This window comes from Oncorhynchus gorbuscha, linkage group LG03 (genome assembly GCF_021184085.1).
Source record: "Oncorhynchus gorbuscha isolate QuinsamMale2020 ecotype Even-year linkage group LG03, OgorEven_v1.0, whole genome shotgun sequence".
In the NCBI taxonomy this organism is placed as follows: Eukaryota; Metazoa; Chordata; class Actinopteri; order Salmoniformes; family Salmonidae; genus Oncorhynchus; species Oncorhynchus gorbuscha.
The window spans coordinates 97008922-97081010 of NC_060175.1; the positions used below are offsets into that span (position 1 = coordinate 97008922).

The following is a 72089-nucleotide window of genomic DNA, read 5'->3' on the forward strand; positions in this document are numbered from 1 at the left end:
ACTACAGAGGGTAGTGCGAGCGGCCCAGTACATCACTGGGGCCAAGCTTCCTGCCATCCAGGACCTATATAACAGGCGGTGTCAGAGGAATGCCCATAAAATTGTCAGAGACTCCAGTCAACCAAGTTATAGACTGTTTTCTCTGCTACCGCACGGCAAGTGGTGCCAGAGCGCCAAGTCTAGGACCAAAAGGCTCCTCAACAGCTTCTACCCCCAAGCCATTATACTGCTGAACAATTCATAAAAAAATTGCCACTGGACAATTTACATTAATTTACATTTCCCCCCTCATCAATCTACACACAATAGCCCATAACGACAAAGCAAAAACAGGTTGAGAAATGTTTGCTCATTTAGAAGAAAATAAACGTAAATGTCACATTTACATAAGTATATGTAAGACCCTTTACTCAGTACTTTGTTGAAGCACCTTCGGCAGCGATTACAGCATTGAGTCTTCTTGGGCATGACGCTACAAGCTTGGCACACCTGTTTTTGGGGAGTTTCTGCCATTCTTCTCTGCAGATTCTCTCAAGCTATGTCAGGTTAGATGGGGAGCATTGCTGCACATCCATTTTCAGGTCTCTCCAGAGATGTTCAAGTCCGGGCTCTGGCTGGACTCTGGTTCAAGTCCGGGCTCTGGCTGGACCACTCAAAGACATTCCGAGACTTGTCCCGAAACCACAAACCACTCCTGCGTTGTCTTGGCTGTGTGCTTAGGGTCGCTGTCCTGTTGGAAGGTGAACCTTCGCCCCATCTGAGGTCCTGAGTTTACGCTTTGTCATTGTGGTATTGTGTGAAGATTGCAGAGGATTTTTTTCTTCATTTAATACATTTTACAATAAGGCTGTAACATAACAAAATGGGGGAAAAGTCAAGGGGTCTGAATACTTTCCGAAGGCACTGTACATGTGACTATTACATTTATAATCTGAAATTGTGTTGTTGAATCTCTGTTCATCAACATATTGGGCCTTGTAAAAATGCACACAGTCTCATTTCATTCATACAGCTGATGAGATCGTGCACCTGTCAAGTGCGGCAATGCCTGCTAAAACAGCATTCTCTAATGCAAAACATAGACTTTTAGTAAAATAGACAAAATGTGGCTGTCTATTCATTTAACTCAATTAAAACCCTATATTTATATATTTATTTAATTATTTTTGGGGTTCTAGAGAGCGGAATCCTGTGCCTCATAGGTAGGCTAGATACTGTATCGGCAGTCGTGGAATAACTTCAACTCTCCACCCCAACTGAGTATCATCTCCAGCGTGGAGGGACCTGCAAGCTGTTTTTTGTAGTCTACCTACTGCTCAAAAACGATGATGCTTCACAAAGTTTTCTTTGCCTTTTTTTATCCAAATTGATGCATCCATAGTGAGTGTTGCAAACGAGGACAGACCATATTTACACGCTACGTGCATCAGCACTCGGCGGTCCCGTTCTGTGAGCTTGTGTGGCCTACCACTTCGCAGCTCAGCCGTTGTTGCTCCTAGACATTTCCACTTCACAATAACAGCACTTACAATTGACTGGGGCAACTCTAGGAGGGCAGAAACTGATTTGGTGGAATGGTGGCATCCTATGACGGTGCCACGTTGAAAGTCACTGAGCTCTTCAGTAAAGCCATTCTACTGCCAATGTTTGTCAATGGAGATCGCATGGCTGTGTCCTCGATTGTACACACCTGTCAGCAATGGGTGTGGCTGAAAGAGACAAATCCACTCATTTGAAGGGGTGTGCACATGCTTTTGTATATAATGTATAGAATGATGTATCATCATCATCAATCTGCATTTCCAAATAAAATACATATTTTAGTGTTAAAGATGTGTTACAGTAGTTTTGAAACTTAAAGGCAGAGATATACGCAACGTAACGTAAACAACACTGCTAGCTAGCCTGCTAGCCCCCGAATAGCAACACTGCAGAAACTATTACACTCAACGGAACGACTTGATTAGTGTAGTGTCAACAACGCACCCACTGCCAGCTGGCCTACTTCAGCAGTACTGTATCATTTTAGTCAATATGATTCTTGCTACGTAGCTTAACTTTCTGAACATTCGAGACGTGTAGTCCACTTGTCATTCCAATCTCCTTTGCATTAGCGTAGCCTCTTCTGTAGCCTGTCAACTATGTGTCTGTTTATCCCTGTTCTCTCCTCTCTGCACAGACCATACAAACGCTCCTCACCGCGTGGCCGCGGCCATCCTACTCTGGTGGTCCCAGCGCGCACGACCCACGTGGAGTTCCAGGTCTCCGGTAGCCTCTGGAACTGCCAATCTGCGGTCAACAAGGCAGAGTTCATCTCAGCCTATGCCTCCCTCCAGTCCCTCGACTTCTTGGCACTGACGGAAACATGGATCACCACAGACAACACTGCTACTCCTACTGCTCTCTCTTCGTCCGCCCACGTGTTCTCGCACACCCCGAGAGCGTCTGGTCAGCGGGGTGGTGGCACCGGGATCCTCATCTCTCCCAAGTGGTCATTCTCTCTTTCTCCCCTTACCCATCTGTCTATCGCCTCCTTTGAATTCCATGCTGTCACAGTTACTAGCCCTTTCAAGCTTAACATCCTTATCATTTATCGCCCTCCAGGTTCCCTCGGAGAGTTCATCAATGAGCTTGATGCCTTGATAAGCTCCTTTCCTGAGGACGGCTCACCTCTCACAGTTCTGGGCGACTTTAACCTCCCCACGTCTACCTTTGACTCTTTCCTCTCTACCTCCTTCTTTCCACTCCTCTCCTCTTTTGACCTCACCCTCTCACCTTCCCCCCTACTCACAAGGCAGGCAATACGCTCGACCTCATCTTTACTAGATGCTGTTCTTCCACTAACCTCATTGCAACTCCCCTCCAAGTCTCCGACCACTGCCTTGTATCCTTTTCCCTCTCGCTCTCATCCAACACCTCCCACACTGCCCCTACTCGGATGGTATCGCGCCGTCCCAACCTTCGCTCTCTCTCCCCCGCTACTCTCTCCTCTTCCATCCTATCATCTCTTCCCTCCGCTCAAACCTTCTCCCACCTATCTCCTGATTCTGCCTCCTCAACCCTCCTCTCCTCCCTCTCTGCATCCCTTGACTCTCTATGTCCCCTATCCTCCAGGCCGGCTCGGTCCTCCCCTCCCCGCTCCGTGGCTCGATGACTCATTGCGAGCTCACAGAACAGGGCTCCGGGCAGCCGAGCGGAAATGGAGGAAAACTCGCCTCCCTGCGGACCTGGCATCCTTTCACTCCCTCCTCTCTACATTTTCCTCCTCTGTCTCTGCTGCTAAAGCCACTTTCTACCACGCTAAATTCCAAGCATCTGCCTCTAACCCTAGGAAGCTCTTTGCCACCTTCTCCTCCCTCCTGAATCCTCCGCCCCCTCCCCCCTCCTCCCTCTCTGCAGATGACTTCGTCAACCATTTTGAAAAGAAGGTCGACGACATCCGATCCTCGTTTGCTAAGTCAAACGACACCGCTGGTTCTGCTCACACTGCCCTACCCTGTGCTCTGACCTCTTTCTCCCCTCTCTCTCCAGATGAAATCTCGCGTCTTGTGACGGCCGGCCGCCCAACAACCTGCCCGCTTGACCCTATCCCCTCCTCTCTTCTCCAGACCATTTCCGGAGACCTTCTCCCTTACCTCACCTCGCTCATCAACTCATCCCTGACCGCTGGCTACGTCCCTTCCGTCTTCAAGAGAGCGAGAGTTGCACCCCTTCTGAAAAAACCTACACTCGATCCCTCCGATGTCAACAATTACAGACCAGTATCCCTTCTTTCTTTTCTCTCCAAAACTCTTGAACGTGCCGTCCTTGGCCAGCTCTCCCGCTATCTCTCTCTGAATGACCTTCTTGATCCAAATCAGTCAGGTTTCAAGACTAGTCATTCAACTGAGACTGCTCTCCTCTGTATCACGGAGGCGCTCCGCACTGCTAAAGCTAACTCTCTCTCCTCTGCTCTCATCCTTCTAGATCTATCGGCTGCCTTCGATACTGTGAACCATCAGATCCTCCTCTCCACCCTCTCCGAGTTGGGCATCTCCGGCGCGGCCCACGCTTGGATTGCGTCCTACCTGACAGGTCGCTCCTACCAGGTGGCGTGGCGAGAATCTGTCTCCTCACCACGCGCTCTCACCACTGGTGTCCCCCAGGGCTCTGTTCTTGGCCCTCTCCTATTCTCGCTATACACCAAGTCACTTGGCTCTGTCATAACCTCACATGGTCTCTCTTATCATTGCTATGCAGACGACACAAATTAATCTTCTCCTTTCCCCCTTCTGATGACCAGGTGGCGACTCTCTGCATGTCTGGCAGACATATCAGTGTGGATGACGGATCACCACCTCAAGCTGAACCTCGGCAAGACGGAGCTGCTCTTCCTCCCGGGGAAGGACTGCCCGTTCCATGATCTCGCCATCACGGTTGACAACTCCATTGTGTCCTCCTCCCAGAGCGCCAAGAACCTTGGCGTGATCCTGGACAACACCCTGTCGTTCTCAACCAACATCAAGGCGGTGGCCCGTTCCTGTAGGTTCATGCTCTACAACATCCGCAGAGTACGACCCTGCCTCACACAGGAAGCGGCGCAGGTCCTCATCCAGGCACTTGTCATCTCCCGTCTGGATTACTGCAACTCGCTGTTGGCTGGGCTCCCTGCCTGTGCCATTAAACCCCTTCAACTCATCCAGAACGCCGCAGCCCGTCTGGTGTTCAACCTTCCCAAGTTCTCTCACGTCACCCCGCTCCTCCGCTCTCTCCACTGGCTTCCAGTTGAAGCTCGCATCCGCTACAAGACCATGGTGCTTGCCTAATAGCTGTGAGGGGAACGGCACCTCAGTACCTCCAGGCTCTGATCAGGCCCTACACCCAAACAAGGGCACTGCGTTCATCCACCTCTGGCCTGCTCGCCTCCCTACCACTGAGGAAGTACAGCTCCCGCTCAGCCCAGTCAAAACTGTTCGCTGCCCTGGCCCCCCAATGGTGGAACAAACTCCCTCACGACGCCAGGACAGCGGAGTCAATCACCACCTTCCGGAGACACCTGAAACCCCACCTCTTTAAGGAATACCTAGGATAGGATAAGTAATCCCTCTCACCCCACCCCCCCTAAGTTTTAGATGCACTATTGTTAAGTGACTGTCCCACTGGATGTCATAAGGTGAATGCACCAATTTGTAAGTCGCTCTGGATAAGAGCGTCTGCTAAATGACTTAAATGTAAATGTAAATGTAGATATAACCAGATGTACTAGTGGTGGTTATTGTTGTTCTGAGTACCAGTACTATCACAACTTAATACTATATAACCGCTATTTATCTACCAGTACTATCCTAACTTAATACTATATAACCTCTATTTATCTACCAGTACTATCTCAAGTTAATACTATATAACCTCTATATATCAACCAGTACTATCACAACTTAATACTATATAACCTCTATTTATCTACCAGTACCAACTCATCTTAATACTATATAACCTTTATATATCAACCAGTACTATCACAACTTAATACTATATAACCTCTATTTATCTACCAGTACCAACTCATCTTAATACTATATAACCTCTATATATCAACCAGTACTATCACAACTTAATACTATTTAACCTCTATTTATCTACCAGTGGCTGCTGCCAACACACTGATACTGACTCAACTCCAGCCACTTTAATAATGGGAATTGATGGGAAATGATGTAAATATATCACTAGCCACTTTAAACAATGCTACCTTATATAATGTTACTTACCCTACATTATTCATCTCATATGCATACGTATATACTGTACTCTATATCATCGACTGCATCCTTATGTAATACATTGTAACGGTTTTGACTTGAGGTTATTATTTATAGGGGTGCCAGGTAGGTTGTGCCTACCAGAGAAAACATTAGTTTCTCCTTTTAGTTTGGGTGGGAATGAGTCCCATCTGGTCCGTCAAGTCTACACCAATACAAAGGACGTATGTAAAAGTCAGGATGGAAATAAACTTTTCATAAACCCTTAAAACATTGAAAAGAACTTCAAAAACAATTATATTCTGTTGCGTGGGTTGTATTAGCAACAACAATGATTACACACATATATAATAATATCACAATGAGTTCTGGTTCCTCCAGAAATGTCCTGTACCTCGGGCCTAAAAAGAGTCCTGCCCGGTAGAGTTCAGGGAACTCAAGTGACTTCTGTCACGCAATGTTTGTCCGTTCATTCCGTGTAGCATAAACCCAGTATTAATCATACCATCAATAGAACAATAAGTTTACCACAGAACTTTAAAGCGTATCACTCTTAATAAGTCCTCAACTACAACTAACAACATAAATCACAGTATACATCACATCAAAACAAATGAAATACCGTATACAAAAAGGTGGTAGTCAGTCGGTCAGTCAGACAATCCAATCCGCCAATAGATCTCCCGCGGAGAAAGGCCACGAAGAACGGAGAGGTGTAGTCCAGGGACGCAAAGAGTGGATCCGATCCTGGGTAAACTCTATTAGGCAACAAAACAACGGAATAGAGAAGCTTCGGGAACTGAGGGTTGAACACATCCTCAGTCACGTCTCCATCACAACACCACTTTCGTGCAGCTGATGCTGGCTATTTAATTGGGAATTAAAGGGAAAGCGCCCTATTGGAAGGAGCTGCACTGAGACGGTTCAGAAAAATTCAGGGCCGTCACAACATGTATCACTAGCCATTTTAACTATGCCACTTTGTTTACATACTCATCTCATATGTATATACTGTGCTCGATACCATCTACTGTATCTTGCCTATGCTGCTCTGTACCATCACTCATTCATATATCCTTATGTACATATTCTTTATCCCCTTACACTGTGTACAAGACAGTAGTTTAGGAATTGTTAGTTAGATTACTTGTTGGTTATTACTGCATAGTCGGAACTAGAAGCACAAGCATTTCGCTACACTCGCATTAACATCTGCTGACCATGTGTATGTGACAAATAAAATTTGATTTGAAATTTGATTTGATTTCAGTACTATCCTAACTTAATACTATATAACCTCTATTTATCTACCAGTACTATCACAACTTAATACTATATAACCTCTATATATCAACCCCAGCTGTTCTCTCCCAACCTGAATAAGTTCTGCTGTGTGACATCTGGCAGTGTGAGACTACTACAGCATGTTAACTCTCTCAACCTGTAAAGGAGCAAAGCACCAATATTTGGAAAGGCACACACCTGTCTATATAAGGTCCCATAGTTGATAGTGCATGTCAGAGCAAAAACTAAGCCATGAAGTCATCATCAGGTTCAGAGATAGAAATTAGTTAGAGAAGGGATTCACAAACTTTTTAATGTCGTGGCTCCGAAATATGATACGCCTCTGGTAGACCCCAGTTTGGGAATCCCTCCCCTAACTAGAAGAGCACCTGGAACCTCCTTCAACCTCTGGATGGAGGAGCACATATGGGATGTATTTATTATTCTGTGTGTTGAAATTTTCAGAACGTTGCATATAGAAATGTATTAAATAGTGCTGTCACGATTCCTGGACTCTATTTTACCTGACAGACAGTCATATTTGTTCTACACAATACAAATCTATGGGAACATTCTGTAATGTTGCACCTGGTGAACAGTATGAATGTTGCTCCCTTCACTGCTTTGCACCAGACAAGAAGCATATATTCTAAACCAAGCAATGGAAAGAATGGAATGGCCGGAACATGATGGATGTCTTTTCTAAGTTTACAGAGAGGTGAAGAGAGTAAACATTTTGTTCAGAAACACTCTCCGTTTAAACTCTCAACATCTCTGGGTTGTTTCAAGAACTATGTTAAAGATTAGTGGTGTAAAAAGTATTGTCATACTTGATTAAAAGTAAAGATAACTTAATAGAAAATGACTCAAGTAAATGTGAATGTCACCCAGTAATATACTACGTGTATAAAAGTATCTGGTTATAAATATTTTTTATTTTATTTCACCAGGTAGGCTAGTTGAGAACAAGTTCTCATTTGCAACTGCAACCTGGCCAAGATAAAGCAAAGCAGCTCGACACATACAACAACACCCAAAATATTTTGTGAAAAACATGACTTTGTTCTTATTTCTACTCATACTGGAGGTATAGTTTTATTTAATTTGGAAATGGGGCCATTGATACGCTTTTTTATTGACTCTTGAAATAATGTGTATTTGCATTAAAATCACTGTTTGTCTAAGCTTTTAAATAAACTTATTAAAAAGGTTCAGTGAAAAAATATCTGGTTTGTCCTTTGAGTTGCTCGAGGTTTAGAGTTTATCTCGCGACATTTTGTTGTTTCAGCAGAGGGAAACGGGCGCGCAGGGTAGATGACATTGTGAAATCCCGGGAGCCTCAACGCAAATGGAGTAGCTGGAAACGCTTTCTCATCAAACTATTTCCGCCTTAAAACGTGCAGAATTTCAAGAATTTTGCACCTCGCTCACAACGAACTAGTTAGCTAGAGGCAACAGCTTTTTCTTAAACTAGTTAGCGAACTTACTTTAGTTGCTGCCACCTTTGACCAAGAAAAAGGAGAAGTCACAACTTGCACTTTGAGGGTAGTTCTGCAGGAATGTCGCAGAAAGAAAGACCTACGTTTTATCGGCAGGAGGTGACCAAGACGATTTGGGAGGTACCAGAACGCTACCAGACCCTGTCTCCAGTCGGTTCCGGGGCCTACGGATCAGTTTGGTAAATCACGTTTTTTTTGTGTGTTCTATTATGTCTACTTAGAGCTAACTAATGTAGCCATTAATTTCTATAAGGCCTGTATAGATAGACGCTAAAGTTAGTTTTCCCGGCTGATGTATTCAGAATAGACCGATGCCCGGCCATAAAGGCCCTCCGGATTCGCCAAAGGTGCCAGCGACAGTGAACGAGCTGAACCAGTCTGTCCTCGCACAGTCGAATAACATTAACCCAACATTTAGAGAGAGAATTTGCCATGTGAAATGCTGCAAGTTCCCTATCTACAAAGTTGGCCAGAGTACGTGCACGATTTAAATGTAGCCAGGTACTTGTATAGCTTTATCCGAATAGCAACATTACATTTAAACGTATTAAACCTATGGAAATATTATGCAAATTGATAGCCACAAAGAGAGTTGTAAAGTACTCCGTGTGGTCGTATCGGTAATTGGTTTCGTGTACTTTCTGTTATGTTATTTAATACTTTATCCAGCGGGTTGGGCCACGGATGCATTTTCAACCCAAAGTTGGCAGCTCTTTAGTGGAACTTGCCGCAACTGAAGTAGCTAATTACATCTGTTGTTAAACCTCCTCAGAGTGATGTTATGATGACTCATAGGCCCAGAATAGGACTAATTATTCTAACCGGGATGCATAGCTCACTGGTTTACTGTCTGGACTTGCTCCTTAGATGTTGAAGAAAGGGGATAGGGTCTGTCAGTCTTTACGTGTTCCTTAGTTGAGGAAATAAGATATGGTGTGTGTTTCTGTATGAAGGACATTGACTGCAAATTATTAACCTCTTGCCCTTTTTCCCCCCACTTTTGACATCTATGTTTCCCGTTCGAATCCACTTTTAGTGAAGTACTTGCCTGGTCCCACATCTGCTAGTGCTTTTGCCAACTCCATTGTCATGTTAGCCTAGTTTGTTTGCTCCAATACAGGCTCCTGTAATACTTCTGCTGCTAGGCAACAACAGGACAGGGTAATCCTTCAAGTATCATATATTCAGAGGTTTCCTTACCCTTTAGTTAATGAAAATGGGCCTAGTAGTACCCTGTATTACCCGAGTAGTACCCTGTATTACCCGAGTAGTACCCTGTATTACCCGAGTAGTACCCTGTATTACCCGAGTAGTACCCTGTATTACCCGAGTAGTACCCTGTATTACCCGAGTAGTACCCTGTATTACCCGAGTAATAGCTCAGTTGGTAGAGCATGGCGCTTGTAACGCCAGGGTAGTGGGTTCGATCCCCGGGACCACCCATACGTAGAATGTATGCACACATGACTGTAAGTCGCTTTGGATAAAAGCGTCTGCTAAATGGCATATATTATTATTATTATTGTATTACCCTGTATTACCCGAGTAGTACCCTGTATTACCCGAGCAGTACCCTGTATTACCCGAGTAGTACCCTGTATTACCCGAGTAGTACCCTGTATTACCCGAGTAGTACCCTGTACTACCCGAGTAGTACCCTGTAGTACCCGAGTAGCACCCTGTATTACCCGAGTAGTACCCTGTATTACCCGAGTAGTACCCTGTATTACCCGAGTAGTACCCTGTATTACCCGAGTAGTACCCTGTATTACCCGAGTAGTACCCTGTATTACCCGAGTAGTACCCTGTATTACCCGAGTAGTACCCTGTAATACCCGAGTAGTACCCTGTATTACCCGAGTAGTACCCTGTATTACCCGAGTAGTACCCTGTATTACCCTAATACCGACTATGTTATTAGTATCATCTGCTGGGTTGGTGTCTGAGTAAACATATAGTTGTTGTTGTTCTCCCCAGAGCAGGAAGTGACTGCTGTGCTGCTACTAGGCAGTGGGCTGATTTTTTTGATGGTGGGATTACTTTTGGGTTAAAAAGGGAACTGGATATCAGACCAAGGGACGTTTTATAGTACATAAAACATTTGCTTTATATTCAGAAGGATTACCTCCTTAATGTGTGCACAACAGCTCACATACATACAACTTTATCTAAATGTTTGTTTGGTGTGGCCCAGGGGACTCCTGACCTCCTTGGTCTTGCAACTATTTCATCACAAACAATTATTCACCTCTGCTCTGTGAGGGTGTACAACAGTTTTGGCTATCTTTCCAACTCCCTGTGGAATTGTCAATGACCTTAATAGATTTGACAAGAGAGACCAAACGGATCAAGGCTGGCAGCTGACTGCTCATGACTGTGGTTAGAGATTCAAAGAGAGAGGAAGTGAGCGGGAGACTTCCCTCCCTCCCGGTCTGTCAGTCAGCCAGGGTGAATCTCAAAGGTATTATCCTCGATTCCTCAGGTCCTCCCTCTCCTTGCCATCTTCAATACGTCAGGAATATAGGAGAGTGTTGTTTCAACTTTTTTAATGTCACATACACAAGTACAGTGAAATGACTTTCTTGCCAACTCAAAACCCAACAATGCAATAATCAATAACAATGTATTACTAGAAAAAAGCACACGAGAAATATGAAGTGCATGATAAAGTACGTAAGCATACTATGTACAGGAAATATTTAAAGGGTCAGTTCCAATACCATATTTACATGTGCAGGGATACTAGTGTGATAGAGATAATAGGCAACAGGATAGAAGGTAAACAGAGTAGCAGCAGTTTGCATGTGAGTGGGTGTGCGGGTGTGTCGAGTCAGTATAAATGTATGTGCATATTATGTGTGAGTGAGCAAATGATGGAGCGGGTGTGTGTGTTGGAGTGACGTGAGTGTGTAGGGTGTGCACTGTGCATAGTGAAAGGTCAATAAAGATACAAGGTTAACTTGGTCCGTTTTAGACATTTGATTAGCTATTTGTCAGTCGTATTGCTTGGGGATAGAAGTATTTCAAGAGCCTGTTGGTGTCAGATATTATGCATTTTTATGCCGTGCTGCAGCAGAGAAAATAGTCTATGGCTTGGGTGGTTGGGGTCTTTGCTGATTTTCCGGCCTTTTTTTCACGCCGCCTGATACAGGTCCCAGTGATGTACTGGGCTGTCGGCACAACTCTCTGTAGCGCTTTACGATCGAGGGCGCTGCTAATGCCATAACAAGCAATGATGATGCCAGTCATTGGAGGAGAAGATCCAAGATGAGATCCAAGGTGTTTGTCTCCTCAAATGCTTTCCTCACTTCCCTCTAACGCAACAACACATCTGCCATGCTGATCCTCAACACTGGGGCCCCTCAGGGGTGCGTGCTTATTCCCCTGCTGTACTCCTTTGTTCACCCACAACTGCGTGGCCAAGCACGACTCCAACACCATTAAGTTTGCTGACGACACAACGGTGGTAGGCCTGATCACCGACAACGATGAGACAGCCTATAGGCAGGTGGTCAGAGACCTGGCAGTTTGGTGCCAGGACAACAACTTCACTCAACGTGAGCAAGACAAAGGAGCTGATCGTTGACTATAGGAAAAGGAGGGCTGTCAGGCCCCCGTTTAACATCGTATTGATGTGGAGCGGGTTGAGAGTTTCAATGTCCTTGGTGTCCACATCACCAATGAACTATCATGGTCCAAACCCAAAAGACAGTTGTGAAGAGATTTGGCATGGTTCCTCACAGTTCTACAGCTGCACCATTGAGAGCATCCTGGCCGGTTGCATCACCACTTCCTGGCATCCAGGACCTACAGTTGAATTCGGAAGTTTACAAACACCTCAGCCAAATACACTTAAACTATTTTTTTCCACAATTCCTGACATTTAATTATAGTAAAAATTCCCTGTCTTAGGTCAGTTAGGATCACCACTTTATTTTAAGAATGTGAAATGTCAGAATAATAGTAGAGAATTGTTCATTTCAGCTTTTATTTCTTTCATCACATTCCCAGTGGGTCAGAAGTTTACATACACTCAATTAGTATTTGGTAGCATTGTCTTTACATTGTTTAATTTGGGTAAATGTTTCGGGTAGCCTTCCACAAGCTTCCCACAATAAGTTGGTGAATTTTGGCCCATTCCTCCTGACAGAGCTGGTGTAACTGAGTCAGGTTTGTAGGCCTCCTTGCTGACACATGCTTTTTCTGTTCTGCCCACAAATTTTTCTATAGGGTTGAGGTCAGGGCTTTGTGATGGCCACTCCAATACCTTAACTATTTTTGCCACAACTTTGGAAGTATGGTTGGGGGTCATTTTCCAGTTTGAAGACCCTTTTGCGACCAAGCTTTAACTTCCTGACTGATGTTTTGAGATTTTGCTTCAATATATCCACAATTTTCCTCATGATGCCGTCTATTTTATGAAGTGCACCAGTCCCTCCTGCAGCAAAGCACCCCCACAACATGATGCTGCCACCCCCGTGCTTCATGTTTGGTATGGTGTTCTTCCGCTTGCAAGTCCCCCCCCCCCCCACCACACATCTTTTCCTCCAAACATAACGATAGTCATTATGGCCAAATAGTTATATTTTTGTTTCATCAGACCAGAGGGCATTTCTCCAAAAAGTGCTATCTTTGTCCCCATGTGCAGTTGCAAACCGTAGTCTGTCTTTTTTTATGGTGGTTTTGGAGCAGTGGCTTCTTCCTTGCTGAGCTGTCTTTCAGGTTATGACGATATAGGGCTTGTTTTACTGTGAATATAGATACATTTGTATCTGTTTCCTCCAGCATCTTCACAAGGTCCTTTGCTGTTGTTCTGGGATTGATTTGCACTTTTCACACCAAAGTACGTTTATCTCTAGGAGACAGAACGCGTCTCCTTCCTGAGCGGTATGACGGCTGCGTGGTTCCATGGTGTTTATACTTGCCTACTAATGTTTGTACAGATGAATGAAGTACCTTCGGGCGTTTGGAAATTGCTCGTAAGGATGAACCAGAGTTGTGGAGGTCTACAATTTCTTTCTAAGGTCTTGGCTGATTTCTTTTGATTTTCCCATGATGTCAAGCAAAGTGGCACTGAGTTTGAAGGTAGGCCTTGAAATACATCCACAGGCACACCTCCAATTGACTCAAATGATATCAATTAGCTTTTAAAGCTTCAGAAGCTTCTAAAGCCATGACATAATTCTCTGGAATTTTCCAAGTTGTTTAACCTCTTGAACCTATGGGGGCGCTATTTCATTATTGGATTAAAAAACGTGCCCGTTTTAAGCGCAATATTTTGTCACAAAAAGATGCTCGACTATGCATATAATTGAAAGCTTTGGGAAGAAAACACTCTGACGTTTCCAAAACTGCAAAGATATTATCTGTGAGTGCCACAGAACTGATGCTACAGGTGAAACCAAGATGAAACAGGAAATTTTCAAACAGGAAATGAGCAGAATTTTTGAGGCTCTGTTTTCCATTGTCTCCTTATATGGCTGTGAATGTGCCCTGAATGAGCCTATGCTTTCTGCCGTTTGCCCAAGGTGTCTGCAGCATTGTGACGTATTTGTAGGCATATCATTTAAAGATTGACCATCTGAGACTACATTTACCAGGTGTCCGCCCGGTGTCCTTTGTCTAAATTGGTGCGTAATCTTCAGCTGCAGGCATTTTCCCATGGGATTCAGAGGAGAAAGCACACTTCCACGAATGATATATCATCGAAGAGATATGTGAAAAACACCTTGAGGATTGATTCTAAACAACGTTTGCCATGTTTCAGTCGATATTATGGAGTTAATTTGGAAAAAAGTTTGGCGTTTTGATGACTGAATTTTCGTTTGTTTTTGGTAGCCAAACGTGATGTACCAAACGGAGCGATTTCTCCTATACAAAGAATCTTTTTGGACAAACTGAACATTTGCTATCTAACTGAGTCTCCTCATTGAAGAACTTCGGATGTTTTCAAAGGTAAATGATTTTATTTGAATGCTTTTCTTGTTTTTGTGAAAATGTTGCCTGCTGAATGCTAACGCTAAATGCTACGCTAGCTATCAATACTGTTACACAAATGCTTGTTTTGCTATGGTTGAGAAGCATATTTTGAAAATCTGAGATGAGTGTTGTTAACAAAAGGCTAAGCTTGAGAGCTAGATTTATTTAATTTCATTTGCGTTATTGTAATGGGCTTGAGGCTGTAGTCACGATCCCGGATCCGGGATGGCTCGACGCAAGAAGTTAAAGTCAGTCAATTTAGTGTATATAAACGTCTGACCCACTGGAATTGTGATACAGTTAAATAATCTGTCTGTAAACAATTGTTGGAAAAATGGCTTGTGTTATGCACAAAGTAGATTTCCTAATCGACTTGCCAAAAACTATAGTTTGTTTATAAGAAATGTGTGGATTTGTTGAAAAACGAGTTGTAATGACTTCAATTTAAGTGTATGTAAACTTCTGACTTCAACTGTATATACAAAGCGGTGTCAGAAGAAGGCCCAAAAAATGTCAAATCCTCCAGTCACCCAAGTCATAGACTGTTCTCTCTGCTACCGCACGGCAAGCGGTACCGGAGCACCAAGTCTAGGACCAAAAAAGCTCCTTAACAGTTTCTACCCCCAAGCCATACGACTGCTGAACAATTCATCAAATTGCCACCCAGACTATTTACGTTGATCCTCTGCCATCTTGTTCCAATTTCTATTTTCTACGTTTATTTAGTAAATCTTTTCTTAACTCAATTTTTTTGAACTGCGATGTTGGTAAAGTGCTTGTCAGGAAGCATTTCAATGTAAGGTGTTGTATTCGGCCCATGTGACAAATATAATTAGATTTTATTTGCTGATAGCGTATTGAGAGGGTGTCAGGAGAGAGGACAAGAGGACTCTAGACTGTAGCATTCCCTAGCAATGCTCCTCTTCCCCTAGCCTTTCAGTCAGTCTCCATGGCCAACATGGATATGAAGTGGACTTTTAAAGGGAGTAGGGTGCCGTTTGGGGGATAGCCTTAGTCTGCTGAGAGATTTACATTTTCACTTCTGCTGACGTCTCGTTTTCCTTCTCACTTCACCACCTCTTGCGTCACTTCATCTGGTTTCATGCAAATATCGGGCCCTTTTAAATGTTTTTTCCCCTGTGTCTTGTAAAACGACAGCCTGGCTGCAGCAACTTGCTTCAGGACGACACCTATTTGTGAGTTAACTCTTAGGTTTATCGTTAGCTGTTTTCCTTCATATTTTCCTGTCAGACAATGCCTATTGACAGTGGATCGTTCTCTCGGCCAATGCCTATTGACAGTGGATCGTTCTCTCGGCCAATGCCTATTGACAGTGGATCGTTCTGCCTCAGTGGATCCAATGCCTATTGACAGTGGATCGTTCTCTCGGCCAATGCCTATTGACAGTGGATCGTTCTCTCGGCCAATGCCTATTGACAGTGGATCGTTCTCTCGGCCAATGCCTATTGACAGTGGATCGTTCTCTCGGCCAATGCCTATTGACAGTGGATCGTTCTCCTATTGACAGTGGATCCAATGCCTATTGACAGTGGATCGTTCTCTCGGCCAATGCCTATTGACAGTGGATCGTTCAATGCCTATTGACAGTGGATCGTTCTCTCGGGATCCAATGCCTATTGACAGTGGATCGTTCTCTGCCTATTGACAGTGGATCCAATGCCTATTGACAGTGGATCGTTCTCTCGGACAGTGGATCGTTCTCTCGGCCAATGCCTATTGACAGTGGATCGTTCTCTCGGCCAATGCCTATTGACAGTGGATCGTTCTCTCGGCCAATGCCTATTGACAGTGGATCCTAATGCCTATTGACAGTGGATCGTTCTCTCGGCCAATGCCTATTGACAGTGGATCGTTCTCTCGGCCAATGCCTATTGACAGTGGATCGTTCTCTCGGCCAATGCCTATTGACAGTGGATCGTTCTCTCGGCCAATGCCTATTGACAGTGGATCGTTCTCTCGGCCAATGCCTATTGACAGTGGATCGTTCTCTCGGCCAATGCCTATTGACAGTGGATCGTTCTCTCGGCCAAAGACTACGGTTCGTCTACGTAACTTTTTGTCACAACGCTGCTTTCTATTAGATCCGTACTTTGAACTAACCTATCAGTACTTGTATTGAAGAATGGGTGCAGCTCTGTTAGATAATGTTGACTAATATCCAACTCTTGTAGTTGAAATAATCAGTTTCTGTTTTCTCCTCCAGCTCGTCGTACGATCAGAAGACGGGTATGAAGATCGCTGTGAAGAAGCTCTCCCGGCCTTTCCAGTCCTTTATTCACGCCAAGAGAACCTACAGAGAGCTACGGCTGCTCAAGCACATGAAGCATGAGAATGTGAGTTTTGTCTCAAAAGCTTCACAAAGCTGTTTGCTGCATGAATCATTATGTAACTGCTTGAATCATTATGTAACTGCTTGAATATTATCTCTAGGATGATGTTGGTTTCAGTCTTCTATTGCCCTCGCTGTCTCTGTCTGTCTCGCTGTCTCTGTCTGTCTCGCTGTCTCTGTCTGTCTCGCTGTCTCTGTCTGTCTCGCTGTCTCTGTCTGTCTCGCTGTCTCTGTCTGTCTCGCTGTCTCTGTCTGTCTCGCTGTCTCTGTCTGTCTCGCTGTCTCTGTCTGTCTCGCTCGCTCGCTCTTGTCTGTCTCGCTCGCTCGCTCTTGTCTGTCTCGCTCTCTCGTCTGTCTGTCTCGCTCTCTCGTCTGTCTCGCTCGCTCTCTCGTCTGTCTCGCTCGCTCTCTCGTCTGTCTCGCTCGCTCTCTCGTCTGTCTCGCTCGCTCCCTTGTCTGTCTCGCTCGCTCCCTCTTGTCTGTCTCGCTCGCTCCCTCTTGTCTGTCTGTCTCGCTCGCTCCTCTTGTCTGTCTGTCTGTCTCCCTCTTGTCTGTCTCTTGTCTCTCTCTCGTCTGTCTCGCTCGCTCCCTCTTGTCTGTCTCGCTCGCTCCCTCTTGTCTGTCTCGCTCGCTCCCTCTTGTCTGTCTCGCTCGCTCTCTCTTGTCTGTCTCGCTCGCTCCCTCTTGTCTGTCTCGCTCGCTCCCTCTTGTCTGTCTCGCTCGCTCTCTCTTGTCTGTCTCGTTCCCCTTTGTCTGTCTCGCTCTCTCTTGTCTGTCTGTCTCGCTCGCTCCCTCTTGTCTGTCTCGCTCGCTCCCTCTTGTCTGTCTCGCTCGCTCCCTCTTGTCTGTCTCGCTCGCTCCCTCTTGTCTGTCTCGCTCGCTCTCTCTTGTCTGTCTCGCTCGCTCTCTCTTGTCTGTCTCGCTCGCTCTCTCTTGTCTGTCTCGCTCCCCTTTGTCTGTCTCGCTCTCTCTTGTCTGTCTGTCTCGCTCGCTCGCTCTCCTGTCTGTCTGTCTCGCTCGCTCGCTCTCCTGTCTGTCTGTCTCGCTCGCTCGCTCTCCTGTCTGTCTGTCTCGCTCGTTCGCTCTCCTGTCTGTCTGTCTCGCTCGCTCGCTCTCCTGTCTGTCTGTCTCGCTCGTTCGCTCTCCTGTCTGTCTGTCTCGCTCGCTCGCTCTCCTGTCTGTCTGTCTCGCTCGCTCTCCTGTCTGTCTGTCTCGCTCGCTCTCCTGTCTGTCTGGCTCGCTTGCTCTCCTGTCCGTCTGGCTCGCTCGCTCGCTCTCCTGTCCGTCTGGCTCGCTCGCTCGCTCTCCTGTCCGTCTGGCTCGCTCGCTCTCTCTCCTGTCCGTCTCGCTCTCTCCTCTATTTTAAAAGCAGCAGAACTATGTTGGCTACATGAATCATATTACTGAATACAACTGTACTGCTTACTGAGATATCAACCTTATGAAGATGTTGGTTGAAATATTCTATTGTTCTCGTTCCAATGCTCTCCGATGCTCCTCTCTGCTGAAACCAACTTCTTGTGGAGTCATGAAGTCATTGGGAGAGCTAATACAGTCCTTGTTCTTTGTTACGTTATTAACTTGACCATTGGCCTTTCTGTATTTCAGGTGATCGGCCTTCTAGATGTTTTCACACCTGCTACTAGTCTGGAGGAGTTCAATGATGTGTGAGTTGAGTTAACTCTTAGGTTTATCGTTAGCTGCCTTTAAGTACTGAATATCTCTTTATTACCCCTTCATATTTTCCCGTCAGCCAATCAATGCCTATTGACAGTGGATCGTTCACTCAGCCAATGCCTATTGACAGTGGATCGTTCACTCAGCCAATGCCTATTGACAGTGGATCGTTCTCTCAGCCAATGCCTATTGACAGTGGATCGTTCTCTCAGCCAATGCCTATTGACAGTGGATCGTTCTCTCAGCCAATGCCTATTGATAGTGGATCGTTCACTCAGCCAATGCCTATTGACAGTGGATCGTTTTCTCAGCCAATGCCTGTTGACAGCGGATGAATACCTCACTTCCAACACAGAGTAGCCTACACAGTGTCTTTATTTTCCCAGCAGCAGAGATCAAACAAATCCTGCTCTGCCTAGGAAGCTCCTGGGGTACCTGTGACTATTGTCAGTAGTACTACCTGTTAACAATGTTCCCTCTAAGCTGCGTGAGTGCCCGTACTCTACACAGACTGCACTACTCGGCCCGTGCTCTACACAGACTGCACTACTCGGCCCGTGCTCTACGCAGACTGTACTACTCGGCCCGTGCTCTACGCAGACTGCGCTACTCGGCCCGTGCTCTACGCAGACTGTTCTACTCGGCCCGTGCTCTACGCAGACTGTTCTACTCGGCCCGTGCTCTACGCAGACTGTACTACTCGGCCCGTGCTCTACGCAGACTGTACTACTCGGCCCGTGCTCTACGCAGACTGTACTACTCGGCCCGTGCTCTACGCAGACTGCAGTGTTGGACTGTTAAGAGTGTTGGACTAGGAACAGAAATGTTGCGAGATCGAATCCCCGACATGACACGGTAAAAATCTGCCGTTCTGCCCATGAACAAGGCAGTTAACCTACTGTTCCTAGGCCGTCATTGAAAATAAGAATTTGTTCTGAACTGACTTGCCTAGTTAAATAAAGGGGGGGGGGGGACATCTGTGGTCGTGACTAGATGTGCTTGTTTTGAGATCAAAGCCATACTGCGTGTAGCCACGTGTGCATATTTTGTTCATATCCTTCGCTAGTTGGTGAGTTTTTAGCCCAGTTATAGATCATCTGTAGTCAGCAATAGGGGAGTGATTGCTTCCTACAAGAGCACAAAACCTGTACGTTTCTTGACGTCTTTGAAAAGGGAGTCGGCTAGTTTAAATTTTTTTAAAATTTATGTTTAACCTTTATTTAACTTGGCAGGTCAGTTAAGAACAAATTCTTATTTACAATGACGGCCTAACCCGGATGATGCTGGACCAATTGTGCGCTGTGCTATGCGACTCCCAATCACGTCCGGTTATGATACAGCCTGGAATTGAACCAGCGTCTGTAGTGACGCCTCTATCACTGAGATGCAGTGCCTTCGACTGCTGCGTCACTCGGGAGCATGATGGTATGGAAATAATAATGCATTTGATTTTGTAAAGTGGTTTCTTCCGTCATACAACACAAAAACATTTTCAGTCAACTCCATGTCTTTATAAACAGGTTCATGTAGATGAACAGGTTCATGTCCAGCCCTGCGTGTTTTTTCCCCCCCATAAGTCTCATGGAATGTAGGTCTACATTGAACACCACACATTTGCTTCTACTGTAGGCTGATTGATCATATAACACCTATTTCCATGTTAAAATGTGATGGGATGCATTTTATCTGTTGTTTTTGATGGCAGGCCATTCTTGTAGGCCTACATTATGATAAAATAGCCACAGTAGCCTACGTGGCCGTTGTTAAAACTGAAACCTAAAGCGGGTACAGCCTCTGTGTTCACAGTAAACCGGTGCTGGAAGTTGCACAGAATCTTGTACTTAACAAGACCTGAAATTTGCTCAGTGCTGACATTTATTTGAAGGAACATTGCCTGTGACTCTTGTCGGTAGTACTGTCTGGCGACTCTTGTCGGTAGTACTGCCTGGCGACTCTTGTCGGTAGTACTGCCTGGCGACTCTTGTCGGTAGTACTGCCTGGCGACTCTTGTCTGTAGTACTGCCTGGCGACTCTTGTCTGTAGTACTGCCTGGCGACTCTTGTCGGTAGTACTGCCTGGCGACTCTTGTCGGTAGTACTGCCTGGCGACTCTTGTCGGTAGTACTGCCTGGCGACTCTTGTCGGTAGTACTGCCTGGCGACTCATTACATTACATTTACATTTAAGTCATTTAGCAGACGCTCTTATCCAGAGCGACTTACAAATTGGTGCATTCACCTTATGACATCCAGTGGGACAGTCACTTAACAATAGTGCATCTAAAACTTAGGGGGGGTGGGGTGAGAGGGATTACTTAACCTATCCTAGGTATTGTCGGTAGTACTGCCTCTCCCTTCTTTATCTTGCTAAGAGTTCCTCGTTGACTGCCTTGGCTTCAGGCAGTTATGGCTTGTTGATGTTGAAAGTGAGAAAAGGACATTGTTCAGCTAGTGAGTCAGTGCTGCGCTGCAGGCTGTGTCTGTTAGTGCTATTTGCCATGTTTGTCTTGACAATGACAGCAATGAAGAGCACAAACTGATCTGGGACCAGGCTAGCCCTCTGGCAGCTCCACACCCACAGGCAGATGGGCAGGGGTGAAGTATTCTCTCAGACTCTCAGCTGTCCCCTTGTCCCAGATAGATGAACACCCTGTACCACAGAGGAATTGGGGGGGGGGCAATAGGTCACACAGGGAGAAGAAAGGGAGGGTAGAGAAGAGAGAAGTGTCTGGAAGGGGGGGGGGGGGGTAGTGGAGGAGCGAAAGAGAGGGAGGGTGGAGAGAGAGGGAGAGATGTGAAACGGCTGCAGTGGAAGAAACTGCTCACACAGAATGATCAAAAGGGAATCAAGGCTATTTTCAGCTCGTGTTTATAATCTGTGTTCATCATACGCCTGCAGGACGGAGGAGCACAAACTGCTGTCCAGGAAAATGATGGGATATGTTATGCAGAGGTGCTGTATCAGTGGTTCGCCCAAACAGCTTCTAAAATATGTGACTCACAAGACTGTCCATATCACCTACTACCTACCACCCCCTGAGAGGGAATGGATCAACACAGATGAGGGCTCAGTATTTATGTACCTTATTTATACCCCCCCCCCCCTCTCTCTCTCTCGCCCTCCCTCACTCTGAGTGAAACCTCCATGTGCTCCTCCTGTATCTTTTGGCTCGTCTTCCTCCTTCCCTCCAGATGAGCTTTACCACTATTTGGGGCTGTTTTAATCCACTATGGGATTAGATTTGAATTGTAAAAAATAAGTGTGTTTAATGGACCTGTATTTTGTTTAATGGCATTCTATTAGTGGAGGGCTCGCCTTGCTGTGGCTTCTAGAGAGGAGGAGGAGGAGGAGGAGGAATGTGTGTCTGGGGAGCAGCCGCTCAACCGGTTTCAGCTGGCAAAAAAGGGACATAGTCGGTTTACAATCAAAGGGTTATTGACAACTTGCGAGCTATATTTCATTAGCAAATATTTATTGTGAGAGCAGCCGCTTAAATGCATTTGTCCACAAGCACGTGTTGTCTCAAATACATTGTTAATTAAGGTTGTTGGTTAGCTAGCTAGCAAATCTGAGCCATATTAGCATAAACATGACATCAGTTAAAACAAGAGATGGCATCAAGAACAAGATAGAACTCGCTGAAACGAGACATCTACAATTCACAGCACAGCAGTTTCTTGTCATTGTTGCCATCTATCTGACCATTCAGGCAACCTACAGCCTTTTAACACTCTGCACGCACGTTATCATGGTGACATCGTCAACCCACCCGTCTATAGAAACACGTGAATGTATGTGTCTATGGGTAAAACAAATATAATGAAGAATTTTGGGAAAATGATATATATTTTGGTCTATCCAAGGACGTTTTTAGAGGCGGGTGGGAAACAGATGGCACATCGTAATACTGTGGCGTTGGTGAGCGTTATGGGTTCACTGGTTACATTAACCAGATAATAAACGAATTAGCCGAAATGGCGGCAGGTAGCCTAGTGGCTAGAACCTTGGACTAGTAACCCGGAAGGTTGCAAGATCAAATACCTGAGCTGACAAGGTAAAAACCTGTCATTCTGCCCCAGAACAGGCAGTTAACCCACTGTTCCTAGGCCTCATTGTAAATAAGAATTTGTTCTTAACTGACTGACTTAGTTAAACAAGGGTAAGATAAAACATATTTTTTTTAAGCCGAAAACCTAAACATATGTCACACTATGTTTAGGTTATGTAACAGTGAGAAACAGATGGTTGTTGATGTCTTAATACCACAGAGTTTCTAAACCCAGAGGCGCAGCAATGCGATACTTCCGGGAATGATTGCAATTCCTTTCAATAGTTTTTCCAAATCTGAATGCACAAGTTGGAATGGAGCCAATGTCTTCAGTAGCTGAACATGTTGTAATGCCTTCAGTAGCCGAACATGTTATAATGCCTTCAGTAGCTGAACATGTTATAATGCCTTCAGTAGCTGAACATGTTATAATGCCTTCAGTAGCTGAACATGTTATAATGCCTTCAGTAGCTGAACATGTTATAATGCCTTCAGTAGCTGAACATGTTATAATGCCAGTAGCTGAACATGTTATAATGCCTTCAGTGAACATGTTATAATGCCTTCAGTAGGTGAACATGTTATAATGCCTTCAGTAGCTGAACATGTTATAATGCCTTCAGTAGCTGAACATGTTATAATGCCTTCAGTAGCTGAACATGTTATAATGCCTTCAGTAGCTGAACATGTTATAATGCCTTCAGTAGCTGAACATGTTATAATGCCTTCAGTAGCTGAACATGTTATAATTCCAACCTCGTGAAGGTGACAAACTGGCGTATTTTAATTTTTGTCAGAAACAACTTTATATCGAAGAAGTAACTTTTATTTTGAAGGCCTGCGCTGTTCGGCGCAAGACGACCGTTAGACCAGATGACGTGGTTTTGCGCATGAGCTTAGTTGGCCAACGTCGCCATGACATCGCCGACACACGTGATCAGGGATTTCTATTGGAGAAGCAATTTCTACATATCTTCGTAATAAACCATCTTTGTTAATCCAGGGGAGGTGTTTAGTTTGAGCCTATGTCTGATTGTGATTGGCAGGTATCTGGTGACCCACCTGATGGGGGCAGACCTCAACAACATAATCAAGTGTCAGAAGCTGACAGACGACCATGTGCAGTTCCTCATATACCAGATCCTCCGGGGGTTAAAGGTGAAACGCACACACACACAGACAGACAGACAGTTCCTTATCTACCAGATACTCTGGAGGTTAAAGGTGAAACAACATGCTTGGAGATTTTAAACATTCTTCAACTAACTGCCATTCACAGTTGTTGACCAGTGTTGTATACAATGTTGTGTACATTCCCAGCAGGCAAAACTGTTGAAAGGAATTCATCATTTTGTAATTTTTGCCATCTGTGATGTAGCTAAAAACTACCAACTTATGATTCATGATGTTGATTTAATGTAATGCCTTTGCTCTCCTTCACCTCTCTTTCCTCAGTATATCCACTCAGCAGATATCATTCACAGAGTAAGTCTCCTCTCCTGTTAGATTCAGCCCACAGTGAAAAATCCCTTCCCAGATGGCAACCCTGTTTCTTGTTAGTTTATGACCATTTGGTTCACTTCCACATGGCAGGTTCAGGCCCAGGCTCGCTCCTTATTCAAACACTATAAACCACAGAGGAAGTGAAACCATAAACAGCACCCCTGTTGTGTACTGTGACCGAGTCAATTATTCAGATCTGCTGTTTTGAAATAACTTATCTGATTGGTTAGAGATTGAGTTAGTCTTGCAGAAGTACTGTAGAAGTTTTGTAGGAACACTTCTACAGATAGTGGGGGTTTGGTTTGAGAGAATCTAGACCCAATTGAGAAAGCCCATTCAGATCTGGCCTCATGTAGGTAGTCTGTAATAATATAGAAATAATCATGTCTTGTCTCTCATCTCATCGCTCTCCAGGACCTGAAACCCAGCAACCTGGCTGTGAACGAGGACTGTGAGCTGAAGGTAAGGTGTTTATTATTGGCCCACTCATTCAAACTTTGTTCATCCTGAACAGTGTGGACAAGAATATCAGACCGTCTTCCTGAGGGGTAAACCAAGCACACCCTTATGAAATGGTGCTATTAAATGTTCACTGCAAGGAGAGAACAGGGTGTGACTTTTATGACTTTTCACTATCTGACTATCTTGAAGTACCACGTGGTTTGGTTCTGTCTGTCCTCAGATTCTTGACTTTGGGCTGGCGCGGCACACAGACGATGAGATGACTGGTTACGTTGCCACTCGCTGGTACAGGGCCCCAGAGATCATGCTAAACTGGATGCATTACAACATGACAGGTACAGTAGCTAGATATCTGATGTATTACATCATGACAGAGACAGTAGCTAGAGATCTAATGCATTACATCATGACAGAGACAGTAGCTAGAGATCTGATGCATTACATCATGACAGAGACAGTAGCTAGAGATCTGATGCATTACATCATGACAGAGACAGTAGCTAGAGATCTGATGCATTACATCATAACAGAGACAGTAGCTAGAGATCTGATGCATTACATCATGACAGAGACAGTAGCTAGAGATCTGATGCATTACATCATGACAGAGACAGTAGCTAGAGACCTGATGCATTACATCATGACAGAGACAGTAGCTAGAGATCTGATGCATTACATCATGACAGAGACAGTAGCTAGAGATCTGATGCATTACATCATGACAGAGACAGTAGCTAGATATCTGATGCATTACATCATGACAGAGACAGTAGCTAGAGATCTGATGCATTACATCATGACAGACAGTAGCTAGAGATCTGATGCATTACATCATGACAGAGACAGTAGCTAGAGATCTGATGCATTACATCATAACAGAGACAGTAGCTAGAGATCTGATGCATTACATCATGACAGGACAGTAGCTAGAGATCTGATGCATTACATCATGACAGACAGTAGCTAGAGCTCTGAGTGGTTTAGACAGCCTGCATCTGCTCACTGTAGACATGTATACGAGCTATACATTTAGGCTACACATTGTTGATGTACTTGTGATCTTGGGCCGATGTTCTTGCCAGGTGGATGTCATAATGGCAGGACACTGAATGGACATGCTGAACATTATGTTTCCCCCCTATATGTAACAGGAGATGTGTTATTCCACTATATGTAACAGGAGATGTGTTATTCACCTATATGTAACAGGAGATGTGTTATTCCACTATATGTAACAGGAGATGTGTTATTCCCTATATGTAACAGGAGATGTGTTATTCCACTATATGTAACAGGAGATGTGTTATTCCCCTATATGTAACAGGATATGTGTTATTCAACTATATGTAACAGGATATGTGTTATTCCACTATATGTAACAGGATATGTGTTATTCCACTATATGTAACAGGAGATGTGTTATTCCCCTATATGTAACAGGAGATGTGTTATTCCCCTATATGTAACAGGAGATGTGTTATTCCCCTATATGTAACAGGAGATGTTTTATTCCCCTATATGTAACAGGAGATGTGTTATTCCACTATGTAACAGGAGATGTGTTATTCCCTATATGTAACAGGAGATGTGTTATTCCACTATATGTAACAGGAGATGTGTTATTCCCCTATATGTAACAGGAGATGTGTTATTCCACTATATGTAACAGGAGATTTGTTGTGTTATTCCACTATATGTAACAGGAGATGTGTTATTCCCCTATATGTAACAGGAGATGTGTTATTCCCCTATATGTAACAGGAGATGTGTTATTCCCCTATATGTAACAGGAGATGTGTTATTCCACTATATGTAACAGGAGGTGTGTTATTCCTCTGTTACGGTAGACGTGTGTTGTTCCTGTGTTTGTGTTACACGTGTGTTGTTCCTGTGTTACGGTAGACGTGTCGTTCCTGTGTTTGTGTTACACAGACTAATGATTTCCTCTTTGTTACAGTGGACATTTGGTCTGTGGGATGTATCATGGCTGAACTCCTCACTGGCAGAACTCTGTTTCCCGGTACTGACCGTATCCTTTCATTGCCCTAACCTCAGTTCCCCTACTATTGGTCTGATATGAGTGCTGAAATGCCCTCTACTTTGTGAGTATGCCTGGCCTACACATTAAACCACTCTGTTTCCGTGACTAACCTTCGAGTGGTTGGTGGTGAGATTCCCACACAATATGTCCTTATTGAATCACATTGGATAAGACCGGTGTACACACAGAATCCTACTGCTGGTGATTGATTGACGTGATGGTAACAGCTTTTTGCAGGTCCAAGCCATGTGACCTAAAATGTGTTCTAAGCTGAAGCTCTTCTATGTTCCTAACCTGCTAGTCTGCAAAACTAACCTCTTCAACTAATCACGCTATGGTGCCTTCTTCAACTAACCCTGCTGTGGTGCCTTCTTCAACTAACCCCGCTGTGGTGCCTTCTTCAACTAACCCCGCTGTGGTGCCTTCTTCAACTAACCCCGCTGTGGTGCCTTCTTCAACTAACCCCGCTGTGGTGCCTTCTTCAACTAATCCCGCTGTGGTGCCTTCTATGTTTGTTCTCTTGCGATCTGCTCTGTTGTCTCTCCCTACAGCATGCCGTGAGGCTGAATTACACTGTAGAAACTTTGTCTGTTTCTGTAGCCACACTAACGTCTACCTCTCCACACTTGGTCTCTAAAACTCTGTTTTATCAGGCTTCCTAGCCTTCTTCCGTTGTCTGTCCGATGCACAGAGCCTCCTTTTCTGTAACACGTGTCTAATAGTCTGCTGGACTGTATGAGAATGTTTTAGTCTTTAGTCTCTGCTGAATGAGTCTGGCACTAATCTTTGTATTTCCTTGCCTGTCAGTGTTTTCAGAGGTACTAACAACGAGGCATTTAAAGATCCATCCTCTGCTGTGTGTTTACCCATCCATAGTTCTTATCCAGCATGATAACACCTAGCAATTCCAATTGGGGCCCTGTGTTTTGCGCAATCATGTTTCATAGCAAGATTTGAATAAAGGTTCAAATCCAAGCATGTCACATGATTGCGCAAAACAGGACCTCCGATATAATATAGGAGGTCATGTTGATTTTCAACCATTCAGAGAGGCAATTCTGATTATAGTTTGTACAAGCATGTCACACTTAATTTATAATAGCAGTAAGGCCCGAGGGGGTGTGGTGTATATGGCCAGTATACCATGGCCAAATGATGTTCTTAGGCACAACGTAATGTGGAGTGCCTGGATACAGACCTTAGCCGTGATATATTGTCCACATATCACAAACCCCCGAGGTGCCTTATTGCTATTATAAACCTCTTACCAACATAATTAGAGCAATAAAAATAAATGTTTTGTCATACCCGTGATATACGGTCTGATATACCATGGCTGTCAGCCAATCAGCATTCAGGGCTTGAACCACCCAGTTTATAATATGTTATAGTCCGTGTGAAACTCTGACAATTCAATGTCCCGGGCTGCATTTGTCATTGTTCTTGGTTCCATTGTGCCAGTCAAGCTCAATCAAGTACAGCTCAGTTATTTTTTAAAGACAACAAATACTGTTCTTGCTGGTTCCTCTCCCCTCCCCAGCCAGCTCCTGTTGTTCCTTTACACACGGTACCTGTTAGACATTGATCAGTTGAAGCTAATAATGATGCTCGTTGGGACGCCAGAGCCTGAGCTCTTGATGAAAATCTCCTCTTCGTCTGTGAGTTGTACACATAGTTATTATGCTGCAAGGTCTCTGCTTGCTTAAATTGCTAAAGTCCCTAGTAATTATTTGTTTTTGCATCAATTTGTGAAGTGTGTTATACTCTTCAGCAACAACAACTATTTTACATGTTTACATCCTTTGAAATCTCTGTTTGTGAGATGAGGTCAAATGCAATACCTGTTTTGATTTGAAAACAAATTCTTAACTTGGATAAATGAACATACATTTCTCGGGGCTCTACAGTGCGACCATAATGATGAATTCTAGCTTTATTACCAAAAATATTTTTTCCGGTGTGCTCCTAAATTTCTGTGTGCCTAAAAATTGTTTAACTAAAAAGGGTCAGCATAGAGCCCTGCTTCTATGTTCAAAGCTTTGGGTTTCACACCTGTGATTTATTAACTTGACTTTCTCCTGACTAATTGAACTTTCTCTTCTCTAACATAACCTCAAGCATGCTATCAGTCTGCTTACACACACCTTTACAATCTCACCCTCTCTTTTCTTACCTTTCCCTCCAAAGATGGGACGATTCACTTTTTTTTTTGCAGAGCGTCTTAGGAGTTGAGCCTTATCATAAAACTCATAAAGAAGACTGTTAGCCCGCGGAGCTAAACGCCTAGGCCAGAAAGCCAGGTATAAGCTCGAGGAGCTAATGCGAGTCATCAGGTCTCCCACTGACTAGCTGCTTGTCAACTTACCGACTCTGCTATACTGCTGTCTGCTGATACCCCTTGACCCGTACCTGATAGATATAAACCAGCTTCAACAGATAATGCGTCTGACAGGAACGCCCCCAGCCTCTCTAATAAGCAGGATGCCAAGCCACGAGGTGAGCAGGACCAAATTACTCAATTCAATGCATTTTATATGGGGCCAAGCAAGGATTCGAACCCAAGTCCTCGAACCTGCGTGCCACAAGACTGTTAGCTCCAGGGTTGGGGTAAATTCCAAGTCCATTCAGGAAGTAAACTGAAATTGCATTTTTACTCCCTGAGTTGACCAAATTGACTCCAACCCTGGTAGCCCGAACCACCGCCGTCACACCTAGCCCAGAGCAGTGCCACCTCCGTCACACCTAGCCCAGAGCAGTGCCACCTCCGTCACACCTAGCCCAGAGCAGTGCCACCTCCGTCACACCTAGCCCAGAGCACTGCCACCTCCGTCACACCTAGCCCAGAGCACTGCCACCTCCGTCACACCTAGCCCAGAGCACTGCCACCTCCGTCACACCTAGCCCAGAGCACTGCCACCTCCGCCCAGAGCACTCACACCTAGCCCAGAGCAGTGCCCAGAGCACTCCTCCGTCACACCTAGCCCAGAGCAGTGCCACCTCCGCCCAGAGCACTCACACCCTAGCAGAGCAGTGCCACCTCCGTCACACCACTGCCAGCCCAGAGCAGTGCCACCTCCGTCACACCTAGCACTGCCAGAGCACTGCCACCTCCGTCACACCTAGCCCAGAGCACTGCCACCTCCTTCACACCTAGCCCAGAGCAGTGCCACCTCCGTCACACCTAGCCCAGAGCAGTGCCACCTCCGTCACACCTAGCCCATAGCACTGCCACCTCCGTCACACCTAGCCCAGAGCACTGCCACATACCCAGTGCTACAATATTACAACCTCCTTAGATTATATTTGCTCCCACATAAAGAGGAAGTAGACAAACATACATGTAGCATTTTCACATTGCTGCTTTTTTTGACTGCAGGTTTCTATGTTCTACTACCCAAAGCGCTCTACTATAATCACTGAGTGGCGTCTGATGCTTGCTGTACGTCAATGCAAGTCAAGCAGCAACTACTCTCTTGCCTTCTAATGTTTGGCTTGCCATAGCAGTGTTGTAAAGCATTATGAAACCATATAAAGTATTAATATGTCTAGAATTGCACACTAACAAACTATGACACATTGCCTGAACCAGAATTTGTTTGAATTGAAACACTTCCTCCTCTGACAACAGTGTGGTACGGGAAGTAGGAACTGAAATTCACAGTATTGCAGTTCCTCTTCTTGAAGTGTGAACTGATTGAGTAGATGGTAGCTATATTACATGGTGCTATATTATACAGTAAGTACTGCAACCAAATAAATAAACAATACTCAGTTATTGTTTACCTGGGGTGGCAGGGTGCCCTAGTGGTTAGAGCGTTGGACTAGTAACCGGAAGGTTGCAAGTTCAAATCCCTGAGCTGACAAGGTACAAATCTGTCGTTCTGCCCCTGAACAGGCAGTTAACCCACTGTTCCCAGGCCGTCATTGAAAATAATAATTTGTTCTTAACTGACTTGCCTAGTTAAATAAAGGTTAAAACAAATGTTTTTAAATACTGTTTCTTCTCCTTCTGCTTTCTCTCTCTCTCTTTGCACATTCACTAAATCTGCAATGAAACCCTCTCTTAGCAGTGCTGATAATTAATCCAATTTTTGCCAATGCTGCCATATGATCAAGTGACTGGGACAATATGGTTATGAGTAAGCCTAGTCACATTTCTCCTGATGAGGGATCCCAAATGGCACCCTATTCCCTTTATAGTGCACAGTCACAAGTGGGGACATGGGGAATATGATGTGGTTTGGGAAAAGTCCTTGACTAATTAGTGCTAATCATAGTCTTTACTCTCTGAATACAAAGTTAGTGGCCGCTTTCGCAGCCCCAGATAAAGACATTTTTTGTTGTTGTTGTTGCCCAGAATAAGTAGCCTTAATCTGGGTCGGGGAAACCAACCTTATGACCCCAAAAGAAAAGGGGTCATTTTGTGGCTTTGAATTGTATTCCAAATGGCACCCTATGTTCTACATAGTGCCTATGTAGAGCCCTATGGGACCTGGTCAAACAGGGCATTATGTAGTTAATACGGTGCTGTTTTGGATGCCAGCCTTGTTTTGTGTTCTATTGGCCTTTAACCTCTGATCTCTTTACTCTCATTGGTTTTCAGGCAAGGAACTACATCAAATCCTTGCCTCAGATGCCCAAGAGGAATTTTTCTGATGTGTTCATTGGAGCCAACCCACAAGGTAGTGTTGGAATAATTTTATACTCAGAACACTTTGCTGTAAATCAGACCCCAAGATGTTATAATTTGTGATGATAATGAGAGGAAGGAGTCATAAGATGGCCTGCTGCAGCCATTTTCAAAAAGCATCATAGAGTAGGTGCTTTTTTAGGTTCCCCCTGTCCATACAATCTTTATCAATTTATGATGGAAAAAGCTAAACTGATCCTATAACAGCACTCCTACACTGAGAGTCTTTGTGAATATGGACCCTGTTGGTATGGATGATGTTTTTCTGCTTGTAGCTGTGGACCTGCTGGAGAAGATGTTGGTTCTGGACACAGATAAGAGGATCACGGCTGCCGAGGCTCTGGCCCACCCCTACTTCTCCCAGTACCACGACCCAGACGACGAGCCTGAGGCTGACCCCTACGACCAGAGCTTTGAGAGCCGTGATCTGGACATCGAAGAATGGAAACGTATGTAGAATGGAATAGACGGGGCCATTATACCTGAATGCTTTAAAGTAAACTGGGACCAAACTTTTTCCATCTTGCAAAATAAATGTATTTTGCTCTGCTCTGCTCACAACCCCTCAGGCAGCTCTGAAACACCTGCGAAACACATTTCTATCTCCCTCCCTTCCTCACAGGGCTGACCTTTGAGGCGGTATGTGATTTTGAGCCACCCATCTTCGATGGAAACGACATGGAATCGTGATTGGGCGATGTGATTTCTACAAGCCCCTCTCCCGTCAACACCAAACGTCTCTATCACTGATGTTCCTTCTTATCAGACAACCTTTTGGAATAATATTATCATCAGAGTGCCTGCAAATGTTTGTCTATTGTTATATTTCTTAAGCTCGCGCTCTCTCTCCCACCATTTTGAATCCGTAAGGTGTTGCAAGGGAAACGTTACAAAAAATAGCCTGGTCCCAGATTCGTTGGTGCTGTGGCATGACAATGGCCATGGAAGTTGGCTGTACAACCCAAACAGATATGGGACCAGGCTAGAACTACAATGGAGGAGAGGAGAGCGACATTTTAAGGGCTGTTAAATCAGTGTTAACAAATACTGATTGTATGTGTCTACTACCGTGTATTTTCAAGGGAGAAACGGAGGCAAGCAGAAAACAACCACTAATACCATTATTGGTCCATTTCTGAAAAATGTCATGCTTCTTTTATTATGTCCCAAATGGCACCCTATTCCCTATTTAGTGCTCTGCTTTTGACCAGGGCACTATATAGGGAATAGGATGCTATTTGGAATCAAATCTATATTTAAATTAGTTTTGTATTCTTCCTTCAGAAGTTTTATTATTATGAAAGTATTGCTCATTACTGTATTCTATTGCTCACCACTGTATTCTATTGCTCATTACTGTATTCTATTGCTCATTACTGTATTCTATTGCTCACCACTGTATTCTATTGCTCACCACTGTATTCTATTGCTCATTACTGTATTCTATTGCTCACCACTGTATTCTATTGCTCATTACTGTATTCTATTGCTCATTACTGTATTCTATTGCTCACCACTGTATTCTATTGCTCACCACTGTATTCTATTGCTCACCACTGTATTCTATTGCTCACCACTGTATTCTCTTGCTCATTACTGTATTCTCTTGCTCATTACTGTTTTCTCTTGCTCACCACTGTATTCTCTTGCTCACCACTGTATTCTCTTGCTCACCACTGTATTCTCTTGCTCACCACTGTATTCTATTACTCATTACTGTATTCTCTTGCTCACCACTGTATTCTATTGCTCACCACTGTGATATCCGAAAGAAATTAGATGCTGAATTGAAACATCCGGAAAATGTGTTCTGATTGAATCATTTCATGATGTGTATCATCTGAAATGTGCAATAATGCTTGTCTGTCACTCGCGCTCTGCCAATCTACCAATCACAGCGTTCGTGTCAGACTCCCCTGGCTTTGTTTTCCTGTCAGTCACAGCACTGGTGTCAAGACTCCCAGGCGCTTCAGAAACCGTTGATGATCTTCTTTAATGGATCTGGTATATGACATAGGATGTGTCCCAAATGGAACTCTAATACTGCAGTACTAAATGCGAGAGACTATATTTCAGTTGAATGCATTGAGTTGTGCAACTGACTAGGTATGTTCCTTTCCTTTGAACAGGGCCCATAGGCTTATGGTCAACAGTAGTGCACTATATAGTGAATTGGGGACCATTTGGAATGCACATGGGGATTCATTCTATTCTTCAACATTGTTATGAACTTTTTAACTTTGTGGAAATTTTTTAGCTGTGAGAAATGTTTCCATTTACCACGTTGCAGATTAGTTCCCCCTCCCCCAAGTGTGAATACTGTTCAATGCCAGCGCCAGACCATAGGATGTTTAATACCTTTTACATTGTAGTCATTTTAACAGACGCTCTTATCCAGAGCAACCTACAAGAGCAATTGGGGTTAAGTGCCTTGCTCAAGGGCACATCGACAGATTTTTCACCTAGACCGCTCAGGGATTCGAACTATCAACCTTTCTGTTACTGGCCCGGTTTTAACCGCTAGGCTACCTGCCGCCCATTTAATGCTCACAAACCCTAAAATCATTATTCAGCTAATTGAATACCCAAATGATGGAATTCTGGCAGATTCAGACCATTTTTGTGGCTTCCTCTCGTCCTCATCTCCTTGATCTGCACCGAGGTAAAGGAACTAGACAGGAGAAAGCGAAGGCCTGGTAGGGGTCAACCATATTGCTTTCAACTGTTCTGTGTTTTCAGAACACAACTGTGCAGATGACGGACACAATGGAAGGAAGCGACTAGAATATTGAGATACAGCCCGAGTCAGAATAAATAACCGTGATAGCCCCAGGACTCTAGTTGAACCATGCTGCACTCCATTGAATAGCCCCAGGACCCTAGCCTAGTTGAACCATGCTGCACTCCATTGAATAGCCCCAGGACCCTAGCCTAGTTGAACCATGCTGCACTCCATTGAATAGCCCCAGGACCCTAGCCTAGTTGAACCATGCTGCACTCCATTGAATAGAGAATTAATTCTAGTTTCACCACTTTCCATATTGACACTTTAAAACCAGATGGAGTTGATATGAGCCACTGTGGGTTGTCAATGAATGTGCTAATCAACGTGGCATTAAGTAAACTAGGAAAAACATGTATTTTTGGGTACAAAATCAACTCAAATGTATGTAAATATCTGTTCTATATTTTATTTTTTAATCTTCATGACTTTTGGTTTGTTGAATTTAAACAATCTTCATTATCAGCATGTTCATCATTTGTGCGTGTGTGTTTTGAATATGTGTTAACAGGAGCTTGACGTGTCATGCTTAAAGCCGCAAAATAGAAAAATGTAAATGGATGTCAAAAAGAAATGAGGGAATTGCTTAGTTATATTTATACTTTGTTGAGGTGGTATTTCAACTGGACAGAGATACTGTTGTTTATTTCAGCCAATCCCCATAGATGTCAGTCTTCTAACAGTCTTTACAGCAGAGTAACTATTACTAGAATTAATGCCTTTGTTTATAAAGAAATAAAGACAGTTATTTTTAAGTCTATAGTCTGTTTTATACTTTGTGCCTTCAAGTCCATATCCTACATGTGCTAGAAGTATTCAAGGTTTGCAAAGGAAGTGGCAGTGCTTATCTCTGTAGCTTATAACAGTTTTTCACACTACTGAGTCATATCATGCCGGATTGTGCATCCACCAACCAAGCAGTAAAAGACTGTGAAAAGATCAGAGCCATCACAGTTGTGTTTGGGTCAGAGCAGTTGTGTAGAAATGTGTATTAATGCTGAAGTTTGTTTTGCATGGCCAGGTACCCCAGGTGGGCAGAGTTCTCATTTTAAACTATTCCATTGGTCCTTAAGTGAAATCCTCATCCAACCGAGGCACCAGCCATCCAAAACGAACTCCACCACTCAATTAAATGAAGGCACCAGTCTGTGGGCCACACACATAGCATTGACTATGACACCTGTCTATTCAATCATTTAAATGTGAAGACTTATATTTATCAAATCAATTCTCTGTGTAATTATTCAGTAATTAAACAAATCACGGAATAGTAATTAGCTAGGAAGTCGGGGTTCCACGGGGAAGTTGGTAGAGTTGTAGTTTGAACCACTTCACACGCTAGCATCACCCTGCGTGTTTTGGTCTAGCGTTTTAGCCATTTCAACGTGGGGACCCTGTCCTGGCGTTATCTTGACTAAATGTACATTTTGTAAATGTGCTCTGTGGTCACTGACTAGTTGAAACTTTACATGAAAAACCATACTCCCATTTAGAAGGATAACATCACATTTCATCTTTTCAAAAGTAGTCCCATACTCAATCTTTCATTTTATACAACATTCAAACGTAAATCTGGTAACTGGGAAATATACTCATTCAGAGAAACAGTTATATTGTTCAGCTGTGGTAGTTTGTTACATGAATTTAGTAACTATATGTTCATTAACCAATTCAATTGTAACAAAGCAAAACACTTTGTCCGTTTTCTAAGAATTTGTAAGGTTCTTATTTGCATAAAATAGACAAAGATCAGTCTCAATATTAATCAATAGCATTTATTCCCGAGAGCTCTGGTCATAATACCATGTACATTGGTTTATATACAGTGCCTTGCAAAAGTATTCGGCCCCCTTGAACTTTGCGACCTTTTGCCACATTTCAGGCTTCAAACATAAAGATATAAAACTGTTTTTTTGTGAAGAATCAACAACAAGTGGGACAAAATCATGAAGTGGAACGACATTTATTGGATTTCAAACTTTTTTAACAAATCAAAAACTGCAAAATTATTCAGCCCCCTTAAGTTAATACTTTGTAGCGCCACCTTTTGCTGCGATTACAGCTGTAAGTCGCTTGGGGTATGTCTCTATCAGTTTTGCACATCGAGAGACTGACATTTTTTCCCATTCCTCCTTGCAAAACAGCTCGAGCTCAGTGAGGTTGGATGGAGAGCATTTGTGAACAGCAGTTTTCAGTTCTTTCCACAGATTCTCGATTGGATTCAGGTCTGGACTTTGACTTGGCCATTCTAACACCTGGATATGTTAATTTTTGAACCATTCCATTGTAGATTTTGCTTTATGTTTTGGATCATTGTCTTGTTGGAAGACAACAAGCCCAAGGTCTCTCCCCTCCCTGGGTAAGGACAGAATGTCCTGTAAGGAACACAGTATTCCACCCGGTCTGATGATAGCTCCATTAGTTTCTAACAAGGAACAGAAAGTCATTGTTCTAATTCTTGACTGAAACTACACACATTATATTCAGTATTATGATTATAATAAGATTCATACAGTAACATAGTAGTATTCTGTTTAGTCATAGTTCTAAGTTAAATGTATACATAATTTAGTCATTATTCATAAAAATCCCATAACATTGTTACATTACAAATTAGTAAGGAATTCAACATGATAGTTCTTTGAGTACCCACGGACAATTTCAACTGGTTGGAATACAGAAATATTGTTACATTATTCAATCTTTTTAGTTTACCATATTGCACAGTCTTTTTCTGTGGTAACAAAGGGATTCCTAACCTCCATTTTTGCCGAGTGGGGCAAAGAGTTTTAGGTATTTATGAAGGTCATAAACCTGTGGTTGGAGAGAGTGAGAGAGGGTTATAATTTTCACCGAAAACAAGGGCGCGTCGAGACACTAGATTGAGTACACTCTATTTTCAAAATAATGTTATTTTGCAGTTATTAATAAATTGATTGGGGACCCTGTGTAGCATCTGGATTAGGCCAAACCTAATGAACAGACGAAGCAGGTTGTGTTCTGTATGAAGGGGGGAGGTGACAAATAAACGTGGCGTACTGGAAGATTGAACGAACATGCGTGAGATATTAAACCTATCTAGCTGCTATCAGGCGTGAGATATTAAACCTATCTAGCTGCTATAAGACATGAGATACTAAACCTATCTAGCTGCTATCAGGCGTGAGATACTAAACCTATCTAGCTGCTATCAGGCGTGAGATATTAAACCTATCTAGCTGCTATAAGACATGAGATACTAAACCTATCTAGCTGCTATCAGGCGTGAGATATTAAACCTATCTAGCTGCTATAAGACATGAGATACTAAACCTATCTAGCTGCTATAAGACATGAGATACTAAACCTATCTAGCTGCTATCAGGCATGAGATACTAAACCTATCTAGCTGCTATCAGGCGTGGGATATTAAACCTAGCTGCTAGCTGGGATATTAAACCTATCTAGGCTATAAGACATGAGATACTAAACTATAAGACATGAGATACTAAACCTATCTAGCTGCTATCAGGCGTGAGATACTAAACCTATCTAGCTGCTATCAGGCGTGAGATATTAAACCTATCTAGCTGCTATAAGACATGAGATACTAAACCTATCTAGCTGCTATCAGGCGTGGGATATTAAACCTATCTAGCTGCTATCAGGCGTGGGATATTAAACCTATCTAGCTGCTATAAGACATGAGATACTAAACCTATCTAGCTGCTATCAGGCGTGGGATATTAAACCTATCTAGCTGCTATAAGACATGAGATACTAAACCTATCTAGCTGCTATCTGGCATGGGATACTAAACCTATCTAGCTGCTATCAGGCGTGGGATATTAAACCTATCTAGCTGCTATCAGGCGTGGGATATTAAACCTATCTAGCTGCTATAAGACATGAGATACTAAACCTATCTAGCTGCTATCAGGCGTGGGATATTAAACCTATCTAGCTGCTATCAGGCGTGAGATACTAAACCTATCTAGCTGCTATCAGGCGTGGGATATTAAACCTATCTACCTGCTATCAGGCGTGGGATATTAAACCTATCTAGCTGCTATCAGGCGTGGGATATTAAACCTATCTCGCTACTATCAGGCGTGGGATATTAAACCTATCTAGCTGCTATCAGGCGTGGGATATTAAACCTATTTAGCTGCTATCAGGCGTGGGATATTAAACCTATCTAGCTGCTATCAGGCGTGAGATATTAAACCTATCTAGCTGCTATCTGGCATGGGATATTGAACTTATCAAGCTGCTATCTGGCATGGGATATTAAACCTATTTAGCTGCTATCTGGCATGGGATATTAAACCTATCTAGCTGCTATCAGGCGTGAGATATTAAACCTATCTAGCTGCTATCAGGCGTGAGATATTAAACCTATCTAGTTGCTATCTGGCATGGGATATTGAACTTATCAAGCTGCTATCTGGCATGGGATATTAAACCTATCTAGCTGCTATCAGCTGCTATCAGGCATGGGATATTAAACCTATCTAGCTGCTATCAGGCGTGAGATATTAAACCTATCTAGCTGCTATCAGGCGTGAGATATTAAACCTATCTAGCTGCTATCTGGCATGGGATATTGAACTTATCAAGCTGCTATCTGGCATGGGATATTAAACCTATTTAGCTGCTATCTGGCATGGGATATTAAACGTATCTAGCTGCTATCAGGCGTGGGATATTAAACCTATCTAGCTGCTATAAGACATGAGATATTAAACCTATCTCGCTACTATCAGGCGTGAGATACTAAACCTATCTAGCTGCTATCAGGTGTGGGATATTAAACCTATCTAGCTGCTCTCAGGCGTGGGATATTAAACCTATCTAGCTGCTATAAGACATGAGATACTAAACCTATCTAGCTGCTATCAGGCGTGGGATATTAAACCTATCTAGCTGCTATAAGACATGAGATATTAAACCTATCTAGCTGCTATCAGGCGTGGGATATTAAACCTATCTAGCTGCTATCAGGCGTGAGATATTAAACCTATCTAGCTGCTATCAGGCGTGGGATATTAAACCTATCTAGCTGCTATCAGGCGTGAGATATTAAACCTATCTAGCTGCTATCAGGCGTGGGATATTAAACCTATCTAGCTGCTATCAGGCGTGGGATATTAAACCTATCTAGCTGCTATCAGGCGTGAGATATTAAACCTATCTAGCTGCTATCAGGCGTGGGATATTAAACCTATCTAGCTGCTATCAGGCGTGAGATACTAAACCTATCTAGCTGCTATCAGGCGTGAGATATTAAACCTATCTAGCTGCTATCTGGCATGGGATATTGAACTTATCAAGCTGCTATCTGGCATGGGATATTAAACCTATTTAGCTGCTATCTGGCATGGGATATTAAACCTATCTAGCTGCTATCTGGCATGGGATATTGAACTTATCAAGCTGCTATCTGGCATGGGATATTAAACCTATTTAGCTGCTATCTGGCATGGGATATTAAACCTATTTAGCTGCTATCTGGCATGGGATATTAAACCTATCTAGCTGCTATCTGGCATGGGATATTGAACTTATCAAGCTGCTATCTGGCATGGGATATTAAACCTATTTAGCTGCTATCTGGCATGGGATATTAAACGTATCTAGCTGCTATCAGGCGTGGGATATTAAACCTATCTAGCTGCTATAAGACATGAGATATTAAACCTATCTAGCTGCTATAAGACATGAGATATTAAACGTATCTAGCTGCTATCAGGCGTGGGATATTAAACCTATCTAGCTGCTATTTGGCGTGGAATTGACATTGACATCCCCCATTATTGTATCATTCACTGGTCATTCAGCTCAAAACGGGTCACTGGTCACTCCTCTCTCACTCAATTTCCCCACAATGCCCTTACCTGTAGCCCACTAGTGTGACATTGTAGAACTGAAGAGAAAAAAAATGGTTTATTCATACACTCTCTGAATTAAAACATTCTGAATAGTTCAAAATGTCATTGTTATTACAATCATATTAGCCTCTCAGAATACAATAACATTTATCTTAATTTAAAAAAGAAATTAAGTTCGTATTGGTAATGTTTTTGGGAGCAGGACAGATATGATCTGAAATCCCCCCCCCTCGGGCCTTATTTCTTAAATAAGCATCAAATAGCAGCCTCTTTAGTAGTCCACAGGGGCTCACACTTCACAAAGAATTGGGTCTTGTGGTGAGATAACGGAAAAAAGCACAGAATGACAATATATATATATATACATATGTGTATTTTCCTTTATACAAACATTTGAAAATAATGCTTTTGGAAGACACCTTTTTACTGTCTTTTGGCTGATTTGTTTTACGCTGTGATAAAGATGTGTTGATGAGGTATTTATATCATACATTATGCCATATAACATTCAGGATATTGTAGGCAACAAAATAAAATGTGATTCCCAATAGAAAACGTGTAAACAGAGTAGATAGCATGGAAAATGACACACATAATACCAACTCTAATTGTCTTGTTTTATATTTTTGTCAAAGATGGTTTTGGGTACTTTTCCATTATGACTTTGCTGTAATTCATCAGGCTGACACCACGGAGATCCGAGGGGAACTCACAGCTGAATTCAGCCACGCCAGGGTCTGGAAAAGTCACATTGGTCCTGTTCATCCACGTCAGAAAGTCCTTCAGGCCACGGTCACAGTGGAAGCGATTCCTATATAAGTTGATCCAGCTGAGAGAACTGAAAGTCGCTGGGTCAGGAGAGGAGAGGAAATTGTAAGAGAGGTCAACTGTTTTGAGACTCGCTGGGAAAATGTCTGGTTGGAGGTATGTGAGAGAGTTGAAGCTGAGATCCATCTCTTCCAGAGAGACGAGGCCTTTGAATATGCCATCTGGGAGAGCCCTCAGCGAGTTAAAGCTTAAATCCAGACTAAAAAGCTTGATAAGATTTTCAAATACGTCCAAACACACTCCATGTTCCCATAAAATCTGCAGGGCGATGTTCCTGAGCTCCAGCAGCTTTAGAGAGTTTATAGCGGGCACTGAAATATTACTGCTAAAGATGCACCACTTTATGTTGTTGTTACCATACCAGATACGCTCAATGCGCATGAATTTAGCTAACACAATGTATACATCCTCTAAATTAGTTAACCTGTTGTTTTGAACATTCAGTATGATAGTACTGTTGGCAAAGCCCAAGAGGCCCTCTAAGGATGTGATCTTATTATCAGCCAAATGAAGAAGTTGCAGGTTTGGTAGTGGTGCAAGGTAACCATATGTACCTAGTTGCCGAATAGAGTTTCCTGTAAGATCCAGGATTTGTAGGTTTGGAAGTCCTGTAAATGCCTGATATCCCAATGCACCTATATGATTGTAAGATAAATCTAATTCTAAAATATTGGGTAGATTGTCAAATGTGTAAGAATAGATTTCCCCTATAAGATTGTGTGACAGGTTGAGTCTTTGTAAATTTTCAAGACCCCAAAACGCCCCCCTGTCGATCTGGTTAATTTTGTTTTTGGCTAATGTTATGTCCTCTACCTCTCTCAGTGGACTGAATACTGCATTTTGCAAAGCAAATATAAAGCATTTGGACAAATTTAGAATCTTGATGCCACTATTCTTGAGGCCATTGAATGTTTTCTTGTTTGGGTCTTTGAAATTGCTGAAACCAAATGATTTTCCCATGGTGCTGTGTTCCAGAATAATATGGTGAATTTTCGTTCCTTGGATTGCATTGAAAAACAATTTTGCCTTGTCCACGTTGAATCCGTTGGAAGATAAGTCAAGTGTCTCTATAGACATGTTTCTAAAGGGATTTCCACATCGTTTCCAGTCAAAACCATTTTGAGTCATACCATTTAGATAGACGCTGTTCAATTTGAGCAACCGAAAGTGTTTGCCACAAAAGCCAAGCAAATCTTCCTCACATATGCTTTCCATCTGGTTTAGGGTCATGTTTAACTCGTGGAAATCTGTCATGTTCACAAAGAATGGTGAAGGTTGGATTCTCTTCACTTGGTTTCCATACAGATCTAGCGTTTTCAAAGACACCAGGGGCCTGAGATAGTCGCCCTGCAATATGGATTCAGTCAGGTCACACACATGCAGAGAGAGTGTTCTCAGGTTGGACAGTCCCACAAACGCATCTGGCTCAATCTGTAAACCTCTATTATGTCCTAAATAGAGCACTGCCAAGTTTGCCAGTCTTTGAAAGGTGTTAGTTCTTATAGTTAGCCCATTGACTCGTTGCCAACTGAGGTCCAGTTCCTTTAGCCCTTCAAGCCCAGAGAAAGATGTCTCATTTATCTCACTGATGTAGTTATCCCTCATATACACATGGGTAATGTATGGAGGCAGTGCAGGGACCTGATATAGAGACAGGTTGGTGCAAACTGCTATAGAACCATATAGTGGACATCTTGGGTTGCATTTCACCACTTGCAGGTAGACTCCAAAGATAACCAGCAGTATACAGTTCCTCATCATCCCCCTTGCACAAAAGTAGAAAATAATGCAAATGATTTAAATAGAATAAAAATGATGTTTATGTCATTACAGGGCTACCATACATACATTAATTGGATAGATATTTCAGTCTCGAGGTATCCCCTTCAGATGAGACATCCTTGACTAGGGAGTTTATGTTTAACTGCCTGTTTTCACTTAAAGGTCCATAGTCCACTGGTTCTGTCCCAGCCTGCTAATGACAATCCCCTACTTTATGTGTGTGCTGAGTACACAGCCTTGCTCTAGTCTGGTGTAACAAGGCTTCCCCAGGCCTGTTTGTATTATATCAATGAATAAAGGTGCTTTTTGAGCTAAACAGCTGAGGGATGGGACTGGAGAAATGTCACCACTCTCAAATTCATAGACGGGACTATGAGATAAAAATGATAGAATGGTAGAAGCTATTTTTTTTGTATCTTTTTGACCATTTTAATTGAAAACAATCCAAGTTAGATACTTAGTTGTTACCCAGAAATGATTTGATGGTGAGATCAAAATGGCTGCATTGAACCTTTAAGTTCTTGTACAATTTTTTTCCCCCAAGTTCAATGCAAATCCAAGTCAACAATCAGGTTCAAATAATGTTGAAAAACAAATCAATATTTTCTCCATGTATTAAGTTAAGTCAACAAAGGTTAAAAAAAATACATTTAAAAAAGTAAATCACATTAAACCAACCAATCAACTTCAACAAAAAATTAATAGTCAATAATCAAAGAATTAAATGAAAAGTTGTAGCTTACCTGAAGTGATGCTCGCTCATAAAGAATGTGTTTATCAGATCTCGCCTCGCAGATAACTTGAAGCACTGATATTCATAAACCCAGAAACTGACTTTCCTATCCAGCTATTTTTGAGAGTGATCTACATGAGATAACCTTACTTCTCTTCTGACTGACCTAGTGAAGTTTTTATAGTCCTGTGGTTTTGACTTACATCAAAGTGTCCTCTTGAAACACAGGGAAAAACATTTCCCCCTGTGTAAACATGTTGTGCAAAATTGTGTCACAATTACATTGTTATTACACATTATGCTAATTTAATGTGTAGAACCAGGGAATTTCTTTCTGTCTCAATACTCCATTTACAATCAGGGGTAGAATTGGTGAAAAAATATCACTCCCTATCGGACCACTGGGCATGAGGCTCAAAACATTTTGCATGCCAAAAATGTTCCCCCTGTTGTTCTGGAAACTCCTTCCTTACGCAATTTCCACATGATTTGATTTGATTTCCACCGCTGCTTACCTGTAGCCCACTAGTGTGAACTTGTAGAACTGTAAAATGGTGTATTAATATATTCCCTCTGAATGAAAAGATTCTGAATAGTCCAAAACTGTAAGGTTTTAATATTACACTCATATTAGCCTCTCAATAACATTTAAAAAATGTGTAAAGCTCATATTGGCAATGTCTTTGAGAGCAGGACAGACATGTCCTGAATTACATGCAATGATGAAAAAATTGCAACCCTGCTCACCAAAAACATCATAATATATAATATATGATATATGCCATTTAGGAATAAGACACAGTCATGTGTGCATACATTCTACGAATCGAACCCACTGCCCTGGCGTTACAAGCGCCATGCTCTACCAACTGAGCTACAGAAGGACCATCAGCCTGGAATAAGACAATATATTGAACTAATGAAATAGGAACGACTGTAAGTCAATAAGGATAAATAAGCATCATCAGATAGCGGCCTCTAGTAGTCCACAAGGGGTCACACTTCACAAATGAGTGAGACTTATCATAGAGAATGATAAAGGACTCTACTGCCCAAAAGCCTGTTTTACCATGGACATCACTATTGAGGACTTTTACCAGTTTGAAGTCGTCAACTGGGAGGGACTTGCTGTGGGTTAAGGACGAGTCACATAATTCCACCCAGGTCATCAGGAGGGATCAGTCAACTAATTATAATTGTGAGAAAATATTCCATAACTGCAGGGGGCAGTAAATCACCAACCTTGGCTTATCCCTGTTTAAACAACACACTCCAGGTGGCAGTAAATCACCAACCTTGGCTTATCCCTGTTTAAACAACACACTCCAGGTGGCAGTGTGCACCGTTTCAGTTTGTTTATCAACTCATAGAAGTAGTAGAAGAAGAAAAGGGACTACTTCAAAGTGGAGATGAGCTCAATGGTGCTGCCCGTACGCTCACAGATGCCATAATGGGACAAATACAAAAAAATAGTCCTCTATCCTTCTATATGGGACTTACCACTAGCCTTATTAGAGGTTTGACTTCACTAGCCAGTTCACTCTTCAACCACTAGAAGGCCTGTCATGCCAAATAGTGTCCCCCTGCTCAAAAGTGTAATAGTTTATCGATTCCCATTGTGACTCAGGGGGGGACCATTTTTGTCTTGGGGACATTATTTGGCATGACAGCCCCACATTTCTTTGAGGAGGATGAGCAGGAAGAAGGCCAGATGCTTTTTTCACTCTCTCTCTGTCTGTGTGTGTCCCAATGTATTTTGGGTTTTCTATCCAGGAATCTATGTCCATTGTGGATGAAGTGATTCCTTGCCCCTCCCTGACCTACAAGTCCCTGCCAAGCCCCACCTCCTCACTGTTGGCCCTGACTGTCCTTCATGGCCCTGGTCCTCACACCTGGAGAGTCTACCACTGTCCTTCAGAGCTCTGGTCCTCACACCTGGAGAGACACCACTGTCCTTCATGGCCCTGGTCCTCACACCTGGAGAGACACCACTGTCCTTCATGGCCCTGGTCCTCACACCTGGAGAGACACCACTGTCCTTCATGGCTCTGGTCCTCACACCTGGAGAGCCTACCACTGTCCTTCATGGCCCTGGTCCTCACACCTGGAGAGCCTACCACTGTCCTTCATGGCCCTGGTCCTCACACCTGGAGAGACACCACAGTCCTTCATGACCCTGGTCCTCACACCTGGAGAGTCTACCACTGTCCTTCATGGCCCTGGTCCTCACACCTGGAGAGTCTACTACTGTCCTTCATGGCCCTGGTCCTCACACCTGGAGAGTCCACCACTGTTCTTCATGGCCCTGCTCCTCACACCTGGAGAGTCTACCACTGTCCTTCATGGCCCTGGTCCTCACACCTGGAGAGTCCACCACTGTTCTTCATGGCCCTGCTCCTCACACCTGGAGAGTCTACCACTGTCCTTCATGGCCCTGGTCCTCACACCTGGAGAGTCCACCACTGTCCTTCATGGCCCTGCTCCTCACACCTGGAGAGTCTACCACTGTCCTTCAGAGCTCTGGTCCTCACACCTGGAGAGACACCACTGTCCTTCAGAGTCCTGGTCCTCACACCTGGAGAGACACCACTGTCCTTCATGGCCCTGCTCCTCACACCTGGAGAGTCTACCACTGTCCTTCATGGCCCTGGTCCTCATACCTGGAGAGTCTACCACTGTCCTTCAGGGACCTGGTCCTCACACCTGGAGAGTCTACCACTGTCCTTCATGGCCCTGGTCCTCACACCTGGAGAGTCTACCACTGTCCTTCATGGCCCTGGTCCTCACACCTGGAGAGTCCACCACTTTCCTTCATGGCCCTGGTCCTCACACCTGGAGAGTCCAACACTGTCCTTCATGGCTCTGGTCCTCACACCTGGAGAGTCCACCACTGTCCTTCATGGCCCTGGTCCTCACACCGGGAGAGTCCACCACTGTACTTCACATGGCCTTGGTCCTCACACCTGGAGAGCCTACCACTGTCCTTCATGGCCCTGGTCCTCACACCTGGAGAGCCTACCACTGTCCTTCATGGCCCTGGTCCTCACACCTGGAGAGCCTACCACTGTCCTTCATGGCTCTGGTCCTCACACCTGGAGAGCCTACCACTGTCCTTCATGGCCCTGGTCCTCACACCTGGAGAGCCTACCACTGTCCTTCATGGCCCTGGTCCTCACACCTGGAGAGACACCACTGTCCTTCATGGCCCTGGTCCTCACACCTGGAGAGACACCACTGTCCTTCATGGCTCTGGTCCTCACACCTGGAGAGCCTACCACTGTCCTTCATGGCCCTGGTCCTCACACCTGGAGAGCCTACCACTGTCCTTCATGGCCCTGGTCCTCACACCTGGAGAGACACCACAGTCCTTCATGACCCTGGTCCTCACACCTGGAGAGTCTACCACTGTCCTTCATGGCCCTGGTCCTCACACCTGGAGAGTCTACTACTGTCCTTCATGGCCCTGGTCCTCACACCTGGAGAGTCCACCACTGTTCTTCATGGCCCTGCTCCTCACACCTGGAGAGTCTACCACTGTCCTTCATGGCCCTGGTCCTCACACCTGGAGAGTCCACCACTGTTCTTCATGGCCCTGCTCCTCACACCTGGAGAGTCTACCACTGTCCTTCATGGCCCTGGTCCTCACACCTGGAGAGTCCACCACTGTCCTTCATGGCCCTGCTCCTCACACCTGGAGAGTCTACCACTGTCCTTCAGAGCTCTGGTCCTCACACCTGGAGAGACACCACTGTCCTTCAGAGTCCTGGTCCTCACACCTGGAGAGACACCACTGTCCTTCATGGCCCTGCTCCTCACACCTGGAGAGTCTACCACTGTCCTTCATGGCCCTGGTCCTCATACCTGGAGAGTCTACCACTGTCCTTCAGGGACCTGGTCCTCACACCTGGAGAGTCTACCACTGTCCTTCATGGCCCTGGTCCTCACACCTGGAGAGTCTACCACTGTCCTTCATGGCCCTGGTCCTCACACCTGGAGAGTCCACCACTTTCCTTCATGGCCCTGGTCCTCACACCTGGAGAGTCCAACACTGTCCTTCATGGCTCTGGTCCTCACACCTGGAGAGTCCACCACTGTCCTTCATGGCCCTGGTCCTCACACCGGGAGAGTCCACCACTGTACTTCATGGCCTTGGTCCTCACACCTGGAGAGCCTACCACTGTCCTTCATGGCCCTGGTCCTCACACCTGGAGAGCCTACCACTGTCCTTCATGGCCCTGGTCCTCACACCTGGAGAGCCTACCACTGTCCTTCATGGCTCTGGTCCTCACACCTGGAGAGCCTACCACTGTCCTTCATGGCCCTGGTCCTCACACCTGGAGAGCCTACCACTGTCCTTCATGGCCCTGGTCCTCACACCTGGAGAGACACCACTGTCCTTCATGACCCTGGTCCTCACACCTGGAGAGTCTATCACTGTACTTCATGGCCCTGGTCCTCACACCTGGAGAGTCCACCACTGTACTTCATGGCCCTGGTCCTCACACCTGGAGAGTCTACCACTGTACTTCATGGCCCTGGTCCTCACACCTGGAGAGTCTACCACTGTCCTTCATGGCCCTGGTCCTCACACCTGGAAAGTCCAACACTGTCCTTCATGGCTCTGGTCCTCACACCTGGAGAGTCTACATTTAACATTACATTTAAGTCATTTAGCAGACGCTCTTATCCAGAGCGACTTACAAATTGGTGCATTCACCTTAAGACATCCAGTGGAACAGTCACTTTACAATAGTGCATCTAAATCTTAAAGGGGGGGGGTGAGAGGGATTACTTATCCTATCCTAGGTATTCCTTAAAGAGGTGGGGTTTCAGGTGTCTCCGGAAGGTGGTGATTGACTCCGCTGTCCTGGCGTCGTGAGGGAGTTTGTTCCACCATTGGGGGGCCAGAGCAGCGAACAGTTTTGACTGGGCTGAGCAGGAGCTGTACTTCCTCAGTGGTAGGGAGGCGAGCAGGCCAGAGGTGGATGAACGCAGTGCCCTTGTTTGGGTGTAGGGCCTGATAAGAGCCTGGAGGTACTGAGGTGCCGTTCCCCTCACAGCTCCGTAGGCAAGCACCATGGTCTTGTAGCGGATGCGAGCTTCAACTGGAAGCCAGTGGAGAGAGCGGAGGAGCGGGGTGACGTGAGAGAACTTGGGAAGGTTGAACACCAGACGGGCTGCGGCGTTCTGGATGAGTTGTAGGGGTTTAATGGCACAGGCAGGGAGCCCAGCCAACAGCGAGTTGCAGTAATCCAGACGGGAGATGACAAGTGCCTGGATTAGGACCTGCGCCGCTTCCTGTGTGAGGCAGGGTCGTACTCTGCGGATGTTGTAGAGCATGAACCTACAGGAACGGGCCACCGCCTTGATGTTAGTTGAGAACAACAGGGTGTTGTCCAGGATCACGCCAAGGTTCTTAGCGCTCTGGGAGGAGGACACAATGGAGTTGTCAACCGTGATGGCGAGATCATGGAACGGGCAGTCCTTCCCCGGGAGGAAGAGCAGCTCCGTCTTGCCGAGGTTCAGCTTGAGGTGGTGATCCGTCATCCACACTGATATGTCTGCCAGACATGCAGAGATGCGATTCGCCACCTGGTCATCAGAAGGGGGAAAGGAGAAGATTAATTGTGTGTCGTCTGCATAGCAATGATAGGAGAGACCATGTGAGGTTATGACAGAGCCAAGTGACTTGGTGTATAGCGAGAATAGGAGAGGGCCTAGAACAGAGCCCTGGGGGACACCAGTGGTGAGAGCGCGTGGTGAGGAGACAGATTCTCGCCACGCCACCTGGTAGGAGCGACCTGTCAGGTAGGATGCAATCCAAGCGTGGGCCGCGCCGGAGATGCCCAACTCGGAGAGGGTGGAGAGGAGGATCTGATGGTTCACAGTATCGAAGGCAGCTGATAGATCTAGAAGGATGAGAGCAGAGGAGAGAGAGTTAGCTTTAGCAGTGCGGAGCGCCTCCGTGATACAGAGGAGAGCAAATCAAATCAAATCAAATCAAATTTATTTATATAGCCCTTCGTACATCAGCTGATATCTCAAAGTGCTGTACAGAAACCCAGCCTAAAACCCCAAACAGCAAACAATGCAGGTGTAAAAGCACGGTGGCTAGGAAAAACTCCCTAGAAAGGCCAAAACCTAGGAAGAAACCTAGAGAGGAACCGGGCTATGTGGGGTGGCCAGTCCTCTTCTGGCTGTGCCGGGTAGAGATTATAACAGAACATGACCAAGATGTTCAAATGTTCATAAATGACCAGCATGGTCAAATAATAATAAGGCAGAACAGTTGAAACTGGAGCAGCAGCACAGTCAGATGGACTGGGGACAGCAAGGAGCCATCATGTCAGGTAGTCCTGGGGCACGGTCCTAGGGCTCAGGTCCTCCGAGAGAGAGAAAGAAAGAGAGAATTAGAGAGAGCATATGTGGGGTGGCCAGTCCTCTTCTGGCTGTGCCAGGTGGAGATTATAACAGAACGTGGCCAAGATGTTCAAATGTTCATAAATGACCAGCATGGTTGAATAATAGTAAGGCAGAACAGTTGAAACTGGAGCAGGAGCATGGCCAGGTGGACTGGGGACAGCAAGGAGTCCTCATGTCAGGTAGTCCTGGGACATGGTCCTAGGGCCCAGGCCAGTTGAAACTGGAGCAGCAGCATGGCCAGGTGGACTGGGGACAGCAAGGAGTCATCATGTCAGGTAGTCCTGGGGCATGGTTCTAGGGCTCAGGTCCTCCGAGAGAGAGAAAGAAAGAGAGAAGGAGAGAATTAGAGAACGCACACTTAGATTTACACAGGACACCGAATAGGACAGGAGAAGTACTCCAGATAAACAAACTGACCCTAGCCCCCGACACATAAACTACTGCAGCATAAATACTGGAGGCTGAGACAGGAGGGGTCAGGAGACACTGTGGCCCCATCCGAGGACACCCCGGACAGGGCCAAACAGGAAGGATATAACCCCACCCACTTTGCCAAAGCACAGCCCCCACACCACTAGAGGGAAATCTTCAACCACCAACTTACCATCCTGAGACAAGGCCGAGTATAGCCCACAAAGATCTCCGACACGGTACAACCCAAGGGGTGGGGGAACCCAGACAGGCCGACCACAACAGTGAATCAACCCACCCAGGTGACGCATCCCCCCCCAGGGACGGCACGAGAGAGCCCCAGCAAGCCAGTGACTCAGCCCCCGTAACAGGGTTAGAGGCAGAGAATCCCAGTGGAAAACGGGGAACCGGCCAGGCAGAGACAGCAAGGGCTGTTCGTTGCTCCAGAGCCTTTCCGTTCACCTTCCCACTCCTGGGCCAGACTACACTCAATCATATGACCCACTGAAGAGATGAGTCTTCAGTAAAGACTTAAAGGTTGAGACCGAGTTTGCGTCTCTGACATGGGTAGGCAGACCGTTCCATAAAAATGGAGCTCTATAGGAGAAAGCCCTGCCTCCAGCTGTTTGCTTAGAAATTCTAGGGACAATTAGGAGGCCTCGTCTTGTGACCGTAGCGTACGTATAGGTATGTACGGCAGGACCAAATCAGAGAGGTAGGTAGGAGCAAGCCCATGTAATGCTTTGTAGGTTAGCAGTAAAACCTTGAAATCAGCCCTTGCTTTGACAGGAAGCCAGTGTAGAGAGGCTAGCACTGGAGTAATATGATCAAATTTTTTGGTTCTAGTCAGGATTCTAGCAGCCGTATTTAGCACTAACTGAAGTTTATTTAGTGCTTTATCCGGGTAGCCGGAAAATAGAGCATTGCAGTAGTCTAACCTAGAAGTGACAAAAGCATGGATTAATTTTTCTGCATCATTTTTGGACAGAAAGTTTCTGATTTTTGCAATGTTACGTAGATGGAAAAAAGCTGTCCTCGAAATGGTCTTGATATGTTCTTCAAAAGAGAGATCAGGGTCCAGAGTAACGCCGAGGTCCTTCACAGTTTTATTTGAGACGACTGTACAACCATTAAGATTAATTGTCAGATTCAACAGAAGATCTCTTTGTTTCTTGGGACCTAGAACAAGCATCTCTGTTTTGTCCGAGTTTAATAGTAGAAAGTTTGCAGCCATCCACTTCCTTATGTCTGAAACACATGCTTCTAGCGAGGGCAATTTTGGTGCTTCACCATGTTTCATTGAAATGTACAGCTGTGTGTCATCCGCATAGCAGTGAAAGTTTACATTATGTTTTCGAATAACATCCCCAAGAGGTAAAATATATAGTGAAAACAATAGTGGTCCTAAAACAGAACCTTGAGGAACACCGAAATGTACAGTTGATTTGTCAGAGGACAAACCATTCACAGAGACAAACTGATATCTTTCCGACAGATAAGACCTAAACCAGGCCAGAACATGTCCGTGTAGACCAATTTGGGTTTCCAATCTCTCCAAAAGAATGTGGTGATCGATGGTATCAAAAGCAGCACTAAGGTCTAGGAGCACGAGGACAGATGCAGAGCCTCGGTCCGATGCCATCAAAATGTCATTTACCACCTTCACAAGTGCCGTCTCAGTGCTATGATGGGGTCTAAAACCAGACTGAAGCATTTCGTATACATTGTTTGTCTTCAGGAAGGCAGTGAGTTGCTGCGCAACAGCCTTCTCTAAAATCTTTGAGAGGAATGGAAGATTCGATATAGGCCGATAGTTTTTATATTTTCTGGGTCAAGGTTTGGCTTTTTCAAGAGAGGCTTTATTACTGCCACTTTTAGTGAGTTTGGTACACATCCAGTGGATAGAGAGCCGTTTATTATGTTCAACATAGGAGGGCCAAGCACAGGAAGCAGCTCTTTCAGTAGTTTAGTTGGAATAGGGTCCAGTATACAGCTTGAAGGTTTAGAGGCCATGATTATTTTCATCATTGTGTCAAGAGATATAGTACTAAAACACTTGAGCGTCTCTCTTGATCCTAGGTCCTGGCAGAGTTGTGCAGACTCAGGACAACTGAGGTTTGGAGGAATACGCAGGTTTAAAGAGGAGTCCGTAATTTGCTTTCTAATAATCATAATCTTTTCCTCAAAGAAGTTCATGAATTTATCACTGCTAAAGTGCAAGTCATCCTCTCTTGGGGAATGCTGCTTTTTAGTTAGCTTTGCCACAGTATCAAAAAGGAATTTCGGATTGTTCTTATTTTCCTCAATTAAGTTAGAAAAATAGGACGATCGAGCAGCAGTAAGGGCTCTTCGGTACTGCACGGTACCATCCTTCCAAGCTAGTCGGAAGACTTCCAGTTTGGTGTGGCGCCATTTCCGTTCCAATTTTCTGGAAGCTTGCTTCAGAGCTCGGGTATTTTCTGTGTACCATGGAGCTAGTTTCTTATGAGACATTTTTTTAGTTTTTAGGGGTGCAACTGCATCTAGGGTATTGCGCAAGGTTAAATTGAGATCCTCAGTTAGGTGGTTAACGGATTTTTGTCCTCTGGCGTCCTTGGGTAGGCAGAGGGAGTCTGGAAGGGCATCAAGGAATCTTTGTGTTGTCTGTGAATTTATAGCACGACTTTTGATGTTCCTTGGTTGGGGTCTGAGCAGATTATTTGTTGCAATTGCAAACGTAATAAAATGGTGGTCTGATAGTCCAGGATTATGAGGAAAAACATTAAGATCCACAACATTTATTCCATGGGACAAAACTAGGTCCAGCGTATGACTGTGAGAGTGAGTGGGTCCAGAGACATGTTGGACAAAACCCACTGAGTCGATGATGGCTCCAAAAGCCTTTTGGAGTGGGTCTGTGGACTTTTCCATGTGAATATTAAAGTCACCAAAGATTAGAATATTATCTGCAATGACTACAAGGTCTGATAGGAATTCAGGGAACTCAGTGAGAAACGCTGTATATGGCCCAGGAGGCCTGTAAACAGTAGCTATAAAAAGTGATTGAGTAGGCTGCATAGATTTCATGACTAGAAGCTCAAAAGACGAAAACGTCATTTTTTTTTTTTTTTTGTAAATTGAAATTTGCTATCGTAAATGTTAGCAACACCTCCGCCTTTGCGGGATGCACGGGGGATATGGTCACTAGTGTAGCCAGGAGGTGAGGCCTCATTTAACACAGTAAATTCATCAGGCTTAAGCCATGTTTCAGTCAGGCCAATCACATCAAGATTATGATCAGTGATTAGTTCATTGACTATAATTGCCTTTGAAGTAAGGGATCTAACATTAAGTAGCCCTATTTTGAGATGTGAGGTATCATGATCTCTTTCAGTAATGACAGGAATGGAGGTGGTCTTTATCCTAGTGAGATTGCTAAGGCGAACACCGCCATGTTTAGTTTTGCCCAACCCAGGTCGAGGCACAGACACGGTCTCAATGGTGATAGCTGAGCTGACTACACTAACTATGCTAGTGGCAGACTCCACTATGCTGGCAGGCTGGCTAATAGCCTGCTGCCTGGCCTGCACCCTATTTCATTGTGGAGCTAGAGGAGTTAGAGCCCTGTCTATGTTGGCAGATAAGATGAGAGCACCCCTCCAGCTAGGATGGAGTCCGTCACTCCTCAGCAGGTCAGGCTTGGTCCTGTTTGTGGGCGAGTCCCAGAAAGAGGGCCAATTATCTACAAATTCTATCTTTTGGGAGGGGCAGAAAACAGTTTTCAACCAGCGATTGAGTTGTGAGACTCTGCTGTAGAGCTCATCACTCCCCTAACTGGGAGGGGCCAGAGACAATTACTCGATGCCGACACATCTTTCTAGCTGATATGCACGCAGAAGCTATGTTGCGCTTGGTGATCTCTGACTGTTTCATCCTAACATCGTTGGTGCCGACGTGGATAACAATATCTCTATACTCTCTACACTCGCCAGTTTTAGCTTTAGCCAGCACCATCTTCAGATTAGCCTTAACGTCGGTAGCCCTGCCCCCGGGTAAACAGTGTATGATCGCTGGATGATTCGCTTTAAGTCTAATACTGCGGGTAATGGAGTCGCCAATGACTAGAGTTTTCAATTTGTCAGAGCTAATGGTGGGAAGCTTCGGCGTCTCAGACCCCGTAACGGGAGGAGTAGAGACCAGAGAAGACTCGGCCTCTGACACCGACCCGCTGCTTAATGGGGAGAACCGGTTGAAAGTTTCTGTCTGCTGAATGAGCGACACCGGTTGAGCGTTCCTACAGCATTTCCTTCCAGAGCAGTCTCAGTTGAATGACTAGTCTTGAAACCTGACTGATTTGGATCAAGAAGGTCATTCAGAGAGAGATAGCGGGAGAGCTGGCCAAGGACGGCACGTTCAAGAGTTTTGGAGAGAAAAGAAAGAAGGGATACTGGTCTGTAGTTGTTGACATCGGAGGGATCGAGTGTAGGTTTTTTCAGAAGGGGTGCAACTCTCGCTCTCTTGAAGACGGAAGGGACGTAGCCAGCGGTCAGGGATGAGTTGATGAGCGAGGTGAGGTAAGGGAGAAGGTCTCCGGAAATGGTCTGGAGAAGAGAGGAGGGGATAGGGTCAAGCGGGCAGGTTGTTGGGCGGCCGGCCGTCACAAGACGCGAGATTTCATCTGGAGAGAGAGGGGAGAAAGAGGTCAGAGCACAGGGTAGGGCAGTGTGAGCAGAACCAGCGGTGTCGTTTGACTTAGCAAACGAGGATCGGATGTCGTCGACCTTCTTTTCAAAATGGTTGACGAAGTCATCTGCAGAGAGGGAGGAGGGAGGGGGAAGGGGGAGGAGGATTCAGGAGGGAGGAGAAGGTGGCAAAGAGCTTCCTAGGGTTAGAGGCAGATGCTTGGAATTTAGAGTGGTAGAAAGTTGCTTTAGCAGCAGAGACAGAGGAGGAGTCTACCACTGTCCTTCATGGCCCTGGTCCTCACACCTGGAGAGTCTACCACTGTCCTTCATGGCCCTGGTCCTCACATCTGGAGAGTCCACCACTGTCCTTCATGGCCCTGGTCCTCACACCTGGAGAGTCTACCACTGTTCTTCATGGCCCTGGTCCTCACATCTGGAGAGTCCACCACTATCCTTCATGGCCCTGGTCCTCACACCTGGAGAGTCCACCACTGTCCTTCATGGCCCTGGTCCTCACGCCTGGAGAGTCTACCACTGTCCTTCATGGCCCTGGTCCTCACACCTGGAGAGTCTACCACTGTCTTTCATGGCCCTGGTCCTCACATCTGGAGAGTCCACCACTGTCCTTCATGGCCCTGGTCCTCACACCTGGAGAGTCTACCACTGTCCTTCATGGCCCTGCTCCTCATACCTGGAGAGTCTACCACTGTCCTTCATGGCCCTGGTTCTCACACCTGGAAAGTCCAACACTGTCCTTCATGGCCCTGGTCCTCACACCTGGAGAGTCTACCACTGTCCTTCATGGCCCTGGTCCTCACACCTGGAGAGTCTACCACTGTCCTTCATGGCCCTGGTCCTCACACCTGGAAAGTCCAACACTGTCCTTCATGGCCCTGGTCCTCACACCTGGAGAGTCCACCACTGTCCTTCATGACCTGGTCCTCACATCTGGAGAGTCCACCACTGTCCTTCATGACCTGGTCCTCACACCTGGAGAGTCCACCACTGTCCTGGGGAGCATTCAGCAGGGCGCAACTTCTTGGAATGTTCAGATCAAAATATGCTATGTAGAACAAACATGCCTTTGACTTGTAGAATAAGGAATCATGTTTGCTCTACACAGAGACTGGGTGAGACTCAAGCAAGGATGAATCACTGGCAGTCAGCTTGTAGTTTTGTTTCTAATCATTAGTAAAAAAAAACATTCTAAAATAAATTATTATTATTTTGAAATAAGTCATTTTCTGGTTTAGATCATAGTTCATGTAAATAACAAGTATTTAGATGAGCTTAAATTAACTTTCAGTAGTTTAGTTAGTTTAAAGCACAGGAGGTTGGTTGCACCTTGATTTGAGAGGACAGGCTTGTGGTAACGGCTGGAGCAGAATCAATGGAATGGTATCAAACATCAAACACAAGGCTCTCCACTTATGAGCTGTTGTCACGTTGGTAAAAGATATCGGGAGATGCATAATAATCATTTTTATTTACCCAAATTACAGTGTCATGTAAAGGCACAGGAACGAAGACCAAACAAACACGTACACAAAACACAAGGTTGAGAACCAAACAAAAGCGTGAGGAGTACCTCGAATACATACACAAGCGCCCAATGATACCACACGGGACAAGACCCGTAATCATCTGCACAATACAAGCGACACGAAAGCCAAAACAACACAGCTACTCACACGACCAACGGATATTGGAACAATAATCAACAGCCCAATGGAAATCAAAGGGCACATTCATACAATTACAATTAGGGAAATGGGAACCAGGTGTGAGTAATGACACAGTTCCAGAGGGATCCGTGACATCCGTAAAGGGATATTTTTTTGGTAGCCCTATGCATTGATGTGGCACAGTAGAGAGTTCCAAAAACATGAGCCCAATGCTATCATTACAGTATGTGGAACTACTCCCCACTGACAGCACAATCATCTCTCCATCTGCAACATACCAATTAGATCGTCAGAGATGGGTGTGTGAGCAGGCACAACATGTATATGGTATGCACACCAGCAGACATTTCACTGTGTTGTCAGTCACTTTAAAGTTAAGATAATGATAAGAAGAAGGAATCTTTGTTTACTGACATTGCAATGTTTTTTCTCTGTAGCATCAGGTCAGTTATTGAGGCAGCAGGTCTCCCCAACCTGAGTCTACGCCAGAGTTAGTCCAATAAGAGAACACAGCCGAATCCCGGGAGGACAAATCAGACATCCTAGCAGTGGCGATTTTAACATGTAAATCTTGGTGAGGCAAACAATAAAATGCATGTTTTAGATGCATGCCAGCAAACCCACTACACAAAACACAACACTACACAATACATGAATTGCACTGTTACTGTGGCAAATGGTGCCCACACACTGTTAGGGCCTACATAAAGCTGTCCCAACAGCAGAGTCCCAACAGCAGTCCCAACACCTTACCACTGCTACACCCGGCAGTGGAGCCTTGCATGGCAGCTAAACAGTTCATTCAGCCTCATTTACTGCCTTTCAAAAACAAACATAGCTGATATGGCTGACTTGTTTAACAAATGTGGTTTCTACTGACAATTGAGATGTACAAATTATGGCATAAGGGGACGACAAGCGGATAAGAGGCAATCTGTAATTTCGATTAAAACATTTTTCGAGCTAGGACGGACGTAGTCAATATTACTAACGTATTTGTTTAGCACTTTTGAAATGTACAGCGACAGAATTCAGAACATGGGCCGTTAAATTATTCTCCCTGTACACCTCCAATCAAAAATCGAAAATCATTCCGCAACAAAGCCTCCTTCACTCACGCTGCCAAGCTTACCCTAATAAAACTGACTATCCTACCGATCCTCGACTTCGGCGACGTCATCTACAAAATTGCTTCCAACACTCTACTCAGCAAACTGGATGCAGTTTATCACAGTGCCATCCGTTTTGTCACTAAAGCACCTTATACTACCCACCACTGCGACTTGTATGCTCTAGTCGGCTGGCCCTCACTACATATTCGTCGCCAGACCCACTGGCTTCAGGTCATCTACAAGGCCATGCTAGGCAAAGCTCCGCCTTATCTCAGCTCACTGGTCACGATGGCAACACCCATCCGTAGCACGCCTTCCAGCAGGTGTATCTCATTGATCATCCCTAAAGCCAACACCTCATTCGGCCGCCTTTCGTTCCAGTACTCTGCTGCCTGTGACTGGAACAAATTGCAAAAATCGCTGAAGTTGGAGACTTTTATCTCCCTCACCAACTTCAAACATCAGCTAGCTGAGCAGCTAACCGATCGCTGCAGCTGTACATAATCTATTGGTAAATAGCACACCTATTTTCACCTACCTCATCCCCACAGTTTTTATTTATTTACTTTTCTGCTCTTTTGCACACCAATATCTCTACCTGTACATGATCATTTATCACTCCAGTGTTAATCTGCAATATTGTAATTATTCGCCTACCTCCTCATGCCTTTTGCACACATTGTATATAGACTCCCCTTTTTTCTCTGTGTTATTGACTTGTTAATTGTTTACTCCATGTGTAACTCTGTGTTGTCTGTTCACACTGCTATGCTTTATTTTGGCCAGGTCGCAGTTGCAAATGAGAACTTGTTCTCAACTAGCCTACCTGGTTAAATAAAGGTTAAAAAAATAAAAAATAAACACCAAGTCAGAACCGTATGATAAATAAATGGGGCATATAAGCAAACAATGAATGCTCTTACAATATTCAAAGATTACATTTTTAAAACAGGCTATAGGTTACATGTACACCACCAAGTCAGAACAGTAGGCTAAGTTATGAGGGGAAAAGGGACCAAATGATTAGAGTGAGGCAAATAGGCTTCTAACAGCTTACTACACAACATCAATCAATCAAATGTATTTATAAAGTACTTTTTACATCAGCCGATGTCACAAAGTGCTGTACAGAAACCCAACCTAAAACCTCAAACAGCAAGCAATGCAGATGTAGAAGCACGGTGGCTAGGAAAAACTCTCTAGAAAGGCCAGAACCTCGGTAGAAACCTTGGGAGGAACCAGGCTCTGAGGGGTGGCCAGTCCTCTTTTAGCGGTGCCAGAAGGAGATTATAAACAAACATGGCCAAGATGTTCAAACGTTCATAGATGATCAGCAGGGTCAGATAATAATAATCACAGTGGTTGTAGAGGGTGCAACAGGTCAGCACCTCAGGAGGAAATGTCAGTTGATTTTTCATAGCTGGTCATTCAGAGTATCTCTACCGCTCCTGCTGTCTCTAGAGAGTTGAAAACAGCAGGTCTGGGACAGGTAGCACATCCGGTGAACAGGTCAGGGTTCCATAGCTGCAGGTAGAACAGTTGAAACTGGAGCTGCAGCATGACCAGTTGGGCTGGCGACAGCAAGGAGTCATCAGGCCACGTAGTCCTGAGGCATGGTCCTATGGCTCAGGTCCTCCGAGAGCAGAGAGAGAGCAAGAGAAAGAGAAATAGAAAGAGAGAGAAAGAGAATTAGAGGGAGCATACTTAAATTCACACAGGACACTGGATAAGACATGAGAAATAGTCCAGATATAACAGACTGACCCTAGCCCCCCCGACACAAACTATTGCAGCATAAATACTGGAGGCTGAGACAAGAGGGGTCTGGAGACACTGTGGTCCCCGTCCGACAATGACCCCGGACAGGGCCAAACCCCACCCACTTTGCCAAGGCACAGCCACCATTCCGCTAGAGAGATATCTTCAACCACCAACCTACTACCCTGAGACAAGGCCGGGTATAGCCCACAAAGACCTCCCCCACCACAATCCCGAAGGGGACGCCAACCCAGACAAGAATTTCACGTCACTGACTCAACCCACTCAAGTGACACACCCTTCCTAGGGACGGCATGGAAGAGCACCAGTAAGCCAGTGACTCCATAATAGGGTTAGTGGCAGAGAATCCCAGTGGAGAGAGGGGAACCGGTCAGGCAGAGACAGCAAGGGTGGTTCGTCACTCCAGTACCTTTCTGTTCACCTTCACACCCCTGGTCCAGACTACACTCAATCATAGAACCCACTGAAGAGATGAGTCTTCAATAAAGACTTAAAGGTCGAAACCGAGTCTGCATCTCTCACATGGATAGACTCCATTCCATAAAAATGGAGCTCTACAGGAGAAAGCCCTGCATCCAGCTGTTTGATAAGAAATTCTAGGGACAGTAAGGAGGCCTGCATCCTTTGACCGTAGCGTACGTGTCGGTATGTATGGTAGGACCAAATTGGAAAGATAGGTAGGAGCAGGCCCTTGTAATGCTTTGTAGGTTAGCAGTAAAACATTGAAATCAGCCTTAGCCTTAACAGGAAGCCAGTGTAGAAATGCTAGCAATGGAGTAATATGATCAAATTTGTTGGTTCTAGTCAAGATTCTAGCAGCCGTGTTTAGCACTAACGGAAGTTTATTTAGTGCTTTATCCGGATAGCCGGAAAGTAGAGCATTGCAGTAGTCTAATCTAAACTTCTGAATGGTAGTGTGTATATATATTTTTTTTATTCTCAGATAACCTTGACCTATATTGGGGTGGCAGGGTAGCCTAGTGGTTAGAGTGTTGGACTAGTAACTGAAAGGTTGCAAGTTCAAATCCCGAGCTGACAAGGTACAAATCTGTCGTTCTGCCCCTGATCAGGCAGTTAACCCACTGTTCCTAGGCCATCATTGAAAATAAGAATTTGTTCTTAACTGACTTGCCTAGTTAAATAAAGGTAAAAAAAAAAATATATATATATATATTATTGGATTAATTTGTCACAGGGAAGATTGGGGTCGTCAGTAGTTACCACAGCCACAAAGTCTTCATCATTGCTAAACCCCACCTATTATACAATTTTGACTTTGCGGCTGTAGTAACTAGTGACAACATTCAGATGGGTGACAGTCACCGCAAGAAAGTACTAGGGGTGGGTGTGACGTCATAGCCCAGTGCCGCCGACCATCTTTCGGGAAGTTTGACTGGGTTGAAAAAATTGACGAAACGAAAACTGTTGAACGATGGGGATTATCAGAGAACTCCGAAACAATCTGGCTCTCTCGGGACTTGTATACGATGAGAAATTTCAGCGGAACGTAAAATATGATTGAAATATATAATTGATCTGAACTCCTACAAAGGCAACCGAATTTCGCGCGTTCCAATATTTTCTCGGCTATTCATAAGCATGTTTTTTCGTCGAATAGAATAATTGAGAAATAGACTGATATATAACGGTATCACTGCCAAGTTTTTCCACATGAAGGTCCATTCTTTCCCTTCTTTCGTTAAGTCGCATCAGACGAGCTGCCTCGCATGAGACACCTCGGGGAGAGGGTTCTGCTCTACTCTGCCAGCTCGGGGATTCAGGATGACAAAACCCAAAGTTGGACGAATTTTCCTGGCGACATGCGTTGGGTCACTTTTCATGGTCATATTGTACTTTCAGAACATCACAAGGCCAGGTAAGTGTGGACTGTCGACCATCATCTTACATCAGCCATGGGATGGTGTCCCTATGCACCTGTAGAGGGACGTTTTGTGGTATTAGGTATAACACGTTGTTAGATGTTGTTCATTAGCCTAGTTGTCTAGATCACAAACATCATGTCTAACTGAACCGAGCTGTAGGTTTGTGCCACGATGCTACCAAAGAGGACTCAGAAGTGATGCACATCTCTACACTGCCTGTTGCACAGTGTCCCCCTCTGAATAATGGTGTGGTTTCTAAATGATCATGTGTGTTGAGTTGGGACACAATGAAAGGGGTAAATGGCAGGGCATGAATAAGACCACTGTGAGTGTGAACCATGGAATGTTGTGATAGCCCCCTCTGAGAGCATTCCTGTTCCTTTTGGACCAGTCTCAGCTCTCGTGTTCTCCACTGGGCAGAGACGGAGGAACAGGAAGCATTTACCCTTAGTGGAGTGATACCGAGAGGCACATCAAAAAATAGGAGAGAAGTGAAAAGAGTGGTCAACCTAACCTGACCTCCTTCCTGGGTTATGTCTTACGTTTTAATAGAGAGAGAATTCAAAATGAACTATACATTTGTATGTCACAGTGTGTATGCTGTTGTTTTACCATAGAAATGGGAAAGCAATGATGTAATAAGTCCAGGTACTTCATTTTACAGAGCCTCCAAGACTAAGTGCAACCGAGGAAGGGACACTACTATGCGATTACATTATGTCATTAGAGTCTTTCTGTTAAACATTAAACGTTTAAACAGAATACAATCAGAACAGAATCATCCTTCCTCTCCAACCGTCTCCTCTTAATACCTGCACTGTCTGGGCTTGTTGATCTGCTTTACCGCAGGGCTCCTACACATGTACGGTTCAATGCCAGAGGCACAGCACTGTCCGGGCTTGTCTAATTGTTAGTTATTCTGTAATGTAGATCTATTTTAGCCCTGCCAAATGTGACAGCCAATAACAGGCCTCTCTCTGACCACATACTGTAGACAACATATAGACTGTGACAGTCCTACCTTTCCTCCCAAACCCTCATGTTGTCAGAGAAGTTACACGAAGAAAGTCTGTGTGATATTAGTAAAACATATGAGGAAGTCGGAAGGGTTAACTTCTAAAACCAACACATATGAGGAAGTCAGAAGGGTTAACTTCTAAAACCAAAACATATGAGGAAGTCGGAAGGGTTAACTTCTAAAACCAACACATATGAGGAAGTCGGAAGGGTTAACTTCTAAAACCAAAACATATGAGGAAGTCGGAAGGGTTAACTTCTAAAACCAAAACATATGAGGAAGTCGGAAGGGTTAACTTCTAAAACCAACACATATGAGGAAGTCGGAAGGGTTAACTTCTAAAACCAACACATATGAGGAAGTCGGAAGGGTTAACTTCTAAAACCAACACATATGAGGAAGTCGGAAGGGTTAACTTCTAAAACCAACACATATGAGGAAGTCGGAAGGGTTAACTTCTAAAACCAACACATATGAGGAAGTCGGAAGGGTTAACTTCTAAAACCAACACATATGAGGAAGTCGGAAGGGTTAACTTCTAAAACCAACACATATGAGGAAGTCGGAAGGGTTAACTTCTAAAACCAACACATATGAGGAAGTCGGAAGGGTTAACTTCTAAAACCAACACATATGAGGAAGTCGGAAGGGTTAACTTCTAAAACCATACACATTTCCTTATTTGTGTCTGACTTGCGTAGCCAGTATTTATTTCAACGCTGATGGCATTAACATGAAACCCATATGGACTGGATGAGGTACGTCCACTGAGAACACACTAACCCTCTCGTAAAACACACACATGCCCTCGTTCAGCACGTCACACATATCCACCTGCTCCGCACACACAAGCACACACACACACAAGCACACACACAAGCACACACACACACACAAGCACACACACACACACACACACACACACACACACACACACACACACACACACACACACACACACACACACACACACACACACACACACACACACACACACACACACACACACACACACACACACACACACACACACACACACACACACTGGAGTCCCAGTGTGTTAGTAGACAGGAAGAGAAATAGAGCTTATTGTTCTGACCCCATTGTGCATTTTGCTGAGCCGCCAACACCCAGGGAAGCACAGGACCCAGGGAAGCACATTAATTAATCATCTACTTCCACTAGAGTTATTATGGAAGTTGAGAATTGAACAGAAGTGTGTATTTTCCTATAGTGGGCAGAGATGTATTCACAATGTGACAGATGAAAATACTTGTTACGTTGAGGGAACGTTTCATACGAAACCTCCTTCAGATATATTTGGTTTGTCTATACTCCCTCCTGACGTTCTTCGGCTGAAGTCCAGACGTCATTTTAGGTGGAGTGGTATGAGCCCAGTACCACATGCTGAGCAGACTTTCTCAACTCTTTGGCATTTTGATTTATTCTGGTCTTGTTCTAAACCTTAAATACTTCACTATCAGATATCGTTTCGAATTATTTTATTCATCAGACGCTGCCATCTGCTAAGAATGAGAGATCTAAAACTTTCACTAACACACACACACACACACACACACACACACACACACACACACACACACACACACACACACACACACACACACACACACACACACACACACACACACACACACACACACACACACACACACACACACACACACACACACATACAGTGGCATCATGTGGGTCTTGTCAAGTAAGCAAACAAGGTTGGCATACTGTACCCTGAGTGGACAAAACATTAAGAACACCTGCTCTTTCCACGACATGGACCAACATCCCTTATTGATGTCACTTGTTAAATCCACTTCAGTCAGTGTATTCACCCGAGTGGGGCAGCGGTCTAAGGCACTGCATCTCAGTGCATCTTGAATCCAGGCTGTATCACATCCGGCCGTGATTGGGAGTCCCATAGGGCGGTGCACAATTGGCCCAGTGTCTTCGGGTTTTGGCCCGGATAGGCTGTCATTGTAAATAATAATTTGTTCTTAACTGACTTGCCTAGTTCAATAAAGGTTAAATGTTTTTAAAAAATGAAGAGGAGGAGACAGGTTAAAAAAGGATTTTTAATCCCTGAGACAATTGAGCCATGGATTGTGTATGTGTGCCATTCAGAGGGTGAATGGGCAAGACAAAAGATTTGAAGTGCCTTTGAACAGAGTATGGTAGTAGGTGCCAGGCGACCCACTGGTAGAATTTAGTGTTAGGAAAGTGTTCCTAACGTTTGGTGTTTGTCCCAAACCCCATTCCCACGCGGGCATAGAGCTGAGTCAGCCATGCCTACACCTGCTGGGTTTGTGTTCTTGCTTAGAAGCAATTAGAAGTAAATTGCTCACTGTTTTCATTCCATTTCTATCCTGCTTATTCAGTACCTGGGGTGCATGCTATACAGATATGGTCACTAACATTACAGTGAATAATAAAACGAGCATCCTGTGACCTCTTTTCCATAATGAGAGGAGATGCTAAAAGATTGTTCTTTTTTCAAAAGCAGAAATCTTCTGATTTCAAATAAAATAATATTTGTCACATACAACAGGTACCTTAATGTAAAATGCTGACTTACAAGCCCTTAACCAACAATGTAGTTCAAGAAATAGCGTTAAGAAAATATTTACTAAATAAATTAAAGCAAATAATAAAAAGTATCACAATAAAATGACAATAACAATAACGAGGCTATACGGGGTACCGGTACAGAGTCAATGTGCGGGGTGACAGGGGCAGGCATTTGACTAATTGTTCAGCAGTCTTATAGCTTTGGGGAAGAAGCTGTTAAGGAGCTTTTTGGTCCTAGATATGGCGCTCTGGAACCGCTTGCCGTGCGGTAGCAGAGAGAACAGTCTGTGACTTGGGTGACTGGAGTTTTGGGGCCTGTCCTTTGACACAGCCTAGTATATAGGTCCTGGATGGCAGGAAGCTTGGCCCCAGTGATGTACTGGTGTGTATTTATCTTTGGCCAGTGCATAGACAAGGGTTTCATTTGGAATCTTGACGTTGTTTTGTAACACTGAAACTTCCCCCTCTCTGTGCACAGTGCAATTCCTCCAAAGCGGAAGTCACAGTCATTGTCACAGATATGTAGAGCAGATGAGCTGACAGAGATGTCGAAGGGGGAAGTTTTTCTTCTTCACTAAATGACTTAGTGAGACTGCTTTAACAAGCTGATTCATGAACTGAATTAGGATAAACTAATACATAACACGTAATTGTAATGTTTATTCATGCTGTTGGTTATTTGCTATTGCACCACCATGTTTGTTGTGTTGAGAGTGCCTCAGCTTCAGTCTTCTTGACCCACTTTCCCAGCAGTTTACTGAGGGTGTATATGTATACCTGAGGTAGGAGTTGTAGTGGTTGTCGGCTAGAAGACCTTCCCCTTTTCCTCCCCCCACCTGGTCCTCTTCTCCTTCTGTCCCCCCCCCCCTCTCTCTCTCTCTCTCTCTCTCTCTCTCTCTCTCTCTCTCTCTCTCTCTCACTGTCTCTGTCACTCTGTCTCTGTCACTGTCTCTCTCACTGTCTCTGTCACTCTGCCTCGCTGTCTCTCTATCTCTCTGTCACTGTCTGTGTCACTCTGTCTCTCTCTGTCACTGTCTCTCTGTCACTGTCTCTCTGTCACTGTCTCTCTCTCTCTCTCTCTCCCTCTCTCTCTCACGGTCTCTGTCTCTCTCACTGTCTCTGTCACTCTCTCTCTGTCACTGTCTCTCTGTCACTCTCTCTCGCTCTCACTGTCTATGTCTCTGTCTCTGTCTCTCTCTCTCTCTGTCACGGTCTCTCTCTCTCTCTCTCTCTCTCTCTCTCTCTCTCTCTCTCTCTCTCTCTGTCACTGTCTGTGTCACTCTGTCTCTCTCTGTCACTGTCTCTCTGTCACTGTCTCTCTCTGTCACTGTCTCTCTGTCACTGTCTCTCTCTCTCACGGTCTCTGTCACTGTCTCTCTGTCTCTCTCTGTCTCTCTCTCACTGTCTCTGTCTCTCTGTCACTCAGTGAATGCTGAGTGATCTCTCCCTTTGTCTGCATCGTTCTCTCTATCTCTCTCTCTCTCTCTCTCTCTCTCTCTCTCTCTCTCTCTCTCTCTCTCTCTCTCTCTCTCTCTCTCTCTCTCTCTCTCTCTCTCTCTCTCTCTCTCTCTCTCTCTCTCTCTCTCTCTCTCTCTCTCTCTCTCTCTCCCCTGTGAGATGTAAAGCAATCCTCTGCATTCTAGTGGCACATGTGCACATCCAATCAGTTTCCTCTCACTAGTGAGGAAGGCCCACCACTGACATGCCTCCAGCCCTGAGGCGCTAGGGGTGGGGGCTGGTGGGAGGGGAGGACTGGGATTCTTGAAAGGAACAGGATGTTCCTACAGAAAATGTAAATCTAGGGGAAAGGGAAGGCATTTTATGGGTGATCATCATCACATCATGATGGATGCAGGAAGGTTGTCTCATGCAGGGTTACCCAAACCTTTGGGCCTCTACAGTATAATAATTAACCCGAAATGCCAGTATCCCTGCACAGATGTGTTACTCATGTGAGATCGTGCACCATACGGCAAAACAGACATGAGAACTAGATGGGCTACAGCAGCACTGTATATAGAGCAGGGTAAACACTGTTCAGAACAGCTCAACCAGTAACATATAAGTTCTCTATAGAGCAGGGTAAACACTGTTCAGAACAGCTCAACCAGTAACATATACGTTCTCTATAGAGCAGGGTAAACACTGTTCAGAACAGCTCAACCAGTAACATATAAGTTCTCTATAGAGCAGGGTAAACACTGTTCAGAACAGCTCAACCAGTAACATATACGTTCTCTATAGAGCAGGGTAAACACTGTTCAGAACAGCTCAACCAGTAACATATAAGTTCTCTATAGAGCAGGGTAAACACTGTTCAGAACAGCTCAACCAGTAACATATAAGTTCTCTATAGAGCAGGGTAAACACTGTTCAGAACAGCTCAACCAGTAACATATAAGTTCTCTATAGAGCAGGGTAAACACTGTTCAGAACAGCTCAACCAGTAACATATAAGTTCTCTATAGAGCAGGGTAAACGCTGTTCAGAACAGCTCAACCAGTAACATATAAGTTCTCTATAGAGCAGGGTAAACACTGTTCAGAACAGCTCAACCAGTAACATATAAGTTCTCTATAGAGCAGGGTAAACACTGTTCAGAACAGCTCAACCAGTAACATATAAGTTCTCTATAGAGCAGGGTAAACGCTGTTCAGAACAGCTCAACCAGTAACATATAAGTTCTCTATAGAGCAGGGTAAACACTGTTCAGAACAGCTCAACCAGTAACATATAAGTTCTCTATAGAGCAGGGTAAACACTGTTCAGAACAGCTCAACCAGTAACATATAAGTTCTCTATAGAGCAGGGTAAACGCTGTTCAGAACAGCTCAACCAGTAACATATAAGTTCTCTATAGAGCAGGGTAAACGCTGTTCAGAACAGCTCAACCAGTAACATATAAGTTCTCTATAGAGCAGGGTAAACGCTGTTCAGAACAGCTCAACCAGTAACATATAAGTTCTCTATAGAGCAGGGTAAACGCTGTTCAGAACAGCTCAACCAGTAACATATAAGTTCTCTATAGAGCAGGGTAAACACTGTTCAGAACAGCTCAACCAGTAACATATAAGTTCTCTATAGAGCAGGGTAAACGCTGTTCAGAACAGCTCAACCAGTAACATATAAGTTCTCTATAGAGCAGGGTAAACACTGTTCAGAACAGCTCAACCAGTAACATATAAGTTCTCTATAGAGCAGGGTAAACGCTGTTCAGAACAGCTCAACCAGTAACATATAAGTTCTCTATAGAGCAGGGTAAACACTGTTCAGAACAGCTCAACCAGTAACATATAAGTTCTCTATAGAGCAGGGTAAACGCTGTTCAGAACAGCTCAACCAGTAACATATAAGTTCTCTATAGAGCAGGGTAAACGCTGTTCAGAACAGCTCAACCAGTAACATATAAGTTCTCTATAGAGCAGGGTAAACACTGTTCAGAACAGCTCAACCAGTAACATATAAGTTCTCTATAGAGCAGGGTAAACACTGTTCAGAACAGCTCAACCAGTAACATATAAGTTGTTGAAATGCAAAGGAATCCACAGTGAGCCAACGTTCCATGAACACCGAGCACCGTCACTGAACACTACAGAAAACAGCCAATACTGCCCTTTTTTAGATGATTCATCTGTTTCCCTTTTTCTCCCTCTGTGCCCTTGTTTCTGTAGCCGTGGAGCAGTTTGGGGGGAAGGGCATCGGCCCGGGGAAGACAAGGAGAAGTCCACTACAGACCCTCTACAACGAAGACCAGGTGACTAGAATTAAAATGGCCCCATTCGATCATGTCTTGAGTGTGAGAACACTCGCGGTTATATACTATTTATGCGTTAGTGTTTCCAGATGTGTCACACACAGGAAATGTCATTTGACAAAGTATTGATCTTCGAGAGCCACTTTGACTAATTTAATTTGCTCTACACATAGTTGATTTCTCAAACAATATTGTTTTTGGGTCGCCTTTGGTCTCTCAACTGAATGACTGCTGCTTTACATGAAATGTTACATCACACTACATACCTTTACCTTCCTCAGAGGTCATGGCTTTAGCATCACACTACATACCTTTACCTTCCTCAGAGGTCAGAGGTCATGGCTTTAGCATCACACTACATACCTTTACCTTCCTCAGAGGTCAGAGGTCATGGCTTTAGCATCACACTACATACCTTTACCTTCCTCAGAGGTCATTGCTTTAGCATCACACTACATACCTTTACCTTCCTCAGAGGTCATGGCTTTAGCATCACACTACATACCTTTACCTTCCTCAGAGGTCAGAGGTCATGGCTTTAGCATCACACTACATACCTTTACCTTCCTCAGAGGTCATGGCTTTAGCATCACACTACATACCTTTACCTTCCTCAGAGGTCAGAGGTCATGGCTTTAGCATCACACTACATACATTTACCTTCCTCAGAGGTCATGGCTTTAGCATCACACTACATACCTTTACCTTCCTCAGAGGTCATGGCTTTAGCATCACACTACGTACCTTTACCTTCCTCAGAGGTCAGAGGTCATGGCTTTAGCATCACACTACGTAACTTTACCTTCCTCAGAGGTCATGGCTTTAGCATCACACTACATACCTTTACCTTCCTCAGAGGTCATGGCTTTAGCATCACACTACATACCTTTACCTTCCTCAGAGGTCAGAGGTCATGGCTTTAGCATCACACTACATACCTTTACCTTCCTCAGAGGTCATGGCTTTAGCATCACACTACGTACCTTTACCTTCCTCAGAGGTCAGAGGTCATGGCTTTAGCATCACACTACGTACCTTTACCTTCCTCAGAGGTCATGGCTTTAGCATCACACTACATACCTTTACCTTCCTCAGAGGTCATAGCTTTAGCATCACACTACATACCTTTACCTTCCTCAGAGGTCAGAGGTCATGGCTTTAGCATCACACTACATACCTTTACCTTCCTCAGAGGTCATGGCTTTAGCATCACACTACATACCTTTACCTTCCTCAGAGGTCAGAGGTCATGGCTTTAGCATCACACTACGTACCTTTACCTTCCTCAGAGGTCATGGCTTTAGCATCACACTACATACCTTTACCTTCCTCAGAGGTCATGGCTTTAGCATCACACTACATACCTTTACCTTCCTCAGAGGTCATGGCTTTAGCATCACACTACGTACCTTTACCTTCCTCAGAGGTCAGAGGTCATGGCTTTAGCATCACACTACATACCTTTACCTTCCTCAGAGGTCATGTCTTTAGCATCACACTACATACCTTTACCTTCCTCAGAGGTCAGAGGTCATGGCTTTAGCATCACACTACGTACCTTTACCTTCCTCAGAGGTCAGAGGTCATGGCTTTAGCATCACACTACATACCTTTACCTTCCTCAGAGGTCAGAGGTCATAGCTTTAGCATCACACTACGTACCTTTACCTTCCTCAGAGGTCAGAGGTCATGGCTTTAGCATCACACTACATACCTTTACCTTCCTCAGAGGTCAGAGGTCATGGCTTTATCATCACACTACATACCTTTACCTTCCTCAGAGGTCATAGCTTTAGCATCACACTACGTACCTTTACCTTCCTCAGAGGTCATGGCTTTAGCATCACACTACATACCTTTATCTTACATTTACATTTACATTTAAGTCATTTAGCAGACGCTCTTATCCAGAGCGACTTACAATCGGACGATATTAGCTAAAAATGCCAACATCGGTTCCTCAGAGGTCAGAGGTCATGGATTAAGCAATACTTCAAAGCTGAGTTGAGCTCATTTGATTTGACTTAGAAGTTAGGACTCAGGTTCTTAGTGGTTACTATAAAAAATACTTCCCCCTCTTCCGCAGAAAGACAAAGCTCTCTTTTCCAGCTCCAATATCTCAGGAATCCAGTGAATGCTGAGTGATCTCTCCCTTTGTCTGCATCGTTCTCTCTCTCTCTCTCTCTCTCTCTCTCTCTCTCTCTCTCTCTCTCTGTCTCTGTCTCTGTCTCTGTCTCTGTCTCTCTCTGTCTCTCTCTGTCTGTGTAATCATGCTTTCTCAATGACACTGATGATAGTCGTTTTGTGCTGCTGATGTAGCTCATCTTATCAGTTTTGTTCTCCTCCTCTTTGACCCAGTCCACCTGGCACCATGTCCAATTAGAGGAAGTCAGAGGAAGGCCCTAAAAATAACAGCTTCTACCCCCCCAAGCCACAAGACTCCTGAACAGCTAATCAAATGGCTACCCAGACTATTTGCATTGCCCCACCCTGTCATGTTTTGTCTTATATTGTCTTGTCATTTTGCTTTTCCTTCTGTTCGTTTCCCCCTGCTGGTCTTATTAGGTTCGTTCCCTTTTTCTCTCTCCCTCCCTCTCTCTCTTCTCTCTATCGTTCCGTTCCTGCTCCCAGCTGTTCCTATTCCCCTACTCAATCATCTAGTCTTTTCACACCTGTTCCTTATCTTGCCCTCTGATTAGAGTCCCTATTTCTCCCCTTGTTTTCCGTTTCTGTCCTGTCGGATCCTTGTATTATGTTCGCCGTGCTGTGTCTTTGTCTCGCCCTGTCGTGTCTTGTTTCCCTCAGATGCTGCGTGTGAGCAGGTGTCTGAGTCTGCTACGGTCGGTGCCTTCCCGAGGCAACCTACAGTTAATGGTCGAGTCTCCAGTCTGTCCTCGTCACTACGAGTGGAATTTAGTTTTTTATGTTTTGTTTTCTGCTCTGACTGTCCAGGAGTATTGCCTATATCCTTTACTGGAATAAAGACTCTGTTTTCGCCAAGTCGCTTTTGGGTCCTCATTCACCTGCATAACAGAAGGATCCGACCAAGAATGGACCCAGCGACTATGGATTCTCTCTACTCTACTCTCGAGTTCCAGGGAGCGATGCTCGGCAGACACGAGCAGGAATTGTCTGCTGCTCGGCATGCCGTTGAGACCCTGGCCGCTCAGGTCTCCGACCTCTCAGGACAGTATCAGAGTCTTCGTCTCGTGCCACCAGCTACTTCCTGGTCTTCCGAGTCTCCGGAACCTAGGGTTAATAACCCACCATGTTACTCTGGGCAGCCCACTGAGTGCCGCTCCTTTCTCACCCAGTGTGATATAGTGTTCTCTCTCTAACCCAACACATACTCAAGAGAGAGAGCTCGGATTGCCTACGTCATATCACTCCTTACTGGTCGGGCTCGGCAGTGGGGCACAGCTATCTGGGAGGCAAGCGCTGAGTGTACTAACGATTATCTGAACTTTAAAGAGGAGATGATAAGGGTTTTTGATCGTTCAGTTTTT

At 44.6% G+C, this 72089-nt stretch overlaps 3 protein-coding genes across 4 annotated transcripts in view; 2 read left to right on the top strand and 1 right to left on the bottom strand.

Moving 5' to 3' along the window:
- Positions 1-8323: 8323 nt before the first annotated feature.
- Positions 8324-34815, top strand: LOC124032327 (mitogen-activated protein kinase 14A-like). 2 transcript variants are annotated; one of them, XM_046344643.1, is made up of 12 exons: positions 8324-8703; positions 16728-16857; positions 18462-18520; positions 23624-23735; positions 24033-24062; positions 24495-24542; positions 24763-24877; positions 26500-26571; positions 28162-28241; positions 31187-31265; positions 31549-31722; positions 31896-34815. In XM_046344643.1, exons 1-12 carry the CDS (start codon positions 8585-8587, stop codon positions 31961-31963), a joined length of 1086 nt encoding a protein of 361 aa, XP_046200599.1. In that variant the 5' UTR covers positions 8324-8584; the 3' UTR covers positions 31964-34815. The 2 variants fall into 2 exon arrangements, with proteins under 2 accessions (XP_046200599.1, XP_046200600.1); XM_046344644.1 differs by lacking the exon at positions 28162-28241 and adding an exon at positions 29000-29079.
- A 5552-nt stretch (positions 34816-40367) lies between these two features.
- LOC124023213 (toll-like receptor 5) lies at positions 40368-42514 on the bottom strand. Its single transcript, XM_046337748.1, has one exon. It carries the CDS (start codon positions 42512-42514, stop codon positions 40544-40546), a length of 1971 nt encoding a protein of 656 aa, XP_046193704.1. The 3' UTR covers positions 40368-40543.
- An 18186-nt stretch (positions 42515-60700) lies between these two features.
- Positions 60701-72089, top strand: part of LOC124032328 (carbohydrate sulfotransferase 11-like) — an 18638-nt gene continuing 7249 nt past the window's right edge. The window contains exons 1-2 of the mRNA XM_046344645.1: positions 60701-61218; positions 68501-68583. Coding sequence (XP_046200601.1) covers positions 61125-61218; positions 68501-68583 — 177 coding nt within the window. The 5' untranslated portion in view covers positions 60701-61124. The remainder of the gene's footprint in view (positions 61219-68500; positions 68584-72089) is intronic.

Bases quoted from the DNA above. Each gene is read 5' to 3' on its own strand.
- LOC124032327 (XM_046344643.1), top strand. From the start codon at position 8,585: ATGTCGCAGAAAGAAAGACCTACGTTTTATCGGCAGGAGGTGACCAAG. The intron at 24,063-24,494 runs GTAAGTCTCCTC...ATCGCTCTCCAG, and splicing joins CAGCAGATATCATTCACAGA to GACCTGAAACCCAGCAACCT. The intron at 28,242-31,186 runs GTGAGTTGTACA...ATTGGTTTTCAG, and splicing joins TGAAAATCTCCTCTTCGTCT to GCAAGGAACTACATCAAATC.
- LOC124023213 (XM_046337748.1), bottom strand. From the start codon at position 42,514: ATGATGAGGAACTGTATACTGCTGGTTATCTTTGGAGTCTACCTGCAA.